Source organism: Thamnophis sirtalis, unplaced genomic scaffold, assembly GCF_051295495.1.
Source record: "Thamnophis sirtalis isolate CommonGarterSnake01/CBP01778 unplaced genomic scaffold, rThaSir2_p1.2 scaffold_4, whole genome shotgun sequence".
NCBI classification, from domain to species: domain Eukaryota; kingdom Metazoa; phylum Chordata; class Lepidosauria; order Squamata; family Natricidae; genus Thamnophis; species Thamnophis sirtalis.
Genome location: NW_028261384.1, coordinates 38,784,065 through 38,845,012, shown reverse-complemented (window position 1 = coordinate 38,845,012; position 60,948 = coordinate 38,784,065). Strand labels below are relative to the sequence as shown.

Sequence of the window (60,948 nt, the reverse complement as noted above, 5' to 3'; positions counted from 1 at the left end):
AGCACTGAAAAAAGAAGGTTTTATTTTGGTAGCTCAAAAACAAGCCTTAGCCACAAACTGCATGAAGGCAAAAATTCAACATGTTACCACCAACAGCAAATGTCACCTCAGTAATGAGAAAGATGAGACAGTCGATCACTTGATCAATGGGTGCAGCAAAATTTCACAAACTGACTACCTACAACGCCATGACTGCGTTGCTAAGATCATTCACTGGAAATTGTGCCAAAAGTTTGGATATGAGTACAGCAAAAACCAGTGGGAACATCAGGTTCAGAAAATGTTTAGAGAATGAGAAAGTCAAGATCTTGTGGGACTTCAGAATTCAGACTGACCACAACACATCTGGCATAACAATAGTTGAAAAGAAAAAAAGTATGGTTCACTGACATTGCAATACCTGGAAATGCACGAATTGAAGACAAACACCAAGAAAAAATCACAAAGTACCAGGACTTGCAAATTGAAGTTGAGCTACTGTGGAAAAAGAAATTGTGTGTTGTCCCAATTGTAATTGGAACCCTTGGAGCAATACCTAAAGGGCTACCTCGCTATTTGGAAATTTTAAATTTATCAAACTTGAACATTCTGATTCTACAAAAAAACCACCCTACTTGGAACAGCTTATATCCTCCGACGTTACCTTAACAGTTCCTAGGTCCTTGATTAGGACTCAAGCTATTGAGCTACCAACCAGCCCCAAAGGCTGTGAATCTCACCAAAGATTAACCACATAATAATAATACAGTCTTAGTAAATAATTTGACAGTGTTGTGGGAATTAGTTGACTGATGGCATTTGGGAAAAATGTTTCTAGTTGTTCTGGTGTGCAGAACAACTATAGCGTCATTTTGATTGTAGAAATTGAAACAATTTCTCTCCAGGATGTGAGGGGTCTGTAGATATTTTCACAGCCCTTTTTTTAACTTTTTGCAGTATATAGTTCCCCAATGTAAGGCAGATTGGTAGCAATTGTTTTTTCTGTTGTTCTAATTATCCGTTGAAGTCGGTTGCAGAGCCAAACAAGTTAGTTATCAGTGACAAATCAGTGACAAACAATCAAAATTTAACAGTAGACAAACAGATAAGGAAGCTTTATTTATCACTTCAAGGCCAATGAATTATGCACTAGCTTAGGACCTTATCTTTGCTTTTGTTTTTTTTTCAAGCCAAGAGTGTATACTCCCAAACAAAACATTAAGCCACAACCATGATTTGTTCTGTTCTAAAAATACTGATGGTATCCCTGTGGCTCTCAAAGCACTGCTGTAAATAAAGAAGCTGCTACAATTTGGTGCTTTGCTCTTCAGCATTGCAATTTCCCAAATAATGACCATTATTATTTAATTAAATATATTTAATAATATATCAGATGACTTCAAATAAGGCTTAAAGTAGGTGCTATTAGATTCCCTACTTCACCACTTTATATGTTCATATGTGGTAAGCATCAGTCAGAGTCTTTAAAATATGCAGTTTACTAACTCTATTGCCTTGTTATCAAGTTTGGAAAAGATTCCAAGGGCACTGATAAGTACATTTAGTGTTCATTCTGCATACCAGACAAAGGTCATGTTGAGAATGACGAATTCTTTGAGGAGAATATGGTTGGCTAAAGCTTACTAACTTTCAGTGCTGAAACTTTTTTTTTTGCTGTCTTTCTGCTGTTTATTATATTTATTGCATGCTGTCCTGGTATTTACCGAAGGATGGATGTTTTTATATTAATAAAATGTCCTGCTGAAAATATTAATTTTATTGTCACTCATAAATAATATTTGAGATAGGATCATGTTACAAAAATTAGAAAGAATCTAGGAACATCTTTTACAATAACAATCTTATGCTTCTTAATAAAACATTATTTTAGCCTATAAGGTTCAGACAAACAACTACTGATTTTTGTGTATCAGATAATGATACTCCTTTCCTACAAAATCTTATTACAAATTGATTTTTAAATTAGGGAAGTGACATACTCCTGTAGATTTTTACTTTGAAGTATGTCATATCAATTTCAATAGCAATTTGCATCAGGGACACGTCTCAAAGGTCATTGTTTCAAATACAATAATTTAAAAAAGGAGAATTTCCTTGCAACAACAGCTCCTACTTGTAGCCTTATTTTAGAAATAATATTTCAAATATAATCTAGGTCAGAGCAATTCCATATGGTTATCACAATGAGAAATTCATATTGTATCAGCAGATGGCAGCACTTGACTGATCTCTTCTGAACCAAGATGATAAGCAGGATCTTAATCATTAGCTCGACAGTTGCAGGGCACCCTAGATTATTTTGATTCACATATCCACAACAACCTAAAGTAGTCATTCCCTTGTTAGGCCTCATACATTTATGTAAAATGTGGAGTATTTGCCCATTGTACATATTTTTTCCTTCTTAAACAGTATACTTAGGTGTAATGAAAAATTAAGAGCTCTAGGTTGAAGTGGAGAGTCCTTCGTATTCTCTGAGTTTAGTTGTTTCATACACAGTAGATGTTTTATCATCCAATTGGTAAAATTGGGCAATGAAATGTCTGCAAGCAAACAGTGAAGCTCAGAGACAGCACCAGGCACTCCACATTTAAAAATGTTTATCGTTTTGCTGAAGAGATCCCTTTGCTATCCATTTTTATCTTCACTGCATTGAAAACACAGTTACCTCACTGTTCCAGGTCATTTAACAACAAAATTTGACTCATTGGTTTCTGCACTAATCCTTGGAGACTACACTTCCTGCATGCCATTCTTGAGAGGACTTTTCATTTATTGCTATGTTCTTCCTGCTCTTTATGCAGTTACTGATTCATAAGAACTCCTCATATCCCATGGTTGAAAAGCTTGTTCAGAAGTATTTGGTGAGGCACTTATTAATAAATTACTGTGACTTCTGTACTTTTAAAGTTAACTGTCTAGAAGCTTAAGAATTCAGATAAATCCCTGCCCTCCTACATCAGAAGATTTTAAAAGTTTAGTGTAATAATATCTCATCAGGTTGTTGAAAGAAATGTCCTTTTGGGTTTGGTTCCAAGTGGGGAAAAAGACACTGGAGACATGGAAGCAGCTTGGAAAGATAGTTTAATGGTGGACAAGACCACATGGCTTGAGTCCTGAACAGAAAAGGTGATCATATTCTTCAATGTTGGTGGAGAAGAAGAGAAGGAAAGGCTGAGATGCTGAAAGTTCCTGGTTTTATGCCCTCTCTGGCCTTTGATCTTGAACTTGTATTCTGATTGGTTGTCAAACTCCCATGGGGCCAAGCACAGGCTGTGTTTTGAATCCCAAGTTTGGTTGAATTCTCAGATGCCATGTGGTGGGTTTCTGTGAAAAGCTGATACTACCTTTATTATGTAAAGTAGACTAGCTCAGGCTTTCATGGCTCATTGACAAAGGGGGGTGGGGCAGGAAGCTGCAGGGAGCTACTCTGTCTTTTTAAAACATGTTTCTTCCTTTTCACATCCAGGGAAATATAATATTCTGCCATTTCAATATTTCCTAGGTTATTTCATTTTTTCTGGGATAGGGCTGGGTGATAACTTTCCACAAGGTTTACAGAACCATTCTTATTAGGCATGGCAGACTGGTTACCATCCAGAAGCTTGTTTCCTAATATACTCAATGAGCTTAAATAATGCTAAGAGATTGTGAAAACAGAATTTGAAGGTCACAGATATGGTTATTCATGCAGTATTATGATTCAGAGGAAGCTTATGATTATACAGCTCTTATGCTGATTAATCACACTCTCTTTCACACTCTCTTTCAGTAACTCTTGTTCATGATATGAGCAACCAGATTCCACTCTATGGCCTAATAGTAATAGGTGTCATCACTCCCCCTTTTAATTATTACTTTTGCATACTGTTGTTATAAATAATTTAATGAATCCCTTGTTTAGGTAAACATATAGAAACATAAACCCTTTGATTTAAAGAAACAACGTAAGGTAACTGCTGTAACTAAATCCCAGAAACACTTAAAATATATGACACAGTTAATATATCGCTAATGTTCATAATACAGCACTTTTTCCTTTTTACAATTTATCTTTGCCAAGAAAAGACAGCAAACTTTGACATAGAAGTAAAATAGATTGGCATACATTTGAAGGATGTTATAGCAATTGAGCACATAACTTGCCATACCGTACTTAGCCCCTAACACTTCCATCCCAAAGGAATTCAAAAGAAAAAGCTGAAAAAATGCTGCATATTGCATTGAGTTTTTGCCAGAGAATTGGTGATACTGAGCAATATTGAACATTGTACAATATAAAATGTAACTCTGTGTGTATGTGTGTGTGCGTTTGTGTGGTGTGTGTGTGTGTGTGTGTGTGTGTGTGTGTGTAGTAATCTACAATCTGGTATCCCTAGATTTCTTGAATGATAACTGGAAGCTAAAAAGTTGAATGGATATTATGTGTCTGTTTTTAGATAAATACATTTTGTTTTGGAACTCAGACCTCACCTTTTTATTCATGCTTCACTGTTCTTTTGTAATTATCCTAACCTCATACTATTTAACTATTAAAGCAACATAATAACCACAATTGGCTTCACAGCCAAAAAGAGAAAGAAAAAGAAATGAAGAATGTATTAATAAATCAGCAGACAGTTACTACTGTATTATTACTGGTTGCCTGAAAAAGTTCTTCTACAAATATTCTAATTAATCCACTAATTAATCCACTGAAGCACACAATATTTTATTAGTCAATATTAGCAATTAGCATTCCAGATATTAATGTCACGCTCTAAATGTGATGTCTACTATAATACTATGTTGCCCTACTGATTTTAGTCATAGAGAAACTGTGTCAGAAACTAGAAATCAAAAGTTATTTTGTATAATCATCTTTCAGCATTAATAATATAATTATAATTATAGTCACAACCAATAGATCAGAACTTGCAGAAAAATGCAAGGAAACAAATCTACTACTTTAATGTAATTTAATGTAATTAGAGTTTTAATCTAAACTTCCATTAAGGAGTCAGTGTAATACTTAAAAGTCAGAAATTATTTAAAAATTAATTGAATAATTAACCCCATATTCAACTTCCAAGGCTTCCTATTATTACCAATTCAGCACTTCAAAAGAAAGACTATTTTTGTTGTAGCTATTATGCTAGCATATAAGGAACATGTAGATTTGAGAGATGGTAAAGCAATGAGTGCAAGTGATAGGCATATGACATCAAAGCACAAATGTCAGACCATACTATATATCATTTTATTACTGAAGAAATTGCATAATTATATCATTTGTGTGATGTCAAAAGGGCCTTGATATCTTGAATTGGATACCTCTGCATGAATAATTTCAGAAAAACAAATCGTGCCATATAAAATCATGACCGTAATCTCATCCATAAGCAGATTTGATAATTTCCCATCCATGTGACTACCTATGAGTAAGGTGACCAGACATACCGATTTTGGCAGGACAGTCACGATTTATAACAATTTGTCCCATGTTCCGGGGCGTTTTTTAAAAGTCCCGATTTTTTGGCTTCATGTTGAAAGCCCAGTGGATTTGCTTAAGAAATCCTAACCGGGGCAAGACAAAAGACACCCTGTCTAATCCCTCTCTCTGTCTCAGTACTTTCATTGAAGATATTAAAATGTTAAAGCAACAAAATGGACCCCCCTGCCCTTTTACCTCATTTTATAAGAAAAGATGACTTAGTACCATAGAGCTGCAGGAAATACTAGGCTAGAGAAGTCATGAGTGTTCCTTCCTGGATTTTCCAGAGGGGGGGGCACGGAGGTTGAAGGTTGGCTCGTGTGGAAAAAATGGTGGCAAAGTTTCTTTGAAAAATATTTCCCTGATTAATTTCACCATTTTAATTTGCTCAGTTCTTTGTATTAACATCTACATCATTCTGGATTGACTTGGAGTTCCTGCCTGCTGGTAAGTGAGCTGGGTTTTTTCTTTTATTTTTTTAATGTATTTTAAAATAATATTTTATTTATTGTGCATAGAGTTTTTTAAAATAGTTTTATTCTGTGTGGATTCTTTTTTAAAATTGTCTTAGACTATTTAAAAAAAGATTTTATCCAAAATAAATTGAAATAAACCATTTAAAAAATTCTATGCACAATACTTTGAAATATATTGTACATAGAATTTTTAAAAATAGTTTTACTTCAATTTATTCTGTGTGGAATAGTTTGAAATGTTTTACTTCAATTTATTCTGTGTGGATTCTTTTTTTAAATTGTCTTAGACAATTTAAAAAAAGATTCTACCCAAAATACAAATTACCAGCTGCAGGTATTCACTTAAGAACTGTGGCAAGAAAGGTGGTATAGTGACCAAAGTTACAATGGCATTGAAAAAAGTGACTGATGACCATTTTTCACACTTAGCGACCATTTTCACACTTAGCGACCATTGCAGCATCCTCATGGTCATGCGATCAAAATTTTGATGTTTGGCAACAGATTCGTATTTATGATGGTTTCAGTGTCCTGTGGTCATGTAATTGCTTTTTGTGACCTCTTGACAAAGTTAAATGGGGAAACCAGATTCACTTATGTTACTAACTTATCAGCTGCAGTTAATTACTTAAGAACTGTGGCAAGAAAGGTGGTATAGTGACCAAAGTTACAATGGCATTGAAAAATGTGACTGATTACCATTTTTCACACTTAGTGACCATTTTCACACTTAGCGACCGTTCAGCATCCTCATGGTCATGTGATCAAAAATTTGATGTTTGGCAACAGTTACAATTTATATTTGTAAATTGTAGTTATGTTGAAATAAAAAAATATTACAATACTATTTTTGCATTGTATGAAAATTTTTGTTGCTCCGTATAAAATTTTTAATCAAGCACCCCTCCACCCCATGGTCAAAGGTGTCCCTCTTTACCAATCTGAAAATCTGGTCACCTTACCTATGAGCCTAAACTATTTGTAAATTTTCAACAGTGTTGTGATTGGAAAACTGGTGTGTTTCCCCATCAATTTTTAAGGTTAAAAAAAATGGGAGACAATGGAGTAAGCTCAACACACTTGCATACCCTAATTCTGGACAAACACCTTAGCAACAAACCAGAACAGTGGCTGTGGAAAAGTTATTTTCAAAATAATTGTAAGCATGGTCCATTAAATAAAGCTTCAGAAGGTACATACCCATTCTCTATACTTCCGAAGAATGGAAGCTTATTTTTTTTGTCATGGAAGATTATGATTCTAATTGCATTTATATATGTGTCAACTCCTGTGGTGTCATACTTTTCTTAGTAATCCCACTAATAACCAGATCTTCCACTTGTATGAGCTTTCATAGAGAACATTAGGTTTTATATATCTGATATATAGCAAAACAAAATACCATGTATGCTATTTTGAGTTATTGAAAGTAAAAGGCAAGATATAAAATATAAGATGATATTCCTTATTATGTATCTGATTGCAATGATACATTGGTCCAAGGAATAACCTTATAACAATGTATATCTGAATTATTATACAACAGGGGGCCTACAAAGATTCATGTGCATACAGTCTTTCAAGAACTGTAATGTTGCTCTGCCTAGAAATATGTGGATTTAGACTACAACTACCTGGGGAAAATCCTGATAAACTACAATTTAATTAAAAATAATGGGATGATGCAAACACAACAATATTCCTGGGGCCTGCATTACTTCCCACCAGCTCCAATAAATCAGTGAGATTGACAAGGTCTTTTCTCCTCTTCTAATGTTATCTTCTACGACTGTTGGTCTATCCCAATTTGCCTGCTTGCTGGCAGTTCAAAGTTTCTCAGGTAATTTGAGAAATAAGATCTTATATTTCATACATTTTTGAAACCTAGTTTCTGTAATGCCAGATGTTAATTTACACCTTCCGTGGCTTTTTTATAACCTACAAATTGTTAATGTTGAGAAAAATGACAGGCGATAGACTAGAGCAAGAATACATACATAGTTAAATACTCATTGAGATAAAGCCTGGCTAAACTAAACAAACTCCACACAAAACAAAATGTAAACTGAACTATTCTCTCCTCGTCTCTCTTTCCGGCCCAAGGTGAAACTCTAGTAATCAAACCAGTTCTCCTGGTTTCATGTGGAAGCTCAGGTGAAGAGAATGGGTTTATGGGTAGTGTAGTTCAAGCTCTCCGAAATCCCTGGCTCATTGGGCGCTCGGAAACGGTTGTAGGACTCAGTTTTCCAGAAGGCACTGCCGCCACAAGACGAGGTGTTGCTTCTAACTGGGAAGGTAGTCGAGTATATACTTAGGAAGCTTGTGCGGGATTATCAAGAATCCTGAATCACTTGCAAGTTTCTAAAGTGATGCTTCAGGATAATTGACCTCTGCAGATTTGGGGGACGAGAAAGGTATTGTTTTGTTTAAATTGCACGTTTCAAATGTTAAATGAAAAATAGCTAAGATAGTAGTAGACGAAGAAGAATGTGGCGTAGGTCTGTCACGGGATGGGTGCCCAAGTCTGAGTTTGGCTTTTGGGAAATTTAGGTCTCAGCTCTGGTCTTTTCTCGAGCATGTGTGTAATCATATTATCCCACCGTAGTTTCTACTGTAAAGATGTATGTGTTAATCAAACCTTGCTCTCGGGTTTTTCTTGAAGAGTTTGTGAAGTTATAAACATTTAGCAGGAAAATACTACGGTAGAGTTGGTGGGTGCTCACAAATTTGAAATTCTCATCCAGGCGAGCGTGGGAGTCCTTTTTCCTTTGTTTTGTAGAGCTCATTTTAAAAACTATTATCCAGAATGGCATAATGCACGACACATTTAGTAGTTTATTTTCTCGTTCCAATTTGATATATTTTTATGGATCGTGCAGTGGATGCCGATCTATAGCATAAAGAGCACAATTTTTCTTCTGCTTGAAATGATAAATAATAATGTTTTAGCTTGGACGGTAGAAACGAACTGATTTCTTTGCAGTCGCATGAATCCTAAGTGCTACCTTGCCACGAATTTCCCTGGGGGGGCTAAACTAGTTAGCAACTCTCGCCCAAATTCCCTGTTTATGTGAGGATCACAAGGGCAAGGGCGGGGTGGGGTGGGGTGAGCAAGAGCAACATCCACCATTCAGAGTTTTTGGGAAACAAAAGTGAGTTACAAATATGAAAAGGGCATTTTCAGCTGGTGGGCTTCTTGTTACAGTTTTAGTTTCTTGTATGTTTGTTTTGTGTAAATCAGATTTTGAGTGGTTATTGACTGTGGTAGCATTTGCTTATCCATGGCTTATGGCTTATTAAGTTTTTTAAAGCCAAATACCATACTATAATATACTGATTATGAGTTTGCTAGGCAGCCCAGGGCAAATAACAGATGTTAAATGAGTTAAATGAGTAAGGTAGTTCCCACTTGAAAGAAAAGTAATATTCAACTATATCTTTCAGCTATGCAAATAAAGCTATATGTCATAATAATTCATTATGGCCTATAATATTCTGTGCAGGAAATAGGTAAAATAAACATTTTAATCTAAACAATACTATGTAAGCTAGGTCTTTCAAATGAATTAAATTGAATTGATTGGTTGGAAAACATTAATCAAGTAAATAAAACTTTATTGCTAAATGTGTTTGTGTGTTTGTGTGTGTGTGTGTGTGTGTGTGTGTGTGTGTCCCTCAGTGCAGGAAGCTTTAGATGATGGCCAGAGAAATAGCTTTCTAGCAGAAACAGCTAGCATATTGGTTTCTTAAAGATGAATGCATTTATTAATGAATAAAATGAGGTGGATGTACTTCATAAAAAAAAAACAAGGTACATTTTCCTGTAAGATTCTACATACGCGCGCACACACACACACACACAGCCTTTGCAAACGTTTTGGGATTTTCAAAGACCTCTCATAGTTTTTAATTACATAACGTAATATTATAAACTACCCAGAATTTTTTGGCCTGCATACCCATATTAAATTAATCAATAGTAACAATATTCCTGTAATATGTTTCTTATCAATGCATATTCAATTTAATTGTGGAAAAATAGAAAACTTTCCAAAGAAGAAGATAGCCTTGGTGAATCTTTATAGAGCATTATTCAAACTTAATGATTGGGTAGTGCTTGTAGGTTCTTGTCTTTCACGGTACAATCATTTTCTCCTTGACTTCTCTAACTTCCCATGATTTAATTAAATCTCAAGGAAAATTGATAGAAGATAGAAGACTGCATTAACCCCTGGGAGTCCTGCAATTGGAAATTGTTGGAGAATTCCTTGTCCTGTAGAGAAATTCAGAAAAAACGATCACCCAATTCTTTCTCCACAAATTGAAACATTTTTAGAATGCCATTTATGCCCAGCTCCTTCAATATTTGCCTAAGAAAGTTTCATTTTGAGTTTAATGCATTAAAAAGTTATTTATAAATACCTAAAGAAAACCCATTGTAAAAAAAGTTTGTTTTAAATTGGTTACAATAAGACTTCAAAGCCTACCAATCCAATGCTTTATAATAAGTTGAACTGCAACTCCCATAATCCACATGATATGCTGAATGAGTTGTTATGATATGTAGTCCTAATAATCTGGAAGACATTAGATTGTGGAATAGTAAATATGGTGCACTTAAAAAATTCATGTGTGCATTCAGTTTTAACACAAGGCAATGAAAAATGCTTTAGGTGATTAACATATGAAATTTTATTTTCGCTAGGTACAATATTGGGGAAATGTAATATCACTTAGGACATACAGGATTAAACCTTTTCTTGGAATCTGCTCAGAGGTGGGTTCCTACCAGTTCGCACCTATTTGGTAAAACCGGTTCGTCAAATCTACTGAACAGGTTAGAAAAGGTTCCACCAGTAGACCCGGAAAGCAGGCCACACCCACAGAAGATGTTCCAAATTTTTTTGAAACCCACCACTGAATCTGCTCTATGTGACAATATGTCCTACCACAGGGGTGCCAAACTCTCATTGTCACGGCATTATCACATGATGAAGCATGACTTTTTCCCCTTCGCTAAACCGGGAGTGGGCATGGCCAGTGTCTATGGTTTATGGTTTTATGGTTTTATTATTTATAGGCCGCCCTTTTCCCTGAGGGGACTCAGGGCGGCTTACAATATATAGGGAGGGGAGTACAAGACAGTAAGACATAAAACAATACATAAGTAAAAATAGTACACAACATTCATCATTCGGGTGGGGACGGATTACGATCTTTATCCCCAGGCCTGACGGGATAGCCAGGTCTTGAGGGCTGTGCGGAAGGTCTGGACGGTGGTGAGGGTACGAATCTCCACGGGGAGATCGTTCCAAAGGGTCGGAGCTACTACTGAAAAGGCTCTCCTCCGTGTAGTTGCCAGTCGACACTGACTGGCGGATGGAACTCGGAGGAGGCCTAATCTGTGCGATCTAATAGGTCGTAAGGAGGTAATTGGCAGGAGGCGGTCTCTCAAGTACACAGATCCACTACCATGAAGGGCTTTATGGGTGGTAAGTAGCACCTTGAAGCATACCTGGAGATCAACAGGTAGCCAGCGCAGCTCGCGGAGGATAGGTGTTATGTGGGCGAACCGAGGTGCACCCACGATCACTCGCGCGGCCGCATTCTGGACTAGCTGAAGTCGCCGGGTGCTCTTCAAGGGCAGCCCCATGTAGAGCACATTGCAGTATTCCAGCCTAGAGTTCACAAGGGCCCGAGTGACTGTTGTGAGAGCCTCCCGGTTCAGGTAGGGTCGCAACTGGCGCACCAGGCGAACCTGGGCAAATGCCCCCCTGGTCACAGCCGTCAGATGGTGGTCGAAGGTCAGCTGTGGGTCCAGGAGGACTCCCAAGTTGCGAACCCTGTCTGAGGGGTATAAAGTTTGGCCCCCCAGCCTGAGTGATGGAGCACTAGCCAAATTATTGGGAGGGAAACACAACAGCCACTCAGTCTTCTCCGGGTTGAGTACAAGCTTGTTAGCCCTCATCCAGTCCCTAACGGCTTCAAGACCCCGGTTCATCACGTCCACCGCTTCATTGAGTTGGCACGGGGCGGACAGATACAACTGGGTATCGTCCGCGTATTGGTGGTATCTTATCCCGTGCCTCCGAATGATCTCGCCCAGCGGTTTCATGTAGATGTTAAATAATAGGGGGGATAAGACCGAACCCTGCGGCACCCCATATGTTAGGGGCCTAGGGGTCGATCTCTGCCCCCCAACTAACACCGACTGTGACCTGTCCGAGAGGTAGGAGGAGAACCACTGCAAAACAGTGCCTCCCACCCCCACCTCCCGCAGTCTTCGCAGAAGGATACCATGGTCGATGGTATCGAAAGCCGCCGAGAGGTCAAGGAGAACCAGGATGGAGGCATGGCCTCCATCCCTGGCTCTCCAGAGATCATCGGTCAATGCGACCAAAGCGGTTTCAGTGCTGTAACCAGGTCTGAAGCCGGACTGGAAGGGGTCTAGGTAACTGGCTTCCTCCAAGGTCCGTTGAAGCTGGAAGGCCACCACTTTCTCAACAACCTTCCTACAAAGGGGAGGTTGGAGACTGGACGATAATTGTTGAGAACAGCTGGATCCAAAGATGGTTTCTTCAGGAGGGGTCTCACCACCGCCGCTTTAAGTGCGGAGGGGAAGTGCCCCTCCCGAAGGGAGGCGGTAACAACCGCCTGGATCCAGCCTCGTGTCACCTCACTGCTGTTGGCAACCAACCAGGAGGGACACGGGTCCAGTACACAGGTGGGGGCACTCACAGCTCTCATGGCCTTGTCCACATCCCCAGGGGCAACATCCTGAAACTCAACCCAGGGGTGGTCTGCCAATTTATCCTCTTGTGCCTCGGCTGGATCTGCAGAGGTGGAGTCCAAATCCGACCGAAACCGAGCAACTTTGTCCGCCAAGAACTGGACATAATCCTCAGCCCTACCCTGCAAGGGGTCCCCCGTATCCCTCCTATGTAGTCTAAAGCATCCAGCCCGCAGGCCGTGAGTTTGACAGCCCTGCTCTGCCAGCTATTTCTGATCTAATATGTTCAAATAAAATAAAAAGAGATAATTTGAACTGAATGTTTATAACTGCAAAATAAATCACACTTGTAAATCAACCCTTAATTTTTCCCCTTTGAAAATCATTGTCATTTCCTGAGAAACTACTTTTATGAGCTGGAAAATCTGAGTGTTATTAGTGACAGGGAAAATAGGTACTCACAAGTGCCATTATGACTAAAGAGAGGATAGTTAGTTTCTTCATATTTAGAAATATATGAATTTGGCATGCCCGAATAATTTTCTTGGCTGCATCATGAAGTGATTTGTGATTGATATAAAGTTCCAGGAATTTTAGAAGGGACCCTTCTAGGTTCTAATCAGATCCAACACTACTTAGCTCTTTCATGGTTAGCTAAAATCACTTGGATTCTGATCTTATTTGAATACATTATTCTCATACAACAATGTATGTAACAATTGTAGAATGCAATGCAAAATTCTAAAAGTTATTCCTTTTCATTTTTCCATCTGATATGTCAAAGAGTCTTACACAGTTGACAAGATCAGCATATTGATGAAAAGCCTGGGTTTAAAATTTGTGGTCATTAATGTATTATTGAATTATAACTCCCACTATTCTTTACCAGTGGACATGCTGTTGAAGTTTGGCAGCATCTAAAGTGCCACAGGTAAAATCATCCTTGATATTGTTATATGGTGACAATAAGATAAGCAAAGTAATCCAAGTGGTAGCCATTTTGTTTAGATCTGTATGACAGCTGTATCAACTCAGGTTTTAGTGGGTTTTCTATAGCAGTTAAATATGTAGAACTTCGTTCTTTATGGAAAACTGGTAAATCGGGGATGGTATATATTTGATAAAGATTTGGGGCTATAATGGTTAAACTTAGTTTCTTTTGGTAAATTGTCCAAAATTTGATAAACCTAGGTATTTTGCTCAAGTTAATTCAATATCGTCGAGCAGCTAGTTCAGAGCAATAATAAAATAGTGCATTAGGGTTACTATTATTACTTCTTTAATATTTTATATTATATTTTGAATAGCTTTAACAGAAATGCTGTTGAAACAAGAGATGGTATAAAATACAGTTTAGTTCATATAGTCCTTGTTTGAGGAACATGTAGCAGTAACTTCTGTAAGAGTCCCTGCATCCAGCGACTGCTGCTGCTCCCCATTCCTCTCCTTCCTGAGGCAACACGAAGACGACCAGGGCGCTAAGGAGTCTCTTGTGTATTGTGTTGTTTTTTGCCAAAAAATGAAAGCCGAAACCAGCTACCTTGGAGCTGACAGGGCAACGCCTTGCGTGCCCAAGAAATGGCTCCATGTGCCACCTGTTGCACGCATGCCATAGGTTTGCCATCACAGGCATACACAATTGGAACTATTGGTTTTGTTGGGAAGTTTGCTTAGTTATGTGGAAAACAGTTAGAAGCAAGCAGTAATAGTAGAAAGGAAGGCTACAAGAAGTGACAGAGAATGCTGTGGTCAATTCATGCAAATCTTTGGCAAATTAGTAAGTGACTTCTTCGTAGACTTTTTGTGAAATAATATGCTTCAAAATTGCAACTGTCCAATAAAGGATTAAAAAGATAAGGGAGACTGATCTATTAAAAGGTTTACAGTAGTAGCCATCAGCTCTTTTGAAAATATAGATTAGCAAGAGACTCTTATATTTTAAATCTTCATTTAATATATCATTTAAGTCTAGTACATGCCTGTTTAAGCAAAGTCTTTATCAGCATTCTATTGTAAAAAAATAGGAGTTTGTACTGGAAAAAATATCATTGTATTGTCCTGTTATATTCAATTCTGGGCAGATCTAATAGATTACATGACAATTTTAAATTGCTGTTTTCTTTCTCAGTTATTAGAATGCTTTTAAAGTCATTTTATTGTATATATTCTGCTATGGTTATGTTCTTTCTTGGCAGATATCTTCTTCTAAATCAACTGTATTCATTTCTTCCGTCGTCCTTGTACAGCAATAAAATGTGTTCCAAATGAACAGAATTTTTTAATACATTTTTTTTCAATCCCAAAATTATTTGGTCTGCTTTTTATGTTCTTAGCTGTTCAATTCATTTCATCATTTGCTTTTTAGGCTTATTCCATTTTTTTTACAGGTAGTTTCTTCCAGTTTTATCTTCCAGTATATTGGTGGTACTTAATTTCTTTGGTTGGGCCTCATGGAATTTTGCAGCACTGTGATAAAGCCTGTGACAGGAACAAACTGAATTGTTTTGAAAATGTTTCAGAAAATTCCCCAGTTGCCATGCTCTGCACTATTTAGATTGGTTTTATTTTTTCTCACCTGATTTTAATAGAAAGTTTGTCATCCCAATCTTTTACATCAAAATCGAAAGCTTCCTATAACCACCAGCGCAGGGAAAATTTCCCTGTTAGCATTATGTCAGTTGATTCAGCATATTCTTGGCATTGCTTCAGGCCATGATGCTTAGATATAGCACCATTCTGTTCTTTAAAAAAAATTGTGTGAAATATAATTAGAGTTCAGTTTTTTAAAAAGAAAAAAATGTTAATACACTAAGCATTTTAAATAGACATTTAATATTTAATAGCACCAGGTGACCTGAAAATAGGTACTTGTAAATTTCCTGATGAAAACTTTTTAAATGTTAGATTGGCCAATATCCTGTCATTGCTCTTAGGAGCTAGAAAATTCAGTACTTGAAATAGTTGCAAAAACTATGTGACAATCGTAATTTAAATACAGTATGTATTTCTAAAGCCTATTGCTCAATTCCTTGCAAATATATGAATTAGCTAAATCATTTGCTTTTGGTATTTCATCAGTATGAAATAGGACAACAAAGATTTTGCTTTCTGAACATTTTAGGCTACATCTTACTGATTTTTGGTTACTTATCACAAAAGTAGCCTGTAATTTAACCTATCACACACCTTTTTATAGAAATCTAAGTTAATAATATTATCTATTGACTGTGCTGCACACATGAAAGAAACATGGAACTGTTGCTAATGCATATCCAGTTCATCAAATACAACAGAAATATCTGTGGGGATCCAAAAATATTTATTTTTTGCTTGGAATGCAGTTTATTAACTACTGTTTTACATAAGTGAATGGAACAGACAAGTGAGACCATCACATTACATTAAAAAAAATTGGCTACTCTGAAAGAATTTGATTCCAGGGTAGAAAAACATGAACCACTTGTTGAGCTAATAGATATTTTTAACTTCGCTTCACATAAAACTTGTAATAATGACAAATTTTGTGACAGCAATGAACAAGAAAGGTGAAGTTTTTGTTACTTGAGATAAATGTTTCCAAGAATAACAGATGTTTAAGATCAAGGAAGGCATCTCTGTTGATCCACAGATCAGATGGATCATCAATGACAAGCGATTCAAGGATCTGTTAGTGGGGCCAGAGAAAATTGCTTGGAAAGTAATGGGTTTTATTGAGAGTTTTCTTGGCATCCATCCACAGAGCACCAATTCCATTCAGCTGGTTGACAAGCTTACAGCATACAAGACCACGAAGTGCAACATGTAAGTGAAGATTCATTTTCCGCATGCGCACTTCGACATCTTTCCTGAAGGTTTAGGTGCAATCAGTTTCACCAGGATATTGGCAAAAATATCAGGGCCACAGGAATCCATCAATGCTGACTGACTATTGCTTGGACACTGTAGTAATATGTATTGGACACTGAATACAAATGAAAACAGGCAGAAAATCACTGCTAGCTCTGTTGAACTCATGCAGCTTGATAGAAGCATAATGTGAATAAATACATCATGGTCACTAAAAGTGAATGTCATATTTCTTAAAATTCCTATGTGACATGTACATTCTGAAATTAGATTCCCTTAAATTGAACACAAATATAATCTCCAAAGGTTTTTCAGGAAGCAAAACTTTTGAAAAAAATTGTTTCCAGAAATATTCCAAGAGAATAAAGTTAAATCAATATAATTCTGCCCCATTCTATCCAATAGAAGAAGATCATTTTGTTATCCAAAATTAAGTGAATTAAAGACTAATAAATAAAAGATTTCAGGATTCACATCAGTTTTGTAGAATTGATATATACACAGCAATTTCATGTGTAAGTTTAGTTCAAAATACTTTATTCTTCTGCGTAATACAGTGTATCAGTTGAAAAAGGTATTTTATCAAGCATGTTATGCATCATTTTGGACTTTAAATCTTTTTTTTAAAAATACAACTTGTCTGATGTGAAAATGACTCTCGGAGTACAAAGTCAACAATAGAAGGGGTTTTTGATTGTTTATTTTTTAGCTAAGTGACTAACCACTCTCTTAATGTTTAGAACAGGTATCTCCAACTTGGGTTCATGTGCATCCCTGAACAGCTAGTCTCGCAGCACACAAGATTGTAAACTTTAATATTTAACTCTATTATTATGTGATTTATATATATATTAACTATATTGTATGTACATTTTATAAGTGGCCCAAGGCAATTTCTCTTCCTCAGTAAGGCCAAGGCAAACCAAACATTTGGACATCCATGATTTAGCATATCAGCAAATCTTTTTATGAGTGCTTTTTTTAAAGTCTGTATTTATTCATTTAATCTTACATTGAAATTATTTATATTCAGATAAATATATGATCAAACTTCCAAGAAATATTTTAGAGTCATTTTATTACTACATTTGTGTCACTGCATATTATATACAAACAACATGTATTTTCTGCCTTGTTGTTACATTCCTACTCTATAAATGCTGTCTTTTATCTTAGAAAACTCTCAGAGAGTTTTCAAAATGTGTGCAGAATTTGCATCATTTAACAGCTGGGTGCTGTCTTTCCTCTTTTTTTGCCCTTATTTTAAATCATGGCAATCGGACTGAATATTGCTCAACTGTCCTTTTGTTTTCTCCATATAGAGAACCCACTATTCTCCATTAGTGGAATGTATAATAAGTAGTCTTTTTGTAGCAATTATTATACTGCTCTTTAATTGTGATTTAAAAATAAACAGCAGAGACTTTTTTAGTCAGTATATTTTCAGTTTAGCAAGAACACACTGAAATGTTATTCTTCTGATTCAGTTTTGCTATCCACCAATAGTTCATCACGTTGAGTTTTAGAAAACCATTTTTAAAAAAATTATTAGCTTTCATTTCTCCTGATCTCCAATCTGAAGCAGATACAAAGGTGCAGAGAATGAAAATCAAATTGCAAGAGAAAGTCTTCTTTGAGAAGAGCTGGGCTTCCAATGACAGGACTGAGAGGGTTAAAAATTGAGAAGGATTACATCAGCTGATGGGAGAAGTTGTTATAGGTGGTCCTTGATTTACTACTACAGTTGAGCCACAAATTTCTGTTGCTAAGCATGGCAGTTATTGAATTTTGCCCCATTTTATGACCTTTCTTAAGGGACGCGGTGGCTCAGTGGATAAGACACTTCTCGATCAGAAAGATCTGCAGGTTGGTGGTTTGAATCCCTAGCACCACATAATGGAGTGAGCTTCTGTTACTTGTCCAGGCTTCTGCAAACCTAGCAGTTTGAAAGCATGTAAAAATGCAAGTAGAAAAATAGGAACTACCTTTGGTGAGAAGGTAACATTCTGTGCTCCTTCGGCATTTAGTCATTTGAACAGTTCTGGCTCTTTGGCTTTGGCTTTGGCTTTGAAACGGAGATGAGGCCCACCCCCTAGAACGACTAGCACACATGTGCGAGGGAAACCTTTATCTTTTATGACCATTCTTGCCAGATGTGTTAAGTGAATCACTCCGGTTGTTAAGTTAGTAACACAGTTATTAAGTGAATCTGACTTACTCATCAGAAGGCTTTATTAGAAGGTTGCAAAAGGGATTGTGGGACACTGCAACTATCATAAATGAGTCAGTTGACAAGCATCTGAATTTTGATCAAGTGACTATCAGGATGTGTCAAAGACCAGAAAAGCATGAAAAACTTTCACAATTCACTTTTTTCAGTGCCATTGTCACTTCGGAAGGTCACTGAATGAAGCTTAGGACTACGTGTACAGACTTTTATTTTTAAATGATTCTTAGCTTTTCATGAAACCAAAGTGGGAAAATGAAAAGTTTAATTGAAAAGTTTCAAAGGGTGCCCCCACCTTAATAATATCGTTAATAAAGGAGGGTTATCTATTGTCAAGATTCTAGTCTTTTAATTCCTAATTCTTGACCTTAAAACCAGTTAAAATCCATGTGAATCTCGCTTCCTAAATCAACTTAAAGGAGTTGACAAATAAAGCAGTGGTTTTCCATTGCCACCTTCTGGAAGCTCGTCCATCATCAGGCCTGTTTAGTTTCAGATACTGTCGGCAGATGCTGCCACCTGCTGGGGTAAAGTGAAAGCACATATATTAATTGAAGTATTGGCACCTCTTCTCTTATTAATGGAAGGCAGATTTTTTTTTAAAAAAAAGATTAATAGTGCTTTAGCAATAAAATATAGACCCAATTCTTTATTGAAGGAAGAGTGTTTTTTTTTTTTATTAGACAAGGTGAATACTTCATACTATGGCTATATCAAACACATTTGATGATAAAGGTATAAAATCAACCAAGTATCCCTGTTGTTGTTAGTTGCGAAGTCATGTCTGACCCATCATGATCCCATGAACAACGTTCCTCCAGGCCTTCCTGTCCTCTCCCATCCGCTGGAGTCCATTTAAGGTCATTCCGACTGCTTCAGTATCTTCATCCAGCCACCTTATTCTCTGTCGTCCACTTTTGCCCTCAATCTTTCTCAGCATTAGGCTCTTCTCCAGTGAGTTCTTACTTCTCATTAGGTGGCCAAAGTATTTGAGATTCATCTTCAGGTTCTTCAGAATCACTGGCTCAAAAAAAAGTCATTAGAAGAAGACTTAATTGTTACTAGCATTTTTTTTTAAATAAGATAAGCTAATGCTATAGTCACAAAATTATATTTTGTTCATGACCACTAAATTAATTAAAGGTAGTTTTATAGTGATGAAGCTATTGTTGAAAATCAGAAACAAAAATCACCTCACTAAATTTCATAGTTAATAGCACGTTATCAATTTTAAACCTTACTAATTTTTTTAAATGCACTGATTATATTATTTTTTTGTGAATCTTTTAGGCTCATTATGGTACTTTGAGGCACCAAGCAACCAGAGAGTTTGTCAAGGAATTTTTAGATACACAAACATCATCTAGATATCGAACGCACTTGGTTTTAGAGATAGGAGAAATCTCTCTAGTAATTTCCATGCTTAAGGGCAGATTTGAATCCAAGTCTTTTATTTTTGTCAGTTATGCTAACATAACTCAATATGGAATTCCAACTAATCTGTTCTTAGCTTTGAACAATTCTGTGCATATCCATCAAAAGAAATCATATTAAATTCCATTATATAACACTGTATTTCACTATAATAATTCTCACTACTATTGGTATATATGAATTTTTATATAATGGTTACACATAATAGGCAAATTAATAGCAATCAGATACTTTGAATTTCAACTTCTCTTTGTCAAAAAAAGTATGGTTAAAGCCGGATTGCCTATAATCTATCTGAAGGGATAAGTTATCTATTGCTGTTTTGTTTACTGTAAAAAGTTGTTTTTTGATTATGTTTTATTTTTGGGTCAGTGTTATCTACCATAATTGTATAGCTTTGCTTTGTCACATAAACAAAATTTTGGACATTTAAGCCAGAGAGCATGCAGCCTATTAGAATAGATCATATACAATACTTTAATACTACATGTAGATAGAATTTATATACAAAAGAAATTAATCTTATGTTAATTGGCTTCTTCGTTCTATGCATAGAAAATATTGCCTTAATAAAGTAATGTGGTGGTTTGTTTGAAGACCTATGTGGGCACATTCATGCTGGAAAAATGCTTTAGATACTGATTCCAACATTACATTTTAAATTATATTTGCAGGTTTAAATAGTTCTCCATTTATTTACAAATTTATCTTAAATCATCTAGGAAGAAAAATGTCTGTTTCCTGTCATTTAAAGGAATTTTCATGGAGCAAATCAGAAGGATCTTTGGTTGACTTGGATGATGGAAATCTTACAAGAAATGATTGGATAGGTATGTAACTGACAGCTCTAGTACTTGCACAGAAAATATAATTTGCTATTAAATTTTAGGAAGAAGATAAATATTCTGCTATGAAAAAAAATGGAAATGAATGGAACTCTTTATATGTGATTTTGCTCCACTTCAGCCATTGCTTTTTTAAAAAAAATGTTCTAGGACAGCGATGGCGAACCTTTTTTTGGCTCACATGACATAAGGGGGGAGCGCAGGGGGGGGGGTGCGTGGGCGTGCCTCATCCATAATGCAACGCACGACACCCCCAGTGTGCATGCGCACATGAGAGACACTCTCCCCATTTTTGCATGCTTTTTTCGCCTTCCCCAGGCTCCAGAGGCATTATAGGAGCCTGGGGAGTGCGAAAAGAGCCCCCCCCACCCTGGAGGTCCTCCGGAGGCTTCAGAACCTTCAGGAGGCTTACCTGAAGCCTCTAGAGGGCAAAAAATGACCCTAGGAGCAAACTGGAAGTCACTTCAGGTTTTCTCGTGAGGTTGGTTTAAGCCTCCGGAGGCTTCGGTGACCTTCAGGAGGCTTTCCTGAAGTTTCCGGAGGACTAAAAATGACTCTACGAGCAAACCGAGTGTCAGTTCCCAAACCTCTGGTTTGCCCATAGGGGCAGTTTTTTGCACTCCGGAGGCTTCACGGAAGCTCCCAAAGCCTCCAGAGGGCATCTGGGGTGGGAGAGGCTCTTTTCACCCTTTCCAGGCTCTTACAAAGCCTCTGGAGCCTCTGGGCATGGGGAAAAATGGCTTTAAAAAAGGCTGAACTCAGCTGGCCCGTGCATGCATGCACGCTGGCAGCTGAAAGGGCAAGGCCTCACGTGCCCTGACAAATGGTTCCATGTGCCTCCTGTGGCACGCGTGCCATAGGTTCACCATTCTGATTCTAGGAGAAAGTATTTATCATAAAAAAGTTTGATTTTCTGGAGATGTTCTATATAAGTACCATATTTTTAAGAGTATAAGATGCACCTTTTTCCCTCAGAAAAGAGGGTGAACATTTTATACAATGAATACAGCATTTTTGGCATCCACAAACCCCACCCCCTTTCCTGGGAGCTTGGAAGGGCAAAAATGAATGGAAAACAGGCTGTTTTTTGTTCATTTTTGCCCCCCTCCCAGTCCCCAGGAGCACTATAAGCCTCCTAAATGCTATGCATGTCCTTTTCTTGACAAAAAATGGGGCCATTTTCATGAAAAATGGGCCGTTTTTTGCTTGTTTTTGCCCTCCCCGGAGCACTCTACAAGCCTCCTAAAGGCTATGCTTTTTTTGATGAAAAACAAGGCCGTTTTGGGGAGATCTGCAGAGTTCAAAAACTTTTTTTTAATTTGCCTCTTCAAAATCTTGGTGCATCTTATATTCTTATATTCTGGTGTGTCTCTGAAAAGTATGGTAGTAATGATGGTAAACTTGATGTTTAGGTAGATGTTTTCAGTAAGGGTGAGAATTTTGAAAGAATATAAAAAGGGCTGCCCCTTCAGCATCAGGCCTTTGACTATAATGAAGAGAGGCAAATATAATTCATGTTTTTTTTTCTTTTAAAATACAAACATATAAAATTTGTCAATAATATTTAGAGAATAAATGTACAGAGAAGAATGATCAGAATCAATACTGGTAATTTTACTATGAAGAGCAATTGTAATAGTTGGGGGCTTTTAGTATTAAAAATTATAAAAATAAAATAATAATTATTTAGTCTTTTAAAAAATGATTTTAAAGGCCTAATGTATAGGAATACATTAATCTCGCTTTTTGGTGATTTCATGGATTCATCTATGTAGATTTCTTGGCAGAAGTAGACAAGATAATTGCCACTTCCTTTTAAAAAATTTTTTTAAAATTTCCCAGTCTTCCTGTAAGCCCTTACACTTCCTAGTAGTCTCTTATTCATATTAGTACTGGTAGTATAGGTAATCCTCAATTTATGATTGTAATGGAGTCCATGAATTGAAGCACTCATTTGACCAGACATAATTTTGTGACCTTTTTACAACAGTTGTTAAGCAAACACCATAGTATTTAAATGACTATCATGGCCATGTATTCCTATGGGTGATTTTTTACCAGAAACTAGCAAAAAAAGTCATAAATTATGTTCATGTGACAGCAGAATGCTGCAACCAGCTATAAAAGTGAACCAAGCATCCAAACTGTGGTCATGTGAGCCAGAGGTGGGTTTGGACAAGTTTGGCTGAACTGGTAGAAAAAAATCAGGCCTGGCTCTCTGAACTGTTAGGATCAGCAGGCTGGCTATGCCCCCGAATCGGTCCCCCGGTCACTGCATCCATCGGATGACAAGCTGACCCAAGCTGGGAAGCAGCTGGATGGCAAAGAAGCCATTCAGCCGCCTCTTTGAGTGCCAGATCATTGGAAGCTTCTTTTCCACCCAGCCACTGGCCGCAGGATGGCTAAAAGTCCTCTGGTAAGAAGAAATTACTAGAAATCTTTTCGATGCCCTGCATGCAGTGTGCAGTGACTGGATGGAAAAGAAGCCTCTTGGCTTTCAAGTTCAGCAGCAGGCTCGGTCCCTTCACTGAGTTGCTTTTCTCCGTGCCCGAGAAAGATCAAAAGGCACGGAGCAGCCTTTAAGGACAAAGTTGGCGTAGCTGCCTAGAGGTAAGAAAACTAACCACTGAGGGAAGGAGGTCCCCAAAGCTGCTGGCTTTGCAGCAGTCCCCCATCCCAGCTTGGAACTCCAAGTGCAAGAGGTCTTTGGCTGTTGCAAAGAAGCAGCAGCTCTGAGTGCACCACTCCTGCTTCATTCTCTTTGAGAGCTGCTTTGAGGTGCAAAGTGGCTCTCAAAGAGAATGAAGCAGGCACCCAGAGCTGCCGCTTCTTCGCAACAGCCAAGAACGGAAGAGTTCGCTCAGGAGCAACACTGGCAAGGAAGGCAGCTGGATCAGAGAGAGGTGTAGCCACAACTCTCTGGGATGGGTGAACAAGTATGGAGAGGCAAAGGGGAGAGAGAGTGTTGGGCAGGAGCCAAAGGAGTAGGAGAGTGGAGGTTCTTCTTTGCCTCTCTCTGGAGAAGGATGTTCCCAGTGCAAGGAGACTGAGAGAGGGAGGCTCAAGGCAGCTCTCCACCCTAACCCTGAGGCGGCCAGGGGTTGCTCTCACCCTTGGGCAACAGTTCTGCCTCCTCTCCTCCTCAAGCTGGCAAGGAAGCCCGCTGCTCCCACCAAATCCACCCAAGGAAGGAAAGAGAAAGAGAGACCCCACTCGGCTGAGGTGTCTCTCCCCCAACTAGAAGAAGCAACAAGTATCAGCAGCAAGCCACCCCTTTCGGTTTAGCTTTAAACTGCATTCCACACTGCCTGAGTAGCAGCCCAGCAATACCACCTGCAGCTGAATCCTCAGATGTGAGCTGGCGAAGGCACTGCATTGCGCGGCTGGGAGCATGCTAACGTTGGCCTTCCTGAGTGCTGGATTCCGCTGTTGCCATCATTTCAAGAGTAGGCTGCTAGGCTTGCCCTCAGTACCGTCCGGGAGACAGCAAAGAGCCCCGGCATCAAGTTGGCTATGCGCACTCAGTCATATGCCCCCCCCTAGCCATGCCCATTGACCTGGTAGCAAAAATTTTTGAAACCCATCCCTGATGTGACCATGGGAATATGTGCAGATATCAAAACTTCAGAACAAGGTCATATGTCTATGGAGATTGCCAATCATCCAGGTCATGGTTGTCTCAAAGATGATTTTTCCAAAAGGGCAAGTGGATTCTTCTTTCTTCCTTCCTTCTCTCCCTCCCTCCCTAAAAATAAGAATCACTTTTGGCGGGAAGATAAATGTTCCATGTGCCTTTGGCATTTAGTCACGCTGGCCACATGACCACAGAGACGTCTTCAGACAGTGTTGGCACTTCGGCTTTGAAGTGGAAATGAGCACCGCCCCCTAGAGTCAGCAATTACTAGCACATATGTGTGAGGGGAACCTTTAGCATATTGTTAGTGCTATCTCACCATCAGTAATATATATCCCAAGGGCTACAACAGTCCATTTTTATAGTAACCTAGAGCTTTGCTTAGTGGAACCTGATCCAATAAACTGTTAGGCGTCAGAGTATATAACACCCATCAGTATTCATAGACCGTTTCATTGACCATTGAAGAAGCTTGAAGCCTACTCCAATTTGAAGAAGATAACAATTTTATCGTAAAAATATTAACCATTTATTCTGATTTAGTCCAATTGTATTCTAGGGGATTTCACTCCTAGGAAAAGGTAGAACTATATTCTATACTTGCTCAATTGTTATTTCACAATCAGTCTGGGAGTAGTAAGTTTTTTCAAAATAACTACTGAACAATGGCCACGCTACATTTAATATTTTGGTATTTAAATTTTAAATAGAACCTTAAGAAAATCTTAATTTTCCAGATGGACACCTAAATTCTTAGTTAAAAATGAATTGGGTGGATAAATGTAAACTTGTTTTCTTCCATTTATTCTAGGTATATTTAAATAAATTCAATGAGAATTTACATTTCTCTTTTTCTTTCTCATCCCCCCCAAAAAAACAGACAATAAGGAAAATAAATTGCATCTTAAATCACACTGGACTGGAGAATTTAAGCAAGTTGCCCCTGGTGGATTTAAGACAAATCCATTTTGGAAGGAACTGTCAGCATCTAATCCATTTTTAGATGACATAGCTGAATCATGCAACAAAGAAAAAAACAATAGACGGGTATCTATCTTGAAAGAAGATCCAGATTTATTTTTTAGAGATTCAAATGGGACAGATTCTGCTGCTTCATCAGGAGATGAATTAAATATCGAATATCTCTTTTGTCGCAAACCTTCTAAAAGATCTCCAAAATCGAGAAGTGTTTCAGATCTTTTGGATATTATGGATGTACGGTGCGAATTTTCCAATACAGAACCATCCAATTATATCCTACCTCCAGAAACTGAAGCATTTCAGAATCAACGTGAGGCCTACAAGACAGCTTGGTTGAATCAACGACAACTGGCCCGATCTTGCCTGGATTTGAATGTGATAAATCAAGGTCCTGGATGGGCACAGACCCAATCTATAGAAACCCATATAGTCTGCAAAGTGAATTATGAAGGTGGTTCAGTACAGCTTCCCGACTCAGATATTGCTGTTCATTTCCCTGAAGGTCATGTGGCACTTGGAGAATTCCAAGAAGTTGGCCTGCAGGCAATCCTTGATTCTCCACCATCACTCAATGATGACTTTTCAACCACCTTGACCCCTTTGATTAAACTTACCTTGAGCAACCTTAACACGACTGAGGCTATTTTATTAGAGATGAAAATTGCAGCTGAAATAAAAAAGGATCCTTTTAGTCAGGTAATGACTGAAATTGTTTGTCTGTGTAGTTGCAATAAGGAAGGGCCATTTGAAAAAATACACAATTGTTACATTTATAAAGATACTGTACAAGTGAAACTAACAGACCTTAGTCACTTAATGTATATCGTTGTTGTAGCTCAAACAAACACAGTTAATTCTCTTGTAAGTGTTTGGGAATATATCCACAGAAAACTTTCAGTTGGGATTTATGGACCAAAACATATCCATCCGTCTTTCACTGTTGTTTTTGCTTTATTTGATCACAACTATGTTCCTGATAAACTAACAGTATGTGACATTAAAAAGGGAGGAAAGAGCTTGCCCCCAGTTATTTTCCAGTTATGGGGGAAGCACACATTTGTATTGGAGAAACCGCAAGACCTCAGCATTTCTGTTGTCTCCTGTGATTCAGATTTTGAAGTGAAGAAAGAAGAACAAAGGAAAGAAATTAAAGAAGAAAAATTGAAAGGAGGTGGTGGAGTAATTCACCGTCATTTTCCATTTTCTATAATCTGCAATAGGAAAATACACATTTTTGTCTTCCGTGTTCAAATCAAAGCCCCAGAAAATAACTTGGCATGCCAGTTTTACATTACAACACCTGAACCACCTCCTAAGTTATTAATGGGTGTAACTAACAAGCCAAACCGAATTGAAAAACGCAAGGAAGTAAAATCTGCACCATTATTATTATTGCCCACCATAAAATACCCTACTTTTCAAGACAAGGTTTTAAATATTACCCGCTATGGTACAGCACTCAAAACAGTGTTACGCCAAAGCAAAATTGATTACTTACTAGAATATTTTAAAGGCGACACGATAGGAATACTTGGAGAAGATAAGGTCAAAGCCATTGGACATACGAAAATTAAAGAATGGTATGTAGGAGTTCTTAGAAGAAAAGTTGGACTTGTTCACTGCAAAAATATTAAAGTGATAACTGAAAACCAAACTATTGATGTTGAGGATAGTGAAATCATGACCAGCAGCCTCCTTGAACAGATTGCATTGCCTTTTAAAAAATTGACTTATATCTATTCAACAATCTTATCCACAGTGTCAGAAAACCTAAATGATTGGAAAGCTTTGTCTGATGCTCTTCAATTTTCAGATTTGTCCCGGTATGATTTAAATGCATTAGAAGTTGAAAAAGAGTCTGAAAAAGTAGCGTACATTATGAAGAAGCTTAAAGAAATTTGCCATGCTCAGAGAAGCACAAGACGATTCCTATATGAACTCTCTGTGGTAAGTACTGCTGGGATGGGCTGTCAGATGAGTAGAAGCAAATAAGACATAATGAGATTTGTTATGATATTGCCTTCCTATTGTACCCCAGAGCCTGAGAGTTGATAGCAATGATGGTTTTAAATTTGAAAGATTGTCTCGGATGAGTAGCAGCTGGAATGCAATGAGAGTCTTCTGGCTTGGTACTTCATTTTCACCATCTGTGTTTATAGGTTTGTTTGGATTATAATGAAGTTGTTTAAAGAAAGCTGAATATGAAAATACTAGTATTTTCCCGCCACTCTTCCAACGCATACATTCACATCCAGCATTAAATCAAATTGGACTTCCTGCTAAACAGGTGATGATAATGGGTATATAGCATCAGATGATGAATTTAGCACTTTCTTGCAGTCGCTTAAAGCAGCTGCATTATACAATTCCAGGAAAAGAATAGGTACTTTAAGGAGTTACAGGCAGGTACTGAGTTTGCACTTCAATATATTTTGGACTCATGGTCACTGCCTAGTTGGACTATTGCTGTGATGGCGAACCTATGAATGTGCTCTGCAGGTATGCAAGCTGTCATCCAGCTCAGGTCCACCACGCATATGTCCATGCCTCCTGCTGGCCAGGTGATTTTCATGTCTCTGCTGTGCATGCAGGAGATGCGCATGTGTGTGGGGAGGTCAGAGGGATTGCGCACACATGCAAGGGGACCGGGGGATCGTGTGCCCCCCACAAACCATTTTTGGTCCTAGGAGACTCCGGGGAGGCCTGCTGGGCCCAAAATAGGGTATAGGGGAGCACGGGGGTGTCCAACGTGGGGAGCTTGGCATGTGGGGGGTGTTGCGTGTGCATTGCATTATGGGTGTGGACATGTGAGTGAGTGCTGTCACACACATGCATGCTTTCAGCACGCGAGAACAGAAAGGTTAGGCATCACTGGACGATTGCAACATACTCTGCAACACACTGCTACAGCCTTAAAGATCACCCAGAAATTACAACTGGTCCAGAATAAGGTGGACCAGTTGTAACCTCTGACCAGCTGATTTGCCCAGCTCTATGTTGTGAGCTGCACTAGTTCCCAGTTTTTTTCCAGGTGCAATTTAAGCAACTGGACCTTTAAAACCCAGCAGGGCATGGGACCAGGTTATCTGTGGCCTCCACTGCCTCAGGCTATTTGCTCATTACCAAGATTAGTTAGCATAGGCCTATTTAAGGCCCCCTCATTGAACTGTTCCCGTACAGTGTGCTTTTTCTGTAATACAGTAGTCCTTTTTAGTGGGCCGCAAAAAGCTATTTTTTTCCTCAAACAGTGAAGTTGGGTGAGGTTGGAACTGGAAGATATAGTGTTGGCAAGATCAAATAAATTTGCTTTTGCCTTTATTTTTTGCTTTTGTAGTGTCCATAATGTTTGGTTTTAGGTATTTGTTATCAACCATCCAGAATTGTGTTTCTTAAGGTGGTGGCCACACAAATCTTATAAATAAATCAACTACCCATTTCATTGCATATGTTACCCAACCAGAACATTAAATGTATCAATGGCTAACAAAAGCATATTTACTAAAATCCCACTGTAGTTAGTTTTGGATTATTTTTTCTTTGAACTTTTACATGTTACCTACTGCAGCTAGTCTTTTCTGTCTCTTTTTCTTTTTGATACTGGATGGGGATTTGCCTGTCAAATTCCAATATTAGCCATTTAACTATTCGGTTACATTTCAGTACATAAGGCATCTCCTTAACCAGTGGTTAAGGTAGTGGTTTGGTGGCCTGGGTCACTGGAACCAGCAGTGACCCAGGCCTGCCACACTTCCGAACAGGTTTTCCTACAGTGCCACCATCTTGATTTCGGTTATGCGCATGCACAGAAGAACTTTAATTGCAGACATTTTTTTTATTTTTTTTTAAACATTTTGCGCATGCGCAGACCTATTTATAAGCAGATGTGCACATGCACAGAAATTTTTGCATGCACTGAACCGGCAGTAATGCCGGAGCAACCCACCCCTGCCCTTAACCTAATGTGTTGGACTATGTCTTCTTTGCATTTGCTTGAAGGATAGGGCTGCTATCACTTTCCTTTTTGAGTGGGTGAATGAGAATTGTTATCTGAATTCAAGTACAATCATTTCCTATTTTGTATATCTTTGAAGCTCTGAATCAGTTCATTAAGGATTCTCTTCCATCACTTATACGAAGGAGCCAGAAAATGAAAGAAACTTCTTGTTACCCTTTTCCCTATTTTCTCTATTTAGTTCATAATACATTGTTTGTTCTTCTCCTATCACATTTCATATACAACCAATAAATTTCCCTCTGCAGTGTAAGACATTAAAAAAAATATCTTAACCTACTAGTACAGGGGTGCCAAAATCTATTTCATTGAGGGCTGCAAAAGGGTTGTGTTTGACCATGGTTGTGGGTGAGGTGGCTGGGTGGGGGTAGCCAGCTTGATGTCACTCATCAAGTTTCTGGTTTTGGCCATGATGGCCTCATGCAGCCCTATGCCAGTGAAAATGTAGGCTGTCGAGACTCCATTTTCGCTGGCAAAAGGTGCAGGAGGCCATCACAGCCAAAAACAGCCTGTGAGGGCCGTGTATAAGGAGTACTGGGAGGGCTCCTGTTTTGCTGGCAGAGGCACCTTGGGCCGGTCCTTTGCTAAGTACCATGCAGGCTGAATCTGTGTAATGCATCAAAGGACCGTAAAATATAAAGAATCAGCAAAAATGCAAGATAACTTAACCGTAGTTATCTGTGCTGTAACAAGTGCCAGGAATAGTGCATGGTTCACAATGTCAGTGGGGTGTACACACTGCATCCCTGCCACATTGTGTTTTGATTTAGCCTCTTTTCCAAATTACAAATTTGAATCTAATCAAGGTTTTTCATATAAGCCTTAATACTTTGAATGCTCTGTAAAAGAAAGCAGTAAAAAAAAAACCTTATTAGATATCTTTAATTTATATACAGGTAGTCCTTGACTTAACAATGGCAATTGAGCCCAATTTGCGCTGAGACATTTATTAAGTGAATTTTGCCCCATTTGACAACGTTTCTTGCCTCAGTTATGAAGTGAATAACTGTAGTTCATAAATTAGTAACCTGGTTGTTAAGTGGATCTGGCTTCCCCATTGACGTCACTTGCCAGAAGGTCAGGCAAAAAGATGATCACTTGATCTTGGGACATAGCAACCATCATAAATATGAACAATATGCCAACCATCTGAATTTTGACCATGTGACCATGGAGTTGTTGGGATGGTCGCAACTGTAAAAAATGGTCATAAGTCACTTTTCAGTGCCATTGTAACTTTGAACAGTCAGTAAATAAACTCTTGTAACTTGAGGACTACCTGTACATCCTTTGAATTTAGGAATTCTTACTCCTGGCATAATTCTAGGCAATATTTTCAGAAGTGGATGCCATTGTTGCCTGCTTCCTAGGACTGAGAGAGACTGGCCTAGATGTACCAGCTAGCTTCATTCCTGAAGTTCAGGACTAGGATTCGTGGTCTCCTGATTTCTAGGCTGGTGCCTTAAACCACTACACCAAACTGGCTTTCTCGTTAGATGAATAAGTATCAGTTGTATAAAAAATATTCCTGGAACATACTTTGAGAACTGACATGAAGTCAAATAAGATTTGATTTTGCACCTTTCTTCACAAAATTAAGATGATGTACAGAAGTAGTTGGAACATCGGCAATCTGGAGTTGCACAGATGTTTCAAACTATAACTTCATTTTGCCCCAATAGATTTTCTGTTCTTGTTGAATTTTATGGAATCTGATAGTTTAAAAAAAACATTGGAACATAAATGGGATGATTTTGTCTGTTTATAAAGTCTCATCTGAACATGTTATAGGATAGTTTTGCTTTGAATTATGTGGGAAAAATATGGATTGAAGTATTTATCAATACTATAATCATTATTATTGTTACCATCATCATCATAATAAAGACTCACTAAATACTTTATTTCAAAAAGATTGTGTACTTTTCTGTTTTCTCCTTTATTTAAATCCATTTTAATTATAATAGGAAAATCTCTGTATATCTTATGCCATTCCCAGATTTTAATATAATCATATTAATAAAGATATTAGAATTAAATGCATCTTTAGAAAAAATTGGGTTTTGTAATATCCCTAATAAATATTTTATAACTATAAGATAGACAGAAGGAAATAAATCAGGAAGCCAGGAAGAAGAAATGAAGAGTGCCAGGTTTTACAATAGAAATAAAAAACCTTTTTTCTTGTTTCTGTGTCACAGTGCTTGTTAGCAAAGTTACAAAAGCTATATAGCTTAAAAGTAACAAGCATGACTTTGTCAAGGGATACGTAAGGAAGTCTCATTAATTCTCTAGAGTTATAAGCAATAGCTTACAGGAAAAAACATTCTATCTCTTCTTTCATAACTTTTATTCTTTAAGAATATGTCATCCTTTTAAATTAGATAGATGAACAATGAAGCCAAATCATATTTGTTTTAAAAATGGCAGTATTTATAATATGAGTAAATTTGTAATAAACATTACTGGGAATGTTTTTATATCATAACTGGCAAGATTCAATTGCTCCTACTTTTTCTCTCAACCCATGGGAATGGATAAGTAGAACAAAGTTAGTCATGGCATACAAGCCATGATCCATGACGTCTGTCAAACAAGATGTGACATGGAGTATAAACTATGGTATCCACCTCTGTTTGGATGATGGGCCTGGGAATTTAGATGCAACAGTATAATAAACTATGAAAATACCTTCCCCAATCTGTTTACCCAATCCTGAGGTCAATAGGAACCAATAATAACTGAGTCAATTTGGTCAAGACGGACTGCAAGAGGGAAGATTCAGATTGAACTTAGCCTCTAGCCACATTGTTGTTAATTGCAAAGTCATGTTCAACCCATCACGACACCATGGACAACATTCCTCCAGACATTCATGTTCTCTTCTATCTTCTGGAGTTAATTTAAGCTCACACCTACTGCTTCTATGATTCCATCCAGCCACGTAATTCTCTGTCATCCTTTTCTTCTTTCGCCCTTAATCTTTCCCAGCAGTAGGCTCTTCTCCAGTGAGTTCTTCATTCTCATTAGGTGGCCAAAGTATTTGAGTTTCAACTTCAGGTTCTGGCCTTCTAAAGAGCAATCAGGGTTGATCTCCTCTAAGACTGACCAGTTTGATCGTCTTGCATTGAAGGGACTCACATGAGTCTTCTGCACCATAGTTCAAAGACCTCAATTCTTTGGTGCCCAGCCTTTCTTATGGTCCACCTTTCACAGTGATACATTGCAACTGGGAAAATCATAGTCTTTTGTTGGCAGGATGACATTTCTGCTTTTTAGTATGCTGTCTAGATTTGCCATAGCTTTCATCCCCAGGAGCAAGCATCTTTTAATTTTTTGGCTGCAGTCTCCATCTGCAATGATTTTGGAGCCCAGGAAAATAAAATCTTTCACTACCTCCATTCCCCCCCCCCATCTATTTGCCAGGAGTTGAGAGGCCCAGATGCCATGATCTTAGTTTTCTTAATGTTAAGTTTCCAGCATCACTTTATTACTTAGAACTTCTTTGGTCTTCTTTTCTCCTTTATCCACCTTGTAGGGTTATATTGAAGGGGAGAAAAGGTACATAGCGTACACAAATCTCCCTGCACATGTGTGGATAATCTAAATCTAACACACAAATGTATTTTAATGAATCATAAGCCGTGAGTTAGGTCTATATAACTAACAATGCTATTTTCTGTGTTAATGGAGTAGTAATTTTGGAAATCACTTGGTTTGGGGCTTTCCAATATGTCCAGAGAGAGGGAGAGATAAACCCTTACATTTCTACTGTCTGAAATCTTACAATAATTGTTTTCAAACTCTAGACCAGTTTTCTATTTTTAAAAACCCAAGATTAATAAATAATATGGGGAAAATTACTTCTATATAGTAAAAAGATACGATTCTTCCTTAGTTATGCATCCAAACTGTTACATTATAATCGCACTGTAATTATTTGTTATTAAAAATATTTAAAAACATAACCATCACACTTGTGCTTTCAGGCACTTTTAAAGCTAGACTGCCAAGGATTAGTAGCCCGTATTACCCAGGATACAGTTATTTTTACTGCGGCGGTAAAACTTGGGAAGAACTGGAGAGAGTTGGCAGAAAAATTAGCACGACTTACAAAACAACAAATTGATGCTTATGAAACTCCTCATCATAACAAAAATGGAGAAGTTGCTCCAGAGGTAAGTCTTACAATATTTCTCTTGTGTTCATTTGCTATAAAAGGTACAATCCATCTCTGAACATTGTCAGTATAGAAAAACTTGAGAGAAGGAGATAATATTCCATGGTAAATTCACAGGTTTCTTTGATCCCTTTATTACAGTATCTACAACACAGTAAATTTTTGGTCACACCATTAACAGTATCTGTGTTTAAATAAAAACAAGTGTTGAAAAGAGACAAAAACTATCCAGCACTTTAGATAGATGTAAGAGAGTACATTGTGTATATAATGAGCATAACATTTCCTTCAGATTGCTTTTCTTTAATCTTAAACAGCTATCAAATCCTGAATTTTAACTTTAGAAATTACTAGGTAATCCATGACCTGTTTGGTCATCCTTTCAAACATATTTTCTTTTCTAAAGAGAAAAATACAAAGACCATAAGCGGGCAGAAAAGCAGTGGGAGACAGAGTGACTTCAGATTTCCTGCTTGCTTCCCTACTGACCCTATTTGTGAGAAGCTGGCAAGGAGTACGGAAATAATGATTACGTGGTAAAACTGCAGAGGCCACAATTTTATGATTAAAAGACTTGAGGAAGATCCTTGAAACTCCAGTTTTTCTGGATGTTGTACACATTCTTTAACTTAATGAATTTGAGGTATCTTAACTCAAAAAAAGTTGCACTATGATGTACTGCCTGGGCTAATTGAAGGTTACAAACAGACAAAAGATTTTTTAATGCTTTTTGGATAACATGATTTGGAACGCTGTTACTCATTACTCTGATTGAAAGGATTGACCTATACAAGTCCTATGTGGCTGACAAAATGGATGCTTTAAGTAAAATTGGTTAAATTTCAACAATAGGGCTATTTTTAATTTTGATAGCCCAAGTTATTTTTCTTTTTTCCTCATGTAAAATCTCTCTCTTCTCATTTAATTCTTAGAATATAATGTGTTTTTTCTTCTCTTTACAGTTTTCTATATCTGTAGAAATTCTTAAAATTCTTCAGCTTTAGTATAAATTTAAGATAATTCTTAGCATTAAAACTTTTACTTTTAAGTACTTTTAAGCCCTTTTTCGGGTGGGGCCATGGCCATGGTATTTGAAGGATGGCTATGTCTGAATATATTATCTCACTTATTTAGCTTATTGCGCTAAGCATAGCACATAGCATATTTAAGCTATGCTCTCGCCTATATTTTAGAATTTTCCAACAGGAATATTAAGGTTGTTAAACCACTACAATTGGACTGCATTTAGAAAATATTTTTCTATTTGACTATGCTATTTTTGGCCAACATAATATGTAGAAACAAAAATCCATAGTTAATTAACTTTCTCAAATGCTTATTGATGTTGAAATACTCCTATAACTATGTATCCTTGAATTGGGAATGGGTTCAGGTGTTTAAATTGGTAATAAAGAAAGTAGTTTTGCATTGCTTGTTTCTCCCCTTTTCCATATTTGTCTTTCCTTATACACTCTGTACTCCTGAAAAGAAATCTTGGTTTTCATTTATACTGGATCGGGGTCCACCCCACCCCTGATTCATGGACTGGTCCATAGCATGCCAAAAATCAGGCCGAAGTGAAGCGGGATGCAGGCGGCATGCAAAATCAGGCCTTCCAATCTGCGGAAAAATCTCTCTCCACCTTACTGGTCCTATATGTTAATAGATGGGAAGAAAATAAGAGGCTAAACTAGAGATTCCTAAAAGCTAGATGAATGGATGACAGATAAAAAAACTAGTATCTTTTGTTCCATTCACTCATGTATTTTGGATTACTCTTGTTCAAAAATATAGTCACAGCTTTCTTTGGTAGTTCTTTTTGCTTCTCATAATATGTAAGTTTGCATAAACCAGAATTATATCCTATTTAATGTTATATTGATACTAGCAGAGCAGAGAATGTCCACACTTTTTTAAGGAAGATATTTTAATTACAGATACATGTATAAAAAATTCTATACATACTACAAAGAAATGTTTTCTTAGGGTAATTTGCAAATATTTTTAAAGTCTCTCATAAGTTTTAAAGAAAAGAAAATAATTATTTCTTAGAAATGACAGAATTTGCACTATACAATTAATTTAAAAGCTCTCTTTAAGTATAACCAAGTTAATAGCACATTAAATGGCTCGGGAGAATAAAAATTTAGGTATCAAGATGAAATTGTTGCTATGTTTCTGTCTCTAGGGAACTGAAAACAGATCCTGAACTCATTTTGGAGAACTTTTCTAATTGAATTGTGTAGAAAATTTTAACATACATTGATTGGTGTCCATATTTGGAACTAAAATGCTTTAATATCCATATCTATATCCATACACGCTCGTGTGCACGTGCACACACATACACATGTATGTATGTATAAATGTATGTATGTATGGTGCTCTTGTTGTATTTGAATCTTTTCCCATGTAAGATTGAGATTGTCTTGGCAATGTTTTAGCGAGGTCTCACTCGCCATCTTCAGGCTGGGTTTTGGGCTTAAAGTGTGGTCAGAACTGTGGTCAGAATTCATGTTGTGGGGGTATTCCTCTATTTCTATAGCTTCCATAATTATTCTCTTGTTGAAATGTTCAGTTTTGCAGATTAACCTGATTCCTTCAAAATTAATTTCATGTCCTGTAGCTTTAAGGTGCTAGAAAAGAGAGGAAGTTTTTTTTTTTCTTACTGCATTCTTGTGTTCTGCAATGCATGCATTTATTCTCCTGTTCGTTTGTCCTATGTATGTTGCAGGGCAGATTTTGCCTGGTATTTCGTAGACTCCTTGGTTTTCTAGCTGGATTTTGTCTTTGGGATTTCTTAAGATGTTGGCTATTTTTTGGTCAGTGTTGAAGGCTGTCTTGATATTGTGTTTGTGGAGAATTTTGCTGATTTTATCTGTGGTGTCTTTGATGTAAGGGAGGAGGGTGATGCCGTTGTCCTGTTCTGTGTCTCAGTTTTTGCGGGGAGTCTCCCTTTGGATTAGGTTGGTAATTGTTTTTCTTTTGTAATCCGTTGGAGATTAATATGTTTGTGAGAGTGTGTAATTCAGTTTTCAGGTGGTCTTTGTCAGCTAGGCGTTTGGTTCTAAAGATGACGGTCTTGGCTACAGAGTTGATCTGTGCAGAGTAGTGATGGGATTGTGTGTTTACGTAGTGGTTGGTGTTTTTTTTTTCCCCTGTATATGATGTGTCCCAGGGAGCCATTGGGTTTTTTGATAGATTAGGATGTCCAGAAAGGGAAGTTGGTTATTTGCTTCTATTTCCATGGTGAATTGTATTTTGGGCTGTAGGCTGTTGAGATGTGTTAGGAAGTTGTCCAGTTTTTCTTTCCCATGTGGCCAAATCACGAAAGTGTCATCAACATATCTAAGCCAGAGTTTGGGTTTGGGTTCAGATTTATCTAAGGCGTTAGTTTCAAAATGTTCCATGTAAAAGTTTGTGATGATGGGTGAGAGGGGTGATCCCATGGGTGCTGCTTCTATCTATTTGTATCTTTGTCCATTATAGATGAAGTATGTGTTGATTAGGCAATGGTTGGCTAGGTCCAGGATGTGTTTAAGGGGGTTGTGGACCTGACCTACCACTGCCTAACCAACACATACTTCATCCATAATGGAAAAAGATAGAAACAGATAGAAGGAACACCCATGAGATCACCGCTCTCATCTATCATCGCAAACATGCATGGAACATTTTGGAACTAACGCCTAGATAAATATGAACACAAACCCAAACTCTGGCTTAGATATGTTGATGACACTTTTGTCATTTGGCCACATGGGAAAGAAAAACTGGGCAACTTCCTAACACATCTCAACAGCCTACACCCCAAAATACCATAGTTAATCTCCAAAACTGAACACTTCAACAAGAGAATAATTATGGAACCTATAAAAATGGAGAAACACTTCCACAACACGAATAAACGTGATGATACCTCCTGCCTACCAGAAATCTGGAAACCAGCCCTAGTTAACAAATGAGCCCCACCCACCACACAGGCCATTACAACACGAAACAACAACGGACACACAGCCAGCACCAATCAGCACCAATCTACCAATCATTATACAACCACACGACCAATCATTCCACTTACTGAAACAAAACCAGCACTCCACACCCTCCCACCAAGATTTATAGAAAGACGGCAGCTCCAACTACGCTTTAACCCAAAACCCAACCTGAAGATGGCAAGTGAGACCTCGCCGAAACATTGCCAAGACAATTTCAATCTTACATGGGAAAAGATCCGAATACAAAAAGACCAGCATACCTAGACCCGTGAAAAATTATTGAACTGTTTTTCGATCTAAACACGATTTTGTTATATTTCAGATGATGTGGAAACCAGCTTATGATTTTCTCTATACCTGGAGTGCTCACCATGGAGACAGTTACAGAGATATGTTGCAAGATCTGCATTTAGCTTTGGACAAAATGAAAAACCCTGTGACCAAACAATGGCGAGAAATAACTGGAGCTCTAATCCTAGTCAATTGCATGGAGGTTCTTCGGGCTAGTGCTTTCTCCATGTTGGATGAAGAATAACATTCATTTTCAAATTTAGGAAGATATTCTATAACTAGTCTCCTTGCAATATCAAACAGGAATATTAAGCAGGAACATTTTCACCAAGGAAAATTTGGAATCTTTGTGAAAATTAATTCCTAAATGTATTCCTTTAACTTGAAAAAAATTGAGTCATTAATTTTCAAGCATCACCAATTTTACCTCATTTTTATTTAAAGCTATTTAGTTAGTAAACATTTATCAAAAGAACACAATTGCTGCATGATCTGAACAAATTCTGAAAGAGTTCAGAATAATGTATTCAGGGGAGGAAATGCAATACTGATGTTAAGTAAGAAGTAAGTTATATTGCTAGAGGAAAAAACATTTTTTCCTAGAAATTGAGTCATAGAGCTCTATTGTCAATTCTATCAATAATGCATATAGTCATCTATATAGGTTGCTCTATGATCCAGATGTGTTTATAGTTCTATATAAATATAGTTAAGACTGCAGTTCCCAGGATTTCCACTCCCCATAATCAAACACATAGAAAAGTGTTTCTAAGCTTGGCAAATTTAAGTTGTATGGATTTGAACTTTCAGCCGTGCCAGCTGGGAAATCCTGAGAGTTCAAGTCTACGTATCTTAAAATGGTCAAGTTTAAGAAATTTGGATATAGAACCAGTGAGCTTGGACACAAATTTGGGAAAGCTGCTTTATGATAATCACACTACTTCATTGTATGTATCAATTGAATATATTTCCTTGGATATAGTATGAACTTTGCTATTGATTTCCAATAGAAACTAGGCACTGAGCCATGTATCTTTATAAACTGACTCATGATTTTCTTAATGGGAGCTAAGCATTAGCTACTGTAAAGACTATATAAATCCAAGGAAGCCTTTCTGATTCAACTACTTCTTAGCTGATTGCAGAACAGCCAACTCCTTCTATAATTGTGTACAGGTTTGTCTTGATTTAGAGCATTTAATGATACTTGTTTTTCCTTTCAACCTGTATATGGGCTTTTTTGGGAGTGGCAGTTCATTCCTAGCAAATTAGAAATATATCATATCTGTGTGGTTGTCTCATCTGCTTTTTAGTTATACAACATTATCAGTGTTGTGTAATATTGGTCATATTTCTAAGTAGTTGTTTTCCTTTTCTTGTTCATGGGCAAGATGCTTATTGACAGAGAAATCATGACATAAATGCTGTTTTTTTATTTGAAACATAGGAATTCCAAAATTCATTTATACCATTTTTTCATAGATTTCATTAATTAATGAAAATATATTGTGACAAAACAGTTTTAATTAATTCCTGTTTCCAAACTAGCTATTGTTTCATAAACATTTTTATGTTATGATTTGCTCTGTTTTGCTTTCAGTATTAAATTCAAGTGATATCAAAAAGATGAATGCCCATTAACTTATCAATGATTGTTACATAGATTACTTTTTTCATTTTTAAAAATTACATAGTAACATAGTAACTAGAGACTGAATTTGCCTGCCATTTCAACTAATATTGTTATGTTTGTCAAACTGTGGCTTGTATTGACAATGTTAAGGCCAAATGCTTCTTCAGAAAAAGTTTTTTTTAATTCATAGGGGCCTTCTTTATTTGCCTCTATTAGCTTTTTTTAATGGAAAATATTCTACAATAAATGGAAAACTAATCTGAAATGTCAATGTATAAATGATAATCTTACCTCAGTTAACATTTTATTAAAAAGAACACTGCCATTAATGTGCTAATTATGCTGTAGTACTTCTAATCATTTTTAATATTACAAAAGGTGGGGGAGCTTGAATTCAGCTTGATGAATTATTGGACATATCCATGAGTGGATTCAACACTGTGGAAATGATTTTCTACTTATTATTTAGTTTCCTAACTTGATAAGGTCAACCAGATTTTGCCATCTGCTGAATCTATATGCTAATTTATAGCAGCACAAGATTGACCTCTTTGTTTATCTTTTTGTTGATGCGATTGACATAACATAGTTAATAATAGGTAAGTTAAAAATCTTTGTTGTATTAACATAATTAAACTTGGTTACAGCTTGGGGGTGGTTGGTTCCTTTAAATCAGGCTTGACTCCTAGTGATTCCTTGGACCAGTCTCTACAGTTTTCTAGACCAAATGTTGGAAGTAGTTTGCCATTGCTTATTTTGGCTTTTAACCTTAGCTATTTTTTTATTGCACAAACTCAGCTGTTTATTTAAAAATGCAGTGTATTATGAATATCCAGAAAAAGAATTGATTTGGAATTAAGGTAAGCATGTTGTATTAATCCAATCATTGAAAAATTGAAGGAAATATTTGAAAAATTGTGTAATAAAATGGAACAATGGGATTTTTTTCCTTGCTATCTGCCTTTCAGGATTTCCAGGCATACCATAATTGTTTACTATAGTCTCAAGTTACAAAGCATTTTGAGACTTAACATGGTTTGAATCTGTCAGGAATATCAAGCTATAATTCTAAATGGAATGGCTATTTTAAATGAAGTTTATTTTGTATCTCTCTATATTTTTTAAAACTAATTTGTATGACTTTGTAATATATTTATAGAACCTACTTTAAGTCAGAGGCTAAAATTCTTAAAACAATATGGAATTATTTCTAATCTTGTTGTGCAAGCATATGGGTAACCTAAGCATTACTATATATTGTTATGTTAATAAGTGCACAAATAATAGCAATAACACTCATTGTAAAATTAATATCTGTACAAACGGGATAATCAAAATTTGCTTAGCATTTTACATATTTCAAATAGTTTAATTGTATATATTACATATAAAAGTATTGAATGATAGTTAAAGATTTATTGGGAAAGATCTAATTTAGTGATGAAAATTTATTGGAAATAGATAAGCATTATACTTATCTAGATTAATTAAAGATATCCTTTCATTTGTTAATGTAATAGAACTGCTAATATGAGTAGCACATGATTGTGTTAATTGCTTCTAAGAGAAATTCCAACTATAATATTTTAAATTCTGGATGAGATGAAAGTTGCATTGAAGTGCACCTTAAGCCTGGGAAAGAAAAGTGAACAATCCTTTCTGCAGGAATATCTGATTAAACAAAGATACAGTGTTTGGAATGCATGTTAATATTGTTCTTAGTTAATTGTTTTTTTAAATGTGTATGCATTTTGATTGCATAGATTTGATCCATACTGATTTTTAGTATATTGATACTATAAATAGCATCCTTTGTTGTGTATTTTTCTTCAGTTTCTCTTGTGTTGAAATATAACTGTAGCCTGCATACCAGTGCCTGCATTGAATGCAAGGGGTTTTCTTCATTGTAAATATGCATCTGGTTGGACTGATAATGATACACTGTTTTTGAAGATATATTAATGTAGAACAGGTTTGCTATTTTTATGAAATGTGTGCATAGCATAGCAGGCAAATTGTTCACACTGGGCAGGAAGAACAAGTAAATATCTAGAAGTTCCAGTTCAAGAGATTACACCATTCTAAGCACAAAGAATATGTTTAAAAGATATTGGGCTCAAATAGCAAACTTCAGTAGAAAAAAATAACATATGAACTAGGAAAATACGTTTTGCCTCTTCGTCTTGTATAATATAAAAATGGAAAGCAAAAAAAAAAAAACACCCTCTGTCTTTGAGAGTTGTCTATCTAGATTTAATTAACAGCAACTGATAATGCATGATAGAGTTGGGGATTAACAACTGAAATACTGAAGTAACTCATTACCATGGGTTGAAATATTATCAGCTCTACCTATGGCAATCTGAGTGATGCTGTATCACTTGTGATGCCCGCAGACTGTAGGGATCTGAACAAGGGACTACAGACTTAGACTGAATCCTAGCAAGACTGGGCGCATCGAGCCTCAGGATTTGAGTGTTTGTCATCTCTAGTTAGACAGGGTTGCACTATCCCATGAAGATCCAATTTGCAACTTAGTGGTTTCCTCAACTCACATATGTTGCTCAAAGTGCAAATAGCAGTCATGATCAGGAGACCTTATACACAGCTCTGGTTTGTGCACAAGTCTCAACCATTCCTGGATTATGGCTCCATGCACTCAAGCCCTATTTATCTCTCACCTGGATTGTTGCAATGCATTCCACAAGGCACTACCCTCGAAGTTCATTCAGAAGCTTCAGCTTGTGCAAAGTGCAGCAGTGAAAGCAATCTTTGGAATCCCTAGGATGGCCCATAATATATTTCTGTTTCACAAACTTTAGGGTCTACTTCTGAGTGTAGCTCAAGGTGTTGGTTATGACCTTTAAAGCCCTTAAAGGCATAGGTCCAGGCTACCTAATGAACCACCTCGTCTTGCCAGGACAAGCCCATGCCAACAGAAAGGACGTCAACTACCATCAGTCAAAGAATGCCAACTACCAAGTTCTAGAAGAAGAGCCTTCTCTGTTGCTGTGCCTGCCCTTTGGAAAACCTTACCTTGTAAAGTAAGGTCTGCCCCTACCCTCCTATACTTCTGCAAGAGTCTGAAGACCTGTGTCTGCCAGTTTCCTGACAACCAAGTGGAATTCACACCAGACGTAGATGCAAGATAGATGGCTGACTCCATCTTCCGTCCTTGTTCTTTTCTGTCCACCCACCTGTCTTTTTGGTTATATTGATGTATTCTAATTGTGTTACTTTTTCAATGTTTATTTTAAGGTTCTATTATTTTACTTCTGTTTAAACTCCTTTCACTTTCTTCCTTTTTATTGTTGTAAACAGCCTAGAGTAGCCCATGGCAAACTAGGCACTAAATGTAACAAAATAAATAAACACATAAAATGTATTAACCTGTGTATTTGAAAAGCTTAATGCCACTATTACAAAATCAAGGATTTTGCTGTCTATTTTTGCATCACTTTTATGAATCTATATGAAGCAAGGAAACTTATAATCAAAAATAATTTACATACAATGTAGTTAATATAAGTTGCCCATAAGTAAATACTTTCACACCAGGAATATCAATTGGAATAAGTCATTGAAATCTGTGTTGGGCTACAATCCTACATAACTATGAAGTCAATGAGAACACAGTGCTTATAGACTTTATTATTTATATCCAGCTTCTACTCAAAGCAGTGTACACAAATCCCTCCTGATTTTCTTCCATCTGTGGCAATTCTTTGAAATTGGGCTAAAAGTGACTTGCCCAGAGTTACTCAATGTACTAAGTGGTCAAATAGACATTTCAACCCAGTTCTTCCTGAGTTAAGACTATTACAATGCAGTAGCTCTGTATCCACTGAATTGCCCTGGAATGAGTGGATAGCTTCAGTGCTACCATTAATTCCCATTGAAGGCGAAAGGTATCTGGATGAACGATGAAGTGCTTTTAATATGACATAAACTATTACTGTGGGACAGGAATATCGGCTCAGGAAGGAAATATATGATGGCAGAAGGGAGATTGTAGACGTATTTCATGTTAACGTGAAGTTTTCATTTTAATCGAGACAGTTTTGCTGAGCTATCCTGGAATGACTACTATTAAACACCCGAATATACTTTAAGGTAGATAACCAGTTTATTTGAGGGAGAAAGGTTGGAACTTCTTGCAGGAACAATACCCTTATCCTTAAAATAAGCAAATACGGCATGAACTTTATTGTCATGGATTATTTAGCTAATAACAAGCCTTGAGAGAGGATAGAGATGCGGGAGGCAATTGATGGAAGATGACAGGAATGCTATATTTGCATCACAGAATGTCAGAAATGTAGCTTCCTTTCCAACTAGCTTGGAGGAAAGTAGTTGGAAAGGAAGCTACTGTATATTTCTAACATTCTAACAGCTATAAAATGCTTTTGATTATATGATTCCAACTTTTATGTTCTATTGTCTTCTAATTATAAATCAAAATTATTACATTTTAGCAAAGGTGTAAATACAGCAAATCAATATTATTATTTTTGGGGAGGGTGTCTAATAGAAAAGGAACAAAGATTATTAGGGGACTAATGGCTAAAACAACTGTTACAGGAACTGGGCATACTTAGTCTAGAGAAGAGAAGGGCCGGGAGTGACAAGGTAACAGTATTTCAATATTTGAGGGACTATTGTAGGAACAAGTCAATCCGTTTTCCAAAACACATGAAGGCCACACAAGGAATAATGTATGGAAACTGATAAAGGAGGGATTCAACCTAAGAATAAGGAATTTTCTGACATAACAATCAACCAATGAAACAGCTTGCCTTCAGAACTTATGGGACCTTCATCACTGGAGGTTTTCAAATAAAGACTGGATTGTGATCTGTCAGAAATAGTGTAGGATCTCCTGCTGGGTGGGGGTTGGACTAGATGACCTACAAGATTCCTTCCAACTCTGTTAATCTGCAGGAGCAGGTGCCTTGAACAGTCTAACATCTAAAGGCTTTGAAAGATGGTGATGAAAAAAAATTATAGCTCACCATTTAAATTTATATTGTTTTTTGGTTGAATGAGTTTGACAGAACATGTCAGGATAATGACATATCTATATCTTTCCCAAGGAACATGGATTTCACTGCTAACTTTTCAGCTAATACAAAATGGATGTTGCACTACTTTTTTGTCCAAACTTCCTGATTTATAACATATTCAAAAATAATTCTGCATAATATACCTGATTTCTTGCATCAAAATTAATGGTTTCAAATTAAACAAGAATTAAATTTAGGACAGATACTGGCAGAAACCAATTTCCAAAAATATTATCTATCAGAAAATACGCTACCTGAGAACTTTAGAAAAACAGTAAGAAAACCTGAACTACTCTAAATAGTGTTACATGAATGATATCAATGACATAAAAATCTTTTGTGTCATGCTTTAAAAAATGATATCTACAGAGAAAGAAGTAGAATACTTCTGATTTCAAAACCTTTGGGGTTGCACTTGTAATTTTATTTAGTATAAAAGAAATTATTCAGCAGGTTAAGAACTGAAAGCTTTGTCATAACCCAGATTTAATTACAGAACCAAAAAGATACTCATTTTATCAGTATGAATATGACTTGGTTTTATTAACTTAATTTTGGCATAGTTAGATGGTTGGCTTCTAATAAGTCAGTAGTTGAATACAAGCTCTTCATTCGGGATGAAGAAGGATTGTGAATTCAAATCACAAAAGTTTTTCACCAATCATATATGTCTGCACATGCATTTCAAAAGTCTGCCCATGCAGATTCATGAAACTCATTACACTTTATGTTAAGGTATTCCTATTTAATAATGAGAGGAGTTTCAGTATTAGTTAACACCTTATTGTCACAAGAGAGGAATGTAGAGTTTTTATGTTATTTCCTTGAGCAAGCAATATTAAAGAAGATAGCAACTCGCCACCCATTCAAGATTTATTGAGCAATCCAGGAATAAATGAGGTGTACATGAACAGTGGCTTCCTATTTTGAAATATGGGTAGGGTGGGGTGGCAAGATGTTACATGATTCAATGTTTTCTGCTAATGGGCAGAATCCAGAATATTTCAGTGAATAATGGTTGTTTCTGTAGTATGCAATAGGTTCAGCAAGAATTTGGAGGCTTGAAAATATTCTTTCTATGCTCCTTTTATTTTTGTATTTATTCTTTAGCCTTTCTTAACATATCTATTTACCAATTTATGTACATTTGTTCCAATTCTATTCTGTTCCCATCCTAGTACTCTCAAGTCAATATTAGGTTTAGAACATCTGCTATAAATTGGCTAGGGAATTTTGGGAGTTGAAACCCACTCATCTTAAAGTTTCCAAGTTTGAGACACACTGATCTAAGTAATCCATCCATCTGTTTCTTAACAGTGCTAGAAACCAAAGCCTAGGAAATGCACAAGGAAATTTCAAGATGCAGCCCACAACAGTTGTTCAGATAACAAATCTCCAATTTGTTATCCCAATATGGATCCCTTTTAGACAAGTATGACTATTAATGTAGAAGATAAAAGTATCAGTAGGTTTAATGTTCTCAGTTTTGAAAAGGTATAGCCAAAGTTAGAGCAGGAAAAAATAAGTGAACTATAGATTGAAAAAATAGCTAAATACATTGTTAAACATGGTTTTGAGCCAACACTCAAGTCAAAGTGGAGAAGTATTACATGTAGCCATTAAGTATAAGGCTAAGGGAAGCTTGGAGAAACACTGATCCCTCTAGAGAAAAAGGTTTTTCTCCCATAATCTTCTATTGAAATTGTCAATAGAATGACAATAGAATAAAATGATTGAGCGTTGACAAAAGTATTTATATAAATAAGGCACTTTCAGAATTATTACATAGTTCAATTATTCAGTTTAAGGTGACTATTGACATTTTCCCCAAAATGTCAGAAGTTTCCTAACAGTCCATCAAATCCATTAAATTTCATAGCACAGGACAGTTATAATGAATGGATTCTATGGATTATCTTTGAAATAATAGATTTAAAAGGTTAGTTAATTCATTTTTGAAATGTACGATGAAATTTAATCAAGTGATGGAATCCCCTCTGGTTAAATCTAGTCAATGAAGATTGCCAACTCTATTTTTTCAGTTTCAGGCACTTTTATAAAAGAAGCTGGTTGAAGGCTGCCATGGGGATCATAGTTAATGATGATTAACTACCATTAATGACGCCACCCGTTAATGACGGCTGGTGACTACTCGGAGGAGGGCCTTCTCTGTGGCTGCCCCGGCCCTTTGGAACGAACTCCCCGTGGAGATTCGGACCCTCTCCACCCTTCAGGCCTTCTGGACGGCCGTGAAGACCTGGCTGTCCCAGAAAGCCTGGGGTTGAGTTCCCCCCCCTACTCGAATTTGCTGTGTCTGTTGTGCTTTTAAATTGTTAGTATTGTCTGATTATCTTTGTCTTACTTTTTGTAATTTCCCCTCCCTTGGCTTTGTTCAGCCGCCCTGAGTCCCTTCGGGGAATAGGGCGGCCTACAAATTGAATAAACTCCAAACTCCAAACTAGTTAAGTAGAAAACAATACTTGGCACCTACATGAGCCCTCCTGCTCTTATAAAAGCTTCCCCAACACCCTGCTTATGGTTATATTTGGAGCACATAAAACACTACTACAATCAGCCATCATTTTTATTTTCTATTACAGCTTATCAGGGTCATTTGACCCAATTTCTCCTGTTTTCAACAAACCTTTGTATCAATGTAAAATATGTGGTGGTCCACAGAATTTGGTATCTACTTCACACTGCTACCCACAGATGGCATAATAGAAAAGCTAGGCCTGAAAAGTATGTATGAAAGTATGTGTCAGCTTCTGCTTTGCTGGTGCTTCAGCTGCCATGAAACGGGAAGGGGGGGGCGTGTATGTGGGAGGGTTTTAATTGATGTGCTGGAGGACTGCTGGAGGAATGTTCTAGGATGTACCAGTCGTTGGGATTGCGCATGCGTACGTGTTTCCCGCCTGCATCAACGGCGTACACATTCCATCTTCGGCCTGTCTTTTTGAAGTTATCTCACACCTGACATTTGAAGGACTTATGATTGGACTGGAGCTTTGATCCTAAGGGGGGGGAACGGGCTTTGCTATATATCAATTGCTTTCGCGCCATATTATTCAGATTTTGCTTCACTACTGCTCGCTTACCATTTATAATTAGTAAAAGTACTTTGGATTTCCAACTCATGGAGTCTCTTAGTCTTCTTTCCTGATTATGGAATGGAGTGGGGCGTGACAAGAAGCAAAATCTGAAAATATTCCTTTCCAGGAGATTTACGTCTACCGAGAAGGGAAATAATGTCTTCTCCGACCAGAGAGGAGGAGGGCGCCGTTGGAGGGGCGGATTCCAGTGAACTAGGACCTCCCGACCTTTCTTTACACCAGCCCAGCCCGCCTGACCGACCTTTGCACGAAGATTTATTTCAACTGCAAATTTCCAGTCAGCCTGAACCTTCTCCCCCACCCCGTTGGTCAACTTCAGTGGGGCAAAGAGAAATAGAGACAAGCTGGAATGCTGGGCTCACCCAAAGACCACCTCAACAAACTTCGCTGGAGCCAGGTGCCGTGAGAAAACCTCAGGCGAGTGAGTTCCCTGACTATTGGAGCCAAAGGTACTGTGGGGAAAGAAGAGGGGGCGATGAAGGAGAATGGAGAGGCTATCAGCACCAGGGGCCCAGGAGAAAACGGAGTGAATTACCTGATTATTGGGGTCAAACATTTTTGGAGGAGAGAAGGGGGGAGGAGGAAAGAGACTGGAGAAATTGGCAACGTTACCCACGCCAGGATTCTCCCCCACCCCCCCCCCCTCGGCCCGTGTCACCCCCTGCGGCTAGAGGTTTTGCTGATCAAAGAGGACCTCCCCCCCAGCCTCCCCCCCGAAGACATCGAATGGCTAAAATCCCTCCCTTGCCTGTGCGTTTTCATGGGGCTTCTGCTAGCCTCCCCTCCTTTCTTATGCAGGTGTTTAACTACATGGAAATTTATGGCCGGGACTTTGAATCTGACACCTTAAGGGTCAGAATGGTTTTTTTATCTTTGGATGGTGAGGCGGCCACGTGGTCGACTGCTTTGCATATGTCTGGCTCGCCCCTCTTGGGGAATTTCAACCATTTTATGGATGCTTTCCGCCAACGTTTTGATGACCCATTAACTGAGAAGCGGAACAAGTTAAAGTTTTTAACCTTTGACCAAGACGATAGACCTGTCGCCCAATACATCCAGGAATTTCAGTGTCTTTCCCAGTACATGAGAGGCTGGGGGGAGGATGCGCTTCTGGACAGATTTGCTGAAGGGTTGAACGCTGACATTTATCAACAATGTGTCAATCGTAACCTACCGAGACGTTTAATCACTTGGTTTGAGCATGCTGCAGACGCCGAGCTTGACTTAATCCGTCTGCGTTATGCCACAGAAGAAAGAAGGAAGCGGAAGGAAAGGGCTGCCAAGTCCCTCCCCCCTCCTACTACTCAATCGCTTTCCAAACGACGAGGCGACGCGAGAGGGCCCCCTTCTGGCTCCTCCAGACCTCTAACATGTTTTCGCTGTGGCAAGCTTGGGCACACCGCCCCCGACTGTCGGGCTAAATTGCCCCTCTCTGCCCAACCCCCTCCCAGACGTGAAGAAAAACCTGCAAGAGGCTCTGAAAAGAAAAAGAAGGAAACGGCTTTCGCTGGGGAAACCAACCCCCCTCCTCTTGCCCAGCCATTGAAGGATGACGCGGATGCTAACTCCTCTTCTTCTGATGACTCTGATGACGACACATCACCTCACTGGGTGAGTTCAAACAAGGGGCCCCTTCTACTCCCTATTGAATTAAAAGTTCCTCCTGAGGGGACGCCGGCCACCCTCCTAGCTTTACTTGATTCCGGCTGTTCCCGATCCATGATCAACCCAGCCATGGTAGAAAAATTGGGCATCAAATTGCGCACTTTAAAAACCCCGCTTGTATTTTGCCAGATAGACGGATCGGTTGCGGGGGGGGGGGGGGGGCCCGCCCATTTTTTTACTGAGCCTTTGGAAATGAAAATGGGTACCCACACTGAATTAATCTCTTTTGTGGTCGCGCCTGGCATGGACAGGCCACTTATTTTGGGCATCCCATGGCTCCGGAAGTGGAACCCTCACATAAATTGGCGGACAGGCCGCTTGCGTGTTCGCTCGAAGGTGCCTCCAGTGGGGGAGGGCTCTCCAAACCAACCTGACGTCACTAGCGTTCCTGAAGTAGCCGCTAGAGGGCAGGAGAGGATTGCAGGAGAGGAGAAAATCCCGAAAGAATATTTGGATCTTAAGGAAGTCTTCAGCGAGCAATCTTCGGACATTCTACCCCCCCACAGGCCTACTGATTGCTCCATTGACATTTTGCCCGGGGTCAAACTCCCAAAACCCCGCATTTACTCCATGTCACCCAGGGAAATGGAGGAGATGCGTTCTTTCATTGACAAAAATTTGAAACGTGGTTTCATTGAACCGGCCCGACCCAAGGTGGCGGCCCCTGTGCTGTTTCGTGAGAAGAAAGATGGGTCTCTTCGTTTATGTTGTGACTTTCGCAACCTTAACGCAATCTGTACTCAGAACCTCTACCCACTCCCCTTGATGAAAGACTTGTTGGCGCAACTGGGGAAGGGCCGCATCTTCACAAAATTGGACCTGCGAGAAGCTTACTATAGAGTACGCATTAAGGAAGGGGACGAATGGAAGACCGCATTCAACTGCCCTCTTGGTTGTTTCCAGTTCCGGGTTATGCCTTTTGGCCTACAGTGGGCTCCTGCTGTATTCATGCAATTTATTAATGAGATCCTACACGATCATCTCTATAAGGGCGTTATCGTATATCTGGATGATATCCTCATTTATACCCGCTCTTACGACCACCACGTCAATCTGGTGCGCACTGTTTTGAAAAAACTCCGTGCTGCCAACCTGTATGCCAAATTGTCTAAGTGCGAATTTCACCAAACTACTATTGACTATCTGGGCTACCGTATCTCCCCTGATGGCGTTGAAATGGACCCTGAAAAAGTGAAGGCGGTCACTGAATGGGACGCTCCCAAAACTCGTAAACAATTGCAAAAATTTTTGGGTTTCGCTAATTTTTACCGTCAATTTATTCCCTCTTTTGCCAACATTGCTCTCCCTATTACTAATTTGCTCAAAACTAAAGGCGACCCGAAGCCTAAACCCAATAAGCCTTTGGACTGGTCCATGGAATGCCAGGCGGCATTCGAAAAGCTTAAACGCCTTTTTGCCGCTGAACCAGTTCTTAAACATCCTGATCTCAACCAGCCGTTCGTCGTCCAGGCTGATGCCAGTGATGTCGCCGTTGGGGCCGTTCTGCTACAAGCCAATGACCAAGGTAACTTGCAACCTTGCGCGTACACCTCACGTAAACTCACTGACACGGAGAGGCGCTGGGCAGTTTGGGAGAAAGAGGCTTTTGCGGTCCGTTGGGCCCTCGCTACTTGGCGCCATTTCCTTGAAGGCTCTAAACACCCATTTGAAGTGTGGACTGACCACAAGAACTTGGAAGCGTTGCGCACACCTCGCCGTCTCTCCCCAAAGCAGATGCGTTGGGCCCAATATTTTAACCGTTTCAATTTCACTCTAAAGTATATCCCGGGCGGAAAGAACTTCATGGCCGATGCTTTGTCCCGGTTACCTCAGTATAATTGTTCCAAACTGAGTATCGTCCAACCGCTCTTGGCAGCTCCGGTACTCACGCGTCAGCAGACCAAAGCTCAAAAGGAAGTGCCTCACGATCTGCTTTCTGACCTCAAAGCGGCTCTTCCTCAAGACGACTGGTTCCTGAACCATCGGGACGAGTGCACCATGAGGGACGACCTACCGTGGATTGGTGCTAAATTATACATCCCCGCTTCCCTACGACTTGTTGTCCTTCGTCGCGCTCATGACTCCAGGATGGCGGGTCATTTTGGGTTCGTAAAAACTTTGCACCTCGTAAAGAGACAATTCTGGTGGCCCTCCTTAAAAAAGGACATTGAACTTTATGTATCCAGTTGCCCGGTTTGCGCTACCGCCAAAAAGCCGCCGGGGAAACCACAGGGACTTCTGCAGTCCGTCGCCCGCCCGGTTGCCCCTTGGAAGGAGATTTCTATGGACTTTATTGTGGAACTTCCCGAGAGCCAGGGGCACACCGTCATCTGGGTGGTCACCGATTTGTTCTCCAAGCAAGTTCATTTCGTGCCTTGCCACAAGATTCCGTCCGCCAAGGCGTTGGCTAAACTATTCCTTTCCCACATCTACCGGTTACATGGGGTTCCCGACCGTATTATCTCCGATCGTGGAGTCCAATTCACATCTAAATTTTGGAAGGAGTTCCTCACACGCATTGGCTCCGCCCAGGGCCTTAGCTCCGCCTACCATCCTCAGACTAATGGCGGCTGTGAACGTACTAATTCCATCCTTGAACAATATTTACGTTGTTTCATCAATTATCAACAGGACGATTGGGTGGACTTGTTACCACATGCTGAAGTGGCCTATAACAATTCGGTTCACTCCAGCACGGGCTTCACCCCTTTCCGGGTCGTTTACGGCCAGGATTTTGTTCCTATTCCCGAACTGCCTACGGCCCAGCCTCAGGTTCCTTCCGTTGCAGACTGGAGTGAACGTCTCAGTCGCCTTTGGCCCCTGACTCTTTCCACCTTGGACGCTGCCCATAAGGCTCATAAGAAGCAAGCTGATAAGAAACGCTCTCAACCCTATGAGTACCACGTTGGAGATTTAGTGTATTTGTCCACGAAATTCTTGCATACTACACAAAAGTCAAAGAAATTGGGTCCCAAGTATGTTGGCCCTTTCCCAATTGTGAAAGTTATCAATCCTGTTTCTGTTCGTTTGCAATTGCCCAAACATCTCAACCGTATCCATCCAGTGTTCCATATCAACCTTATCAAACCAGTTCGGGTGTCCGACCTACGGCCCACAGATGACCCTCCACCTGCTCCGTTGCTTATTGATGGGGAACGTCATTTTGAAGTCCGTGACATTCTGGATTCCCGTCGGCACCGTAATCGCATCCAATACCTTGTGGCTTGGAAACATTTTCCCCCCTCCCACACGGAATGGGTTGATAAGTCCCACGTTCGTGCCCCCCGCTTACTCCAGAAATTTTATGCTTCTTATCCCGACAAGCCTTGACTTTTCTCCTTTCCCTCTTTTGTTTGTTTGTTATTTGTCTGTTTTGTTTGTTTTTTCTTCCAGGCCTGACAGCCTTTTTTCCGGGGGACGGCCGGATGTCAGCTTCTGCTTTGCTGGTGCTTCAGCTGCCATGAAACGGGAAGGGGGGGCGTGTATGTGGGAGGGTTTTAATTGATGTGCTGGAGGACTGCTGGAGGAATGTTCTAGGATGTACCAGTCGTTGGGATTGCGCATGCGTACGTGTTTCCCGCCTGCATCAACGGCGTACACATTCCATCTTCGGCCTGTCTTTTTGAAGTTATCTCACACCTGACATTTGAAGGACTTATGATTGGACTGGAGCTTTGATCCTAAGGGGGGGGAACGGGCTTTGCTATATATCAATTGCTTTCGCGCCATATTATTCAGATTTTGCTTCACTACTGCTCGCTTACCATTTATAATTAGTAAAAGTACTTTGGATTTCCAACTCATGGAGTCTCTTAGTCTTCTTTCCTGATTATGGAATGGAGTGGGGCGTGACAGTATGTATGGTTAGTATGAAAAACAGTCAATTAGTCTTGGCTATTCATTTATTTACTTCTTAAATTGGTTTCAGTAGCTAGAGCAACAGCTTATATAATGCATTCCTGGAAAATTGTGTGGGCTCTTTAGATATCACAAAGCCCAAACTGATGACCTGGCAACTCATTCAAAATGGGAGTCTATTGTTCTTTTCATAAATACTGTGTTTACACAACATGCTAACTCATGGTACTTAATTGCACTGTGATTACATAATTTTCTTTGCTTGCACAGTAAAGTGAACCATAAATTAAATGGACTCTCAAAATACTTACTGCTAAAATGTGGTTGGCAATGTTATGATTCAGTGTGTGTCATATGATCTTGGCAGAACAATCATCATTTGCCATACTAGTATTAGCAGTTAGTCTTTTTATGCATTTTAAAATAAATTGTCATCCAAAATTTAATTGACTGACAAAGTTATATTTAATCTATTAAATTCAATTGACCGCATTACTAATATTGTGTTTGTCTGATACAAATTATGAGCATTTAATCTGAATCTGAAGCGAAAAGGTTTTAAGTTCCTTGGCTTATTCTTTAAAGCTAAAATGAAATAAAAGAAGAGAGGAATGCTCTCTTCCAAAGTTCATCCAAAGACCATGAAAGTTAAGATAGTTTCAAGTAGAAGAATATCTCCATAATGGTTTCCTCATCACCTTAACTTCTGGAGAAAATTATACAGGAGGAGACTGCCTTATATAAGGGTTGAATGAAAAGTGATGCTTCAATGTTATATTACCAACAGATGGCAGTACTGATATATTGAAGCTCTGGTGTTTAATATTTGGGTTTTTTTTTGTTCTGACATGACATGTTTCATGTTGACATAAAATTACTGTGAGAGCAGGTTGTGGTACTATTGTTTTAAAATGGAAGCTTGCAATGAATACTTATCAGTAAACTTTAAGTAACATGCTGTGATTGAATTTTTGACTACCAGAGGAGTCCCTGCAACTGAGATTCACCACCAAATTCTGGTTGTTTATGATAATGACTTTGTTGATTTGAATGTTGTGTATCACTGCACAAAAAATGTAAACTTGACAAATTGGGTTCGTTTGTTTCATCAACAAAGAAGTAGACAATCTGTGGTAGGCTAAAGTAGACAATCTGTGAGATGTAGCAATAAATGGGGATAGACAGCATCATCCCCAGATGGATTTGTAATTGGCTGACAAGCCATACCAAAAGAGTTGTTCTTAATGGTATTAGATCTACATGGAGAGAATTAAGCAGTGGGGTACCGCAGAGTTCCATCTTGGGCCCAGTACTCTTCCAATATCTTCATATGATGAAATAGAAGGGGAACTCATCAAATTTGCAGATGACACTAAGCTGGTAAGAATAGCCAACATCCCTGAAGTCAAGCTCAGGATCCAAAAAAGTATTGACAGACTTGAACAATATGAGAGGTTGGAGACCTGGAGTCCTAGTAGACAAGCATTTAAATATAAGCTAGCAACAGTGTGGCAGCAACCCAAAAAGCTAATACAATCCTTGCTTGTATAACAGAAGCACAGAATAAAAAAAATCACGTGAAGTATTAGTATCACTTTATAAAGCTTTAGTAAGGCCACGTCTGGAATACTGCATCCAGTTTGGGTCACCACATTACAAAAAAGACACTGAAAAATGTACAAAAAAAAGCAACTAATATATTTATCTTAGACCTGAAGACTAAAACATATGAAGAATGGTTGCAGAATTTTGGCTTCTCAAGTCTAGAGAAAAAAGGTCTAGGGGTAACAAGGTAGCAGTATTCCAGTATTTGAGAGGTTGCCACAAAGAGGAGGGGGTCGACTTATTTACAAAGCACTTGTAGGCAGCACAAGATAAAATGGATGTGAACTAATCAAGGAGAGAAGCAACTAAAAAGCAACCAGAACCAAGGAGACGTTTCCTAACAGTGAGAACAATTAACCAGTGAAATAGCTGGCCCTCAGAAGTTGTAGGTGCAGGTTTTTAAGAAGACACTGGACAATGACTTCTCTGTATAGGGTTTTCTGCTTGAACAGAAGGTTGGATTAGAAGACTTCCAAGCTCTATTCCAGCGCTATTCTATTTAAATTTTACACAAAAATGGACAATTAAGAACAATCAACAATTAGAACAAAGGGGAAAGTTTGGCATTTCACAGGAATGTGTAATCACATTAGTGATGTTCTTCAATAGTGAAAAATTTGTGAAAGATGGGTTCATTGCATGCTGTTAGCAGAAATGAAGTTTCAACAGTTGAAATTTGGCCACAAATTTATTGGGAAATAAAGATAAAGATTAAGAATTTCTCCACAGCAGTGTGATTGATGACAAAACTTTAGTTATCATTGTGATAACTAACTTCATCCAGAAATGAAGAATTTATTAATGGAATATCATTACAAACATTTTATATGCAGGAAAAAAAATCAAAATCCAGGTTTCCACACAAAAAATCTGATTGCTATAGGTTGGGATGGTACAGGTGGTTTTATTCATGTGAATTTTCTTGTCCCCTAGTATTGATATCAACTCATCACTATATTGAAAACTTTAAAATAATGATGAAAGAGAATTTGGAAGCACAAGAAAGGAATTTTAATGCAACACAACAATGCTAGGCTTTACATCTCACAAGTAACAAGCCACCCTAAAGGCAATTGTAAGTTGGATGTAATTGTTTATACATTTGCCATTCATTGTTGGCACTAAACTACTTTCATCTTTTCCTAAAAATTGAAGGAATACTTTAGTAGGCATCTCTTTGACTTGGATGAAGAAGTGGAAATAACCATCAGTATCTGGTTGAGCATTCAAAATGTGAAGTTATTTCCTGATGGTTTTCAGAAGCTTGTTCATCACTTTAAAAAAGGATATAGTGAATGGTAGTAATTACGTGGAGAAATATAAAGGAACTTATTTCAGTAATTGTTCCCCTATTTAGTTTTTTAAACCATCCCTATTTAAACTAAAGCTATGATGGTTAAGGCATCAATTTTGTTTCAGTCTTTGAAACCAAGTTGGTTTTAGGACTTAGAATCTGTAAATAATGTCAGGAATTAAATGCATCTAATGTATTTTGGAGCACACATATATGATTAAATTAATATAATAGGATTACTCAATTTATAACAATTTATTTTGGAGCACACATATAAGATTAAATTAATATAATAGGTAGGATTACTCAATTTATAACAATTTATGTTAAATTGAGATGTATATTGAGATGTGTGTTGGAGTTTCACTTTTTGTTTCCTGGAGTCTATATTTTGAGTACATAGCAAATACTCTAATTTGAAGAATGCAGACACTTCAAAAGGAATGCCTGTATATCTTTGAGATTATCCCAATAACTTTTACTTATTCATTTGGAACTTTTGACTTTTGACTAGAAAACAACTCACATTGCATAAGTTAAACCCTGCATGTGTCCACTTGTATTCATGTGTCCCAAACACATTTGAGACAATGACTCACAACAATGCTTGGAACCATTTCAGAACTAATGAACTAAGTCTCTCTTGCTGTTCTTTGTTGAAGCTAATGTTCTCAGTTTTATTACCAGCTATTAAGTTGTAATGAGAATGGGTTTGGTTAGATCTTTATATTTTGATTTTAATTTTTAAAAAGTTATTAAAGATAGGAGCTTTCTCCCCTGAAAGTAGATCTTCAAAGAAGAATAAGAGGGGAGCAGAAAAATAAGTGGCAGCTATCTTTGTATGGCATATGTACAATACATCCTTTCTTTCATGTACTTTCAAAGATATTTTGGTTTATTAATATAATTAATGATAACATATACATAACATTTATCTATTAAATGGATTTATGAGGCTGTTCAACTCAAACATTATGACATTTTATTTAATCAGTTTTAATTAACATGTAACTCTCTGCATCAAATAATATTAAAATTACAATAACAAATACAAAAATTAAAATATAGCTGCTGCTACAAAAAAAATATACTAATCATTAATACATTGGATGGTTTCTTCATACACTTGGGCCCTAAGCCTGGGCAATGAGTCAAGACAAAAGGTAAGCAAGGTCAGGACCAACTTGATCAATGGAGGAACAATTTATTTATTATTTATTATGAATATAATTTATTTACATTTATTAGCCACCTAAATCCACTGGACTCTGAACAGCATACAAATTAGAGAAAACATAAAAAACAGCTGAACATTAATAAACAGCCCGGATTAAAATGATAATTTTATTGGTATGACCATCCATTTCAACAAATGATTCTAGGCAGCAAATGTTCCATATGGTAGGCACACTAGAGCAGTGTTTTTCAACCACTGTGCCGTGGCACACTAGTGTGCCGTGACATAGTGTAAGGTGTGCCGTGGAAAAATTACTTTATATATAGTCAATATAGGCACAGAGTTAATTTTTTTTAACATTTTCTAATGGTGGTGTGCCTCGTGATTTTTTTCATGAAAAAAGTGTGCCTTTGCACAAAAAAGGTTGAAAAACACTGCACTAGAGCAATAAGAGCTTATCTTTTGGGTCCTGCCAACTGGGGTTCCTTAACTGACTAACCTCAGAGCTTCATCTTGCTAGACGGGATTGGAATGGTAAAAAAGAGAAGAGAAATTATAAAAGCTAGGGTACACCTTGAATTGCACCCTAGAAGTTCACTGGCAAGAAATGCATTTCACAAGATAGTGGTGTTACATGCGCGAACTAACCAGTGTCATTTACTATCCATGCTGCCATATTCTGCACCGATTGAAGTTTCCAGAAGCAGAGTTGGGGCATTTTTTAATATCTGGTGGTGGATGAGGGTAAAATAATTCTAGAGAACAGGGGCAGCCACTGAAAAGACAAGTTTCCCACATTCCCTTAGATGGAGAAAACCTAGAGCATGCTTTCCCTATGGGGATATGTGAATCAGGCAGATATTATTGAAATTACACACCAAGTCTAACAGGGCAGCATCACCCTGCCCAGAACCAGGTGGTAACAATTTAAATCTGAGGACCTAGAATCCATAGCCATTCAGTTTTGGTGAAATAGCAATGCAACTTGTTCTTCTCAATCAAGACCTTCAGGGTGTCCAGATACTGGGACAGAAATTCAATAGTTTCATTTGTATGGCCAAAGGCAAAGATGTATCATTTGGAATCATCAGCATATTAATAATATTGTCCTCATAACCACAGGTTATGTCACCCAATGGCTTTATATAAATAATAAAAAGGAGAGAGTAGGTAGAGCCCCAAGACACCCCACAAAAAGGAGATTGGATACAAAGATGAGCTTTCAGAAGTGGAAAAATTAAAGATATTTACCACCTCATGGATCCACTTACATACCTTTTCTCTGGATACCTTAACCAACCAAGAGGGGCATGAATCAAGCATAAAGGTAAATGTTCCCCTTGCACATACCGTATGTGCTAGTTGTTCCCGACTCTAGGGGGCAGTGCTCATCTCCATTTCAAAGCCCAAGAGTCCGAAGACATTTCTGCGGTCATGTGGCCTATATGACTAAATGCCAAAGGTGCATGTAACACTTACCTTCCCACCAAAGTGGGTACCTATTTTTCTACTTGCATTTTTATGTGCTTTCAAACTGCTAGGTTGGCAGAAGCTAGGACAAGTAACGGGAGTCACTCCATTAAGCGGCACTAGGGATTCGAACCACCAAACTGCCTACCTTTTTGATCGACAAGCTTAGTATCTTAACCATTCAGCCACTGCAACCCTTTTTGAATCAAAGATCTAAGTGCCCTTACTTGCAGTTTCCAAGGGCCCTGTCCACTTCCTTGGGATTAATGGGCTCAAATTCAGATAAAATCACAAGAGTGGGCTTCTGTAATCTGCACAAGACCTGCCCAAATGGAATTAAAATAATAAAAAATCTGAGTGATTTTATCCATCAAGTATTAAGACTAGCCTTACAGAAAATCTGTAAATGCTTCATTAGTCCGTCCTTATGTAGAAGAACTGGATTTGGTTTGGTTTGGTTTTGGTTTTATTAGAATTTGTAGGCCGCCCTTTTCCCTGAGGGTACTCAGGGCGGCTCACATAGAACTGGGAAGGGGGGGATACAAACATCAAGATAGAGACATATAATAAAATGATAGGCAACATACATTCATCATTCGGGAGGGGTAACTATCCTTATCCCCAGGCCTGACGGGCGAGCCAGTTCTTCAAGGCTATGCGGAAGGCTTGGACGGTGGAGAGGGTACGAATCTCCACAGGGAGCTCGTTCCAAAGGGCCGGGGCTACTGCTGAGAAGGCCCTCCTCCTTGTGGTTGCCAGCCGACACTGGCTGGCCGATGGAATACGGAGGAGGCCTAGTCTATGGGATCTTATTGGTCGCAGGGATGTAATTGGCAGATTTCTCTTAATGGGATGCTGGCCAGCACTGGGAGAGACATAATAAATATGGAGAAGTAGGATTTTTTAAACCACACTTTCTACCATTACCAGAATGGTAGAAAGAAAAGCTCTAAGAAAAACTATGACCTTGTCCAGTTGAGTTTATTTCTAATTTTCCATCAGTGATGCACTAGGCATTTCTTCTGTCACTTTTTCTTCTATTTTTTCTTTAAAACCAAGGACATCTGTATTATGTGACTTCGTTCCATATACAATTCAAGAGTCCTGATATTGTTCCAGATTCTATCCAAATGGCACACAATTGGGAGCTTCCTAGGAATCACTTGGTATTTGGTGTAAGTTTCCTCACTGGTTATTCCAACTATAGTTGGATCTCACAACAGAAGAGAAATTTTTCTAGTCCTTGAAAGAAAAGTTCAGAATGTTTGAATTATGAACTACATCCATAATCCAGTGCATAGACAAGGCCTTGCTTTAATGGAAATTTATATTACTTCAATCGTGTTTAAATTATTTGTATAATTTATTTGTATAATCAGCAAACTAGTTAAATTTTTGTACAGTAGTATTGCAGCTTTTTCCAATCCAGGAGTATATGACTTCCTTCCCTAAGATGTAGTGACTTTTTAAAAATCTGAAGAGAGTTTTTCATGAATAGGACCAATCCAAAAAAGTTACGCTGGGCGAAGATAACACATAACCAGTTTGCTTTGATTACATGACACCACTACTAAGGGAAAGCTAACATCTTCAGTTGCTCTTGCTCTGAAAGCAGGATTTCTGTTCTATTGGTAACCATACTTATGATCCATGAGTTGAATTCACAGGCTTTTTAGAATGGGAGTTATGTTCCTACATCTTCCAGCACATTCCCTTGTACAAAAGGCACAAAATAAATAAAAAAGTTTAAAAGAAATACATGACAGGAGTATTTCTTTTGGGAAGAAGCCTTGAAAAAGCTATATTTCAGAATCATAATTCACCATTTCTTGGCAAAGTAGACCACAATGATAGCATCTCTTAAAACAAATTGGGAAAATGCTAGAGGAATGGATAGTTACTGAGACTCAGTCTACAGATTTCAATGCATTTTAGAATTAGCA

The 60,948-nt window shown here is 38.1% G+C and overlaps 1 protein-coding gene across 3 annotated transcripts; it reads left to right on the top strand.

Moving 5' to 3' along the window:
• The first annotated feature begins 3,301 nt into the window (after window positions 1-3,301).
• MACC1 (MET transcriptional regulator MACC1) lies at window positions 3,302-43,145 on the top strand. Of its 3 annotated transcripts, none has more exons than XM_087712767.1 (5): window positions 3,302-3,319; window positions 20,909-21,016; window positions 25,546-27,593; window positions 33,648-33,836; window positions 38,159-43,145. In XM_087712767.1, exons 1-5 carry the CDS (start codon window positions 3,310-3,312, stop codon window positions 38,369-38,371), a joined length of 2,568 nt encoding a protein of 855 aa, XP_087568893.1. In that variant the 5' UTR covers window positions 3,302-3,309; the 3' UTR covers window positions 38,372-43,145. The 3 variants fall into 3 exon arrangements, with proteins under 3 accessions (XP_087568893.1, XP_087568894.1, XP_013931871.2); XM_087712768.1 differs by lacking the exon at window positions 3,302-3,319 and adding an exon at window positions 8,228-8,244; XM_014076396.2 differs by lacking the exon at window positions 3,302-3,319 and adding an exon at window positions 8,229-8,363.
• Window positions 43,146-60,948: the final 17,803 nt, after the last annotated feature.

Bases quoted from the DNA above. Each gene is read 5' to 3' on its own strand.
- MACC1 (XM_087712767.1), top strand. The intron at 21,017-25,545 runs GTATGTAACTGA...CCAAAAAAACAG, and splicing joins TACAAGAAATGATTGGATAG to ACAATAAGGAAAATAAATTG. The intron at 27,594-33,647 runs GTAAGTACTGCT...TTGTGCTTTCAG, and splicing joins TCCTATATGAACTCTCTGTG to GCACTTTTAAAGCTAGACTG.